This window comes from Elaeis guineensis, chromosome 1, assembly GCF_000442705.2.
Source record: "Elaeis guineensis isolate ETL-2024a chromosome 1, EG11, whole genome shotgun sequence".
In the NCBI taxonomy this organism is placed as follows: domain Eukaryota; kingdom Viridiplantae; phylum Streptophyta; class Magnoliopsida; order Arecales; family Arecaceae; genus Elaeis; species Elaeis guineensis.
This window is the reverse complement of record NC_025993.2, coordinates 180,406,400-180,471,772: the sequence shown is the minus strand read 5'-3', so window position 1 is coordinate 180,471,772 and position 65,373 is coordinate 180,406,400. Positions and strand designations below refer to the sequence as shown.

General features: G+C 38.5%; 4 protein-coding genes across 5 annotated transcripts; 3 read left to right on the top strand and 1 right to left on the bottom strand.

Annotated features, from left to right (window-relative positions):
- The first annotated feature begins 16,107 nt into the window (after window positions 1-16,107).
- On the top strand, window positions 16,108-21,272 carry LOC105039926 (calreticulin). Its single transcript, XM_029262964.2, has 14 exons — window positions 16,108-16,270; window positions 17,217-17,324; window positions 17,453-17,645; window positions 17,756-18,014; window positions 18,111-18,167; window positions 18,865-18,912; window positions 18,996-19,082; window positions 19,160-19,217; window positions 19,314-19,381; window positions 19,465-19,560; window positions 19,645-19,692; window positions 20,591-20,620; window positions 20,712-20,837; window positions 20,963-21,272. The coding sequence occupies exons 1-14, from the start codon at window positions 16,165-16,167 to the stop codon at window positions 20,972-20,974; spliced, it is 1,296 nt and encodes a 431-aa protein (XP_029118797.1). The 5' UTR covers window positions 16,108-16,164; the 3' UTR covers window positions 20,975-21,272.
- Window positions 21,273-24,129: 2,857 nt separating this feature from the next.
- Window positions 24,130-38,808, top strand: LOC105039925 (dihydrolipoyl dehydrogenase 2, chloroplastic). The gene is made up of 15 exons (XM_010916250.4): window positions 24,130-24,575; window positions 26,717-26,863; window positions 27,597-27,731; window positions 28,408-28,525; window positions 29,986-30,110; window positions 30,598-30,723; window positions 30,802-30,882; window positions 32,101-32,163; window positions 32,240-32,314; window positions 32,461-32,539; window positions 32,638-32,738; window positions 33,484-33,597; window positions 36,199-36,312; window positions 37,435-37,506; window positions 38,434-38,808. Exons 1-15 carry the CDS (start codon window positions 24,261-24,263, stop codon window positions 38,482-38,484), a joined length of 1,716 nt encoding a protein of 571 aa, XP_010914552.1. The 5' UTR covers window positions 24,130-24,260; the 3' UTR covers window positions 38,485-38,808.
- Window positions 38,809-40,699: 1,891 nt separating this feature from the next.
- LOC105039924 (small COPII coat GTPase SAR1A) lies at window positions 40,700-45,723 on the top strand. Its single transcript, XM_010916249.4, has 3 exons — window positions 40,700-41,101; window positions 41,273-41,404; window positions 45,096-45,723. The coding sequence occupies exons 1-3, from the start codon at window positions 40,973-40,975 to the stop codon at window positions 45,414-45,416; spliced, it is 582 nt and encodes a 193-aa protein (XP_010914551.1). The 5' UTR covers window positions 40,700-40,972; the 3' UTR covers window positions 45,417-45,723.
- A 3,128-nt stretch (window positions 45,724-48,851) lies between these two features.
- On the bottom strand, window positions 48,852-52,606 carry LOC105039923 (mediator of RNA polymerase II transcription subunit 21). 2 transcript variants are annotated; one of them, XM_010916247.4, is made up of 5 exons: window positions 52,339-52,606; window positions 50,628-50,864; window positions 50,276-50,347; window positions 50,053-50,104; window positions 48,852-49,130 (listed from the first exon to the last, which is right to left on the bottom strand). In XM_010916247.4, exons 2-5 carry the CDS (start codon window positions 50,829-50,831, stop codon window positions 49,054-49,056), a joined length of 405 nt encoding a protein of 134 aa, XP_010914549.1. In that variant the 5' UTR covers window positions 50,832-50,864; window positions 52,339-52,606; the 3' UTR covers window positions 48,852-49,053. The 2 variants fall into 2 exon arrangements, with proteins under 2 accessions (XP_010914549.1, XP_010914550.1); XM_010916248.4 differs by having other exon boundaries at window positions 48,852-49,125.
- Window positions 52,607-65,373: the final 12,767 nt, after the last annotated feature.

The window sequence follows — 65,373 nt, the reverse complement described above, 5'->3', positions numbered from 1 at the left end:
GCATAAAATAATATGAATGGGGCTTAAAGTATTTTTAGATTTATGTGATTTGTTAGAAAAAGATGGTAGTCTAAAACTAATGAGAAGAGCCATGATGGATGAACAAGTTGTGAAAGCAATTTATATACTAACACATAATGCTAGAAATCGTGATATTTAATTTTGGTTTTGAAGATATGAAGAAACTACAAGTCATCGTTTTCATAATGTATTGAAATCTATAATTGAATTAGAAGAATAGCTTCTCAAACAATCAGAAAGCTCATAAGTTTCGCCAAACATTCTCAATAGCAGTCAGTTCTATTCATATTTTAAGATAAAATTATTATCCTATATTATAAATATCAAATAATTTTATATTAGATTACTATTAACATAAATGTATTGTTGGTGCAAAAATTCGTCGGTGTCGGAGAAGCTGGAGTCAAGGGAGTCGCGGTCGCCGCTGGGACCTACAAAAGAAGTCTAAACCGGAGGTGGGGTTGCTCCGGCAAGACCTTCCGACGCTCAAGTCAGTTCTCTGCCTCAACAAGAATGGAGTGCTCGAACGAAAATTTTAGCAGAGTTTTTAGGTAAAAAATGAGAGCTTAGAGAATAACGTATCTGGGGTCCCCCTTTTATAGGTGGAGGGGGCAACAGACTGATAGCGATGTTTGTTGCGAAGAGTAGTAGAGTAGAATCGTGGCTATCACCGAGACACGCCACGTGGAGTCTGTTGCGGGGAGTGGAGCGGCGTCCGTTGTCGCGACTTGCCAGATGATGGAGGAATCGTGCGGTATCCATCGCAGGAAGTGGAGCAGGATCGTGGCCATTATTGTGGTCTGCCAGGGAGTGATGGAGTCACGCGGAATCCATCGCAGGGAGTGGAGCAGAGTCATGACCGTTACTGCAGCCCACCAGGGAGTAATGGAGCCGCGCGAAATCCGTCGCAGAAAATGGAGCAGAGTCGTGGCCGTTGCTGCGGCCTGCCAGAGGGTCCAGCTTGTCGGTCGAAGTTCGGTTGGAGTCCGATCTCCGTAGAAGCCCGGACGGGGATCATTTGTCAAGGAGTCTCGGCCAAGGCCGCTCGTGATAGGAACTTGAAGTAGATCGTTTGCAGCGGTAACTCGGAGTGGGTCGCTTGCAACAGGAGCATGGAGTCCGACTCCCGTAGGAGTCCGGACGAAGTCTTCCTGCAGTCGAAGTCGGAGATGAAGTCCGGCTCTTGTAGGAGTCCGGGCGAAGTCTACCTGCAATTGGAGTTGGGGACGAAGTCCGGCTCCCGTAAGAGTTCGGACGAAGTCTACCTGTAATTGGAGTCGTGGGCGGAGTCCGGCTCCCATAGGAGTCCGGACGAAGTCTGCCTGCAACCGGAGTCATGGGCGGAGTCCGGCTCTCGCTCGAAGTCCGACTCCCGTAGGAGTCCGGACGAAGTCTTCCGGCAGTCGAAGCCGGAGATGAAGTCCGGCTCCCGTAGGAGTCCGGGCGAAGTCTACCTGCAATTGGAGTTGGGAACAAAGTCCGGCTCCCGTAAGAGTCCGGACGAAGTCTACTTGTAATTGGAGTCGTGGGCGGAGTCCGGCTCCCGTAGGAGTCCGGACGAAGTCTGCCTGCAGCCGGAGTCGTGGGCGGAGTCCGACTCCCATAGCAGTCCGGACGAAGTCTGTCTGCAAGTGAAGAGGTGGGCGGAGTCCGGCTCCCGTAGGAGTCCGGACGAAGTCTGCCTGCAATTGGAGTTGGGGGCGAAGTCCAGCTCCCGTAGGAGTCCGGACGAAGTCTACCTGTAATTGAAGTCGTGGGCAGAGTCCGGCTCCCGTAGGAGTTCGGATGAAGTCTGCCTGCAGCCAGAGTCGTGGACGGAGTCTGGCTCCCATAGGAGTCCGGACGAAGTCTGCCTGCAGCCGGAATCGGGGACGAGGTCCGGCTCCCGTAGGAGTCCGGGCGAGGTCCAGAAGATGGTCGATCATCGTGGAAATTCGGGTGGAGTCCGTCCATCGCGAAGAATTCGGTCGACGCTGGTGGGGGCTTATCCGTCAGCAAAACTAGGGAGTGTTGCGGAGGCTCGGCCGCCTGGGAGGTTTGAAGAGACGTCGTCGGAGGTCGGAAGTCGGTTGGATCCCCGGAGGGTCACTCCTGTCACGAACTTCGACTGGAGGGTATTTTATACCCAACACCAGTCTCCCTACTTCCGAGTTCGAATTTCGAATGAAGAAAGTACAGATAAATTTTCGCAGCCGAAGTTGTCCCCTTGAATCCTGTGCACGATCGCCCCCAGATATTTTGGCATTAAATGCACACATGCTGGAGTCTTTTCAAATCAGGGCGATTCGAAGGGACCTTTCAGAATTTTCGCTGGTATGTTGGCCCAGGTACGGTGCAGTAATGGCTCTGTCAGTTGTCAGCCGCTTTTAGCCGCCTGCCATGGTGAGTGGGACACGTGACGAGCGTGGGTCGGCCTGGGGAGATCCGCGATCATTATAGCGCCGGATCTCAGGGTCTATTTAAACCCGTCTTTTCGCCTTTAGAGGTCTCATTCCGCCTGAAAGTTCCGTTGGTGTCTGCCTTTTCTCCGAAAGCTCTGACCCCCTTTGGCGTCCGCCTTGGCCCCAAGTGTTCTTTGAGTCGTCCCTGTCCTCGCCCCTCTGCATCCTTCAGAGCGATCTAGGTTAGTCCCAGAACTTTCATTTTTCTTCTTGCCATTTAGGGGCCTTTTCTCCTCCATTTTTCTTCTGCCGCATTCCTCTGATTTGGTCTCCCGCAACCCTTCGCCCCTTGTCCCGCCTGATTTCTCTGGGATCTTTAAGATCTTCGTTCAAAATGTCTTCCGGCACCTCCGCCTCTAGTGGTTCCAGGAGTTCGTCCGCGTCAGCCCCCCAGGACCTCCACACTGTAGACGAACCCACATCTGGGGCTGGGCCTCGCTCGATTTTTGCGTCGGGTGCCATTCCCCGCTCTCTGACTCCGGATGAACTCCTACTGATAAGGGTTCAGTATGGAGTTCCTCTGAAGTACGATCAGGAGCTCCCCGATCCCACCGATCGGGCTAGCACCCCCCCCCCCGCTTGGCCGCTTCTGCCTGTATCAGGAGGCCTTCCGTGCCGGACTTCGGCTTCCGCTTCCGCCTTTCGTTGTCGCCCTCTTCCACTTCTTAGATATTTCTTTAGCTTCAGTAGCACCGAATTCCTTTAGGTTTTTGATAGGGTTCCTCTCTCTTTGCCATGTAGTCGAAGTTCAGCCATCTCTTTCTTTATTTAGGCACTTTTATACCTTCAAGCGTCACCCCTCGGCAAAGGACTGGTGGTATTTCTTCCTCCAGTTTGGCAAGAAGGTGTTGCTGAAAAGTGCTCCCTCTTCAATCCATAACTGGAAGGGAAAGTACCTCTTCGTCTATTACCCGACCTTGAGGCTGGGATTGTCCCCTTGGGGCTCCCTAAGGGACTCTGTCCGTCGGACTCCTAGCCTGGGGGAGGACGACCTTCAGGCCGCCCGGAGGCTTCTTGGTTATTCGGCTCCTTCCCTTCCCAACCTTCTGAAGGAGCAGTTTTTGTTCAACATCGGCCTGAGCCCCCTGGATCCTGCGAGTATCCCATCTTTTCTTTCCTCTTTTTTTTCTTTCTTTTTTTTTTTGCATGCCACTTCTTCCTTTTTTATCCCGTCACTAATTTTTCTTCTTTTTTCCTCTATTCTTCTTTTTTTTTTTTAGGGATGGACGCCGAAGCAGCACGGATGCTCGCCAGGGGTCTCAAGGCCCACAAAAGAAGAGGCGTCGCGGCCTCCGGATCGACGAAGAAGGTCAGAGTGGAGGAGACGAGCTTGGCCGCGCCTGCCCAGGCGGCCTTCACAATCGAAGTTCCTTCGGACGCCGAACCTCCGGCTCCTCGGGCTTCTTCCAGGAGTCCCCCCCACTGAGGTTCCCGTTCCGGGGGTCCGTTCCGTGGAGGTGCCCGAGGTCGAGAGGGGGAGGAGAAGAAAGTTGGTGGCCCGCAGGGCGAGTGGCCGCCGGGCCGCCATCGAAGAGTCCCACGGTTCCGAAGAAGAGCCGGGGGAGAATACCTTCAATGACAGGGACTTAATAAAGCGGCTGATTGACGGCTGCATCCTGCCCGAGGTCATCCAAAGGATTGATCGCACCGATCCCGAACAGCGGGTTTGGGACTCTCTTGGGTCCTTTCTCGAGGTAAACAGATTCACCTCCCTCCTTCCTTTCGCGCCTTTGTTTAATTAATTCTCCAACTCTTATTCTGACCTCCTGGCCGCCCTTGCAGATTGGACACCAGCTCATCGCCAACATCGAGGCGATGAACCGGACGAGAAGGGATGCCATCCGGGTGGAGGAGCATCGTCAGACCGAAGTCGCCCGCCTCCAAGAAAAGGTTACTGAGGTAGCCAACCTTCAAGAGGCCCTGGAGAAAGAAAAGCAGGCCCTGGAGCAAGAGAAGCAGACCTCGAAGGAGACAGTGAGGAAGGCAGAGGCCGAGGTCGCTAATTTGGCGGAGCAGATCCCGGTCCTGGTCTCGGAGGCCAGGGTTCTGGCGGTGGAGGAGTTCAAGGCCTCTGCGGAGATGAGAGATCTGAACGTCAAGTTCGGCCAAGAGGCCTTCATTAAAGGATTCGAGCTCTGCCAGGAGAAGGTGGTCTAGAGATTTTTCGAGCTCGATCTCAGTTTCTTGGGCGAGGCATCTGAAGATGAAGCCGGTCCCTCTCCCACTGCTACTGCCACCGCAGCCCCTCTTCCGAGGACACCGAGCTCCCCAGCCCCTACTTCAGAGGTCTGAGACCTCTGACCTTATATTTTTTTTTATTGTAATTTTTTTTCTTTTTCTTCTTGTCCTTAAGAAATATTTATTCAATAAAATCGGGTTTTTCCTTTTGGAGGGCTTCTCCACTCTGCTCCCCCTCTCTTTTTTTTCTTGCAATGAGATGCACCTTGACGCTTTTGCCTCCCGATGGCAGTGTCCTGCCGAAGCGCTTCCCCTGCCACAGAAAATTTTGCTGAAGTCCATTATCCAACGTCTGAAGAAGAAAGTTCATCATTTGACAAAGAGGTCGAAGAAGATGGAGGGCGAGCTTCGCAGGTTGAGGGAGAGCCACTCTGAAGCCACCGTGGAGACCACCCACTTTTGGAACCTCCACGTGAAGGGGATCATGGAGTATAGCCGGAGGAAAGCGAACTTCGAGAAGGAGCTTGAGGAACACAAGAAGCGCGCCAGCGATCGAACTTGGGCTCAAGCTACCAAGATCAGTTCCCTCAGAGTGGAGCTGTCGGCCGCACAGGAGAAGATTAGCCAGTTGGAAGGAAGCTCGTCTCGACTTCTGACTCGGGCCAACAGCGATCAGGAATGGTCGAAGAAGGTCTCCGACCTTCAGCAGCAGCTCCAGGATGCCGAGGTGAGCTATGACGCGTATCGGGCCGGCTGGTGTAGGCAGGTGGACGAATACAGGGGGAAGCTCAGGATGGCAACCGACGAGGTTGCCCGCCTTCAGAGGCAGCTAGCTGGAGGGGCTCAGCCTGCTCCCGCTCTGGATTCCAGTGAACTCCAATCCTTGAGAAGAACCGTAGAATAGCTATCTGTTGCCCTCGGGGAGGGGAAGGCCGAGCTGCAGTAATTGAAGATCCAGCTGGTATGCGAGCAGCAGGCCGTCAAGGACGCGGAGGCAGAATCCGAGGTCCTGAGAAAAAGGTGTCGAGAGGCGGAGAACGAAAGCCAGCGATTTCACCGAAGATACATGGAGATATTAATGAGAGAGAGAGAATTGGAAGCAGAAGTCGAAAGTTTAAGGCGCTCCCTGGCGAGGGTCGAAGCCGAAAGTTCGAGGTCGGAGAAAGCCGGACCCCCTTAGGGCTCTTTTGTCCTTTGTTCCTCTAAATGTCTTCTTTTGTCGCTCGTCTGTTTGTCGTCGCCGTTGTCGCTGTCGTTGTTATTTTTATTGTTTTTTCTTCTTCGGGCTTCCAGGCTCTGTAACGCATGTTTTGCTAATAAAATGAAAAGATCTTTGCTATCTTACCCGTATGTCATGTTGAACTGTCGTGTGCCAGACTTCTTTCATTTTTGTCCCATGTGACGTCGATGTTGTTCGAAGATTCCTTATTCATCTGTGTATTAGGTCGTCATTGTCGAGTTTCTGATTCGACGTCGACGTCACTTGGAGGTTCCTGGTTATCGCCGTGTCGGTTTGCCTTTCGTTTGTGATCGTAGATCTTACTTTCTCTTCCTCCCTCTTCATAGAGACGAGGTTCTTTATGCTTTTAATGTAGTTCGGCCTCCATTTTTCGTTGGGGTAGGGGGTCGTGGCGGCGTAGAGGAGTCGTCGTGAAAGTTTTCTTTTTCTTGTCGGGTCTCGAACGGTCGGACCTTAGTCGGCGTCGCGACGAGGTTCTTCCTCTATTTTCGATGTGGTCGGTTTCAGCCCAAGTTAGGATGAGGTTCTCCTTCTGCTCCTAACGGGACTGTGGGGGTACATATGGGTACTGTACGGCCTCTCCTCCCACCCGATCTGAGTGTAAACAGGCCTTCAATTTTGCTCATGTTAGGGCGAGGTTCTCCTCCTGTCCTTAACATGACTGTGGGGGCGCATATCGACGCTGTTTGGCCTCTCTCCCATCCAGTCTAAGGAGAACCGGGCCTTCGACTTTGCTCATGTTAGGACGTGGTTCTCCTCCTGTCTCCATCATGGCTGTGGGGGCGCACACGGGCGCTGTTTGGCCTCTCCTCCCATCCGATCTAAGGGGAACCGGACCTTCGACTTTGCTCATGTTAGGACGAGGTTCTCCTCCTGTCTCTAACATGGCTGTGGGGGCGCATATGGGCGCTGTTTGGCCTCTCCCCCCATCCGATCTAAGGAGAACCGGACCTTCGACTTTGCTCATGTTAGGGAGAGGTTCTCCTCCTGTCCCTAACATGGCTGTAGGGGCGCATATGGGCGCTGTTTGGCCTCTCCCCCCATCCGGTCTAAGGGGAACCGAGCTTTCGACTTTGCTCATGTTAGGGCGAGATTCTCCTCCTGTCCCTAACATGGCTGTGGGGACGCATATGGATGCTGTTTGGCCTCTCCCCCCATCCGATCTAAGAAAAATCGGGCCTTCGACTTTGCCCATATTAGGGTTTGTTTTTGTTGTCCGAAGGGGTCGTCCCCTGTTGTTACAAGTCCGTACCAAAAGGAAAAGATGTGCAGATCTGAAAGGAATTTTGATTTGAAATAGAGTCGTTCGTTGTATATTTACAAGTTTTCAAATCCTAGTGTTGTGGAAGGTCTGCTTCCTGCCAAGGTCCTCCAGAGACGGAGTTGATGATCCCGATTGGAGGCCGATCTCCGAGCTGCTCTTCCCTCCTTGGTGGCTCAGGCTGCGGTAGGGCCCTTGGCCGATCTTCTCTACCCTCAGGCTGGCGTCGAATGAATCTGTCGAGCCAACCTCGTCGGATGAGTTCCTCGATCTCATCTCGGAGTTGGATGCATTCCTCCGTGTCACGGCCATGGTCACGATGGTAGAGGCAGAACTTGTTCGGATTGCGTTTCTCGGGGTGCGTGCGCATCCTCTCTGGCCTAGGGAGTTGCTCTCTGACCTCCATCAGCACCTGGATTTTCGATGCGTTGAGGGGGGCATAGTTGCGGAATCTTCCTGGGGGAGAATCCCGTCGAGCCCGGCGATCCGGGCTTCCCTGCCTGCGTGCTCGAGGAGGAGTCTGGACGCGCTTGTGCCCGGGAGGAGTTTGAGAACGTGGCCGAGCTTCTCTCTGCCCTTTTTCAATTGTGGGTTTACTCGAGTCTCCCGCCTGCCACTCTCTCGCGGTCTCCTCATCCTTCATTTTAAAGGCTTCTTCCGCTCGGGCGTACCCTTCGGCCCGAGCCAACAGGTCAGCAAAATCCCTAGGATACTTCTTCTTCAAGGAGAATAAAAGGTCATTCTTCTGAAGGCCGCCTTTCAGAGCGGCCATCGCTACCGACTGGTCCAAGTTTCGGACCTCCAGTGCGGCGACATTGAAACGGTTGATGTAGGCCCGAATGGACTCCCCCTCCCTCTGCTTGATGTTGATGAGGGACTCCGAACCCTTTCGGGGACGCCGGCTGCTAACGAAATGAGCCACAAACTGGTGGCTCATCTGATCAAAGAAAAAAATGGTACCCGGCTTCAGCATCGAGTACCAATTTCTCGCCGCGCCCTTCAAGGTGGATGGGAAGGCTCAGCACAGGATGGCGTCGGACGCGCTATGAAGCAGCATCATTGTCCAGAAGGCCTCCAGATGATCAACCGAGTCTGAAGTCCCATCGTAGCTTTCAAATTGAGGGAGCTTGAAGTTTGGCGGGATCGGTTCCTGCATGATCATTTGAGAAAAGGGAGGGTCAGTATAAATATCCTCACCATAAGCGGGGGGAGCGTGGCGGAGTTCTTCGATCCGCCGGTTCATCTCCTGGAGCCTCCGATCCAGAAAATCCTCTCGACTATGGGTCTCGAGGGTCTTCTGGCAGAATAGAGGTAGAGATCTTCCAGGGGTAGAATCGTGATCCGACTGAGGGCTCTCCACCCTCGGATTCAACTTTTCGGGAAGGACGGGGCGGTTAGCCCAAGTGGCCCGTCCTGCCATCGGATTCTGGTGTTCCGATGATGCTCTTTCCAGTCGCACTGATGCCTGCGGCTGCTGCTGCTGTTGCATGACCTGCACAGCTTCAGTGAGTCCTCTGACCTGCTGCACCAGTAGGTCGAATTGCTCCGCACCAACCGCCATTGCCGGAGGAGGAGGAGGAGGCTGGGAAACTGAAGGTGAGGCCGGAGCCTGAGATTTGGCCGCGGAGGCTGTGGATCATCGCGTGGATGCTCTGCGGGGAGGCATCGGGTGAGGACCTAGTGGAGGAAGGAGGAGAGGACGTCGGAAAAGATGACCGGAGGCGGTCCCGTTGAGCGCTTCTTTAAGAACAAGGTTACTGCGAAGTTACAGGGTCCTTCCTCTAGCACCAATCCTGTTGGTACAAAAATCCATCGGTATCGGAGAAGCTGGAGTTGAGGGAGTCGCGGTCGCCGTCGGGACCTGCAAAAGAAGTCTAAACCGGAGGTGGGGTTGCTCCGGCAAGACCCTTCAACGCTCAAATCAGTTCTCTGCCTCAACAAGAATGGAGTGCTCGAACGAAAATTTTAGCAGAGTTTTTAGGTAAGAAATGAGAGCTTAGAGAATAACGTATCTGGGGTCCTCTTATAGGTGGAGGGGGCAACAGACTGATAGCGATATTTGTAACCGTCTGGCAGTGGGCTGCCCAGGATCAGGAGGAGTTTGTTGCGAAGAGTAGTGGAGTGGAATCATGGCTATCACCGGGACACGCCACGTGGAGTCTGTTGCGGAGAGTGGAGCGGCGTCCGTTGTCGCGACTTGCCAGAGGATGGGAGAATCGCGCGGTATCCGTTGCAGGAAGTGAAGCAGGATCGTGGCCATTATTGTGGTCTGCCAAGGAGTGATGGAGCAACGCGAAATCCGTCGTAGGGAGTGGAGCAGAGTTGTGGCCGTTACTGCGGCCCACCAGGGAGTGATGGAGCCGCACGGAATCCATCGCAGGAAATGGAGCAGAGTCGTGGCCGTTGCTGCGGCCTGCCAGAGGGTCCAGGCTTGTCGACCAAAGTTCGGTTGGAGTCCGATCTCCGTAGAAGCCCGAACGGAGATCATTTGTCAAGGAGTCTCGGCCAAGGCCGCTCATGATAGGAACTTGAAGTAGATCGTTTGCAGCGGTAACTCAGAGTGGGTCGCTTGCAATAGGAGCTCGAAGTCCGACTCCCGTAGGAGTTCGGACGAAGTCTTCTGGCAGTCGAAGCCGGGGATGAAGTCCGGCTCCCGTAGGAGTCCGGGCGAAGTCTACCTGCAATTGGAGTTGGAGACGAAGTCCAGCTCCCGTAAGAGTCCGGACGAAGTCTACCTGTAATTGGAGTCGTGGGCGGAGTCCGGCTCCCGTAGGAGTCCGGACGAAGTCTGCCTGCAGCCGGAGTCATGGGCGGAGTCCGGCTCCCGCTCGGAGTCCGACTCCCGTAGGAGTCCAAACGAAGTCTTCCGGCAGTCGAAGCCAGGGATGAAGTCCAGCTCCCGTAGGAGTCCGGGCGAAGTCTACCTGCAATTGGAGTTAGGGATGAAGTCCGGCTCTCGTAAGAGTCCGGACGAAGTCTACCTGTAATTGGAGTCGTGGGCGGAGTCCGGCTCCCGTAGGAGTCCGGACGAAGTCTGCCTGTAGCCGGAGTCGTGGGTGGAGTCCGGCTCCCGTAGGAGTCCGGACGAAGTCTGTCTGCAAGTGAAGTGGTGGGCGGAGTCCGGCTCCCGTAGGAGTCCGGACGAAGTCTGCCCGCAATTGGAGTTGGGGGCGAAATCCAGCTCCCATAGGAGTCCGGACGAAGTCTGCCTGCAGCCGGAGTCATGGGCGGAGTCCGGCTCCCGTAGGAGTCTGGACGAAGTCTGCCTGCAACCGGAGTCGGGGACGAGGTCCGACTCCCGTAGGAGTCCGGACGAAGTCTACTTGCAATTGGAGTTGGGGGCGAAGTCCGGCTCCCGTAGGAGTCCGGACGGAGCGTACTTGTAATTGAAGTCGTGGGCGGAGTCCGGCTCCCGTAGGAGTCCGGACGAAGTCTGCCTGCAGCCGAAGTAGTGGGCGGAGTCCGGCTCCCGTAGGAGTCCGGACGAAGTCTGCCTACAGTCGGAGTCGTGGGCGGAGTCCGGCTCCCGTAGGAGTCCGGATGAAGTCTGTCTGCAAGTGAAGTGGTGGGCGGAGTCCGGCTCCCGTAGGAGTCTGGACGAAGTCTGCTTGCAGCCGGAGTCGTGGGCGAAGTCCGGCTCCCGTAGGAGTCCGGACGAAGTCTGCCTGCAGCCAGAGTCGGGGACGAGGTCCGACTCCCGTAGGAGTCCGGGCGAGGTCCAGAAGGTGGTCGATCATCGTGAAAATTCGGGTGGAGTCCGTCCGTCGCGAAGAATCCGGTCGACGCTGGTGGGGGCTTATCCGTCAGCAAAACTTCGGAGTGTTGCGGAGGCTCGGCCGCCTGGGAGGTTTGAAGAGACGTCGTCGGAAGTCGGTTGGATCCCCGGAGGGTCACTCCTGTCACGAACTTCGGCTGGGGGGTATTTTATACCCAACATGTATAATTTCAAAATTATGTGGGAGCAATCGATGGAATGCATATCTGTGTAAAAGTGTCTATTGTGAATGCTCCTAAATATCATGATAGAAAATATTATCCTACCCAGAATGTATTAGTAGCATGTAATTTTGATCTTAAATTTACGTATGTCTTATCGGATTAGAAAAGAACAGCAGCTGACTCAAGAATCTTAAAAAATGCATTATCAAGAGAAGATAATCTTAAAATTTTTGAAGATAATCAAAATAATTTCATACATTTTTTTATCTTATGCTCATTAATTAACAACCATATATAATAGTTGAAAATTTGAATAGGCAAATTTTATCTTGTTGATGCTGGATACCAGCTGATGGGTGGGCTTATTACATCTTATAAAAGAGTACGTTATCACTTGAAAGAATACTTGAGAAATCTACTACGAATTGCTCCAGAGTTGTTCAATCTTCACCATGCATCCTTGCGTAATGCTATTGAATGAGCATTTAGTGTGTTAAAAAAAAAATTATTATAGCAAGTACAGCAGAACCTACATATGGGGTTAAAGCTCAAAAATATATAGTATTATCTTGTTGTATTTTACATAATTATCTAATGAACGTGGACCCAAATAAGGAGCTTATTGCTGAAGTAGATGCTGAACTTGCAAATCAAAATCAAATAGAAAATGAAAGGCATGCTCGAGGAAATGATGATGTGGATGCTATTCAAAGAGAGATTATAAGCGATCATATAGCTGCAACTATATGAAATGATTATGTTTTGTAACATACTAGTTTACTATCATATCAAACTATTTGTGTGTTGTGTTTACCTTCTCGTATTCATTAGGTAAACCTATTTGATTGTTCGTACTGGTAATGCCAATATGAAATCATTTGATATAGGGTTCTTTTTAAGGTTTTTGTATATATTATATGTTTATATTATATTATATATTTCTGTATATTTTCTTTGTAAATATATATAGATCAATCATACCAATAAAGTAGAAGGATACGAATGATAACTCAAAGAAAGAAGAACTTATGTTCTGAAACTCTATTATAGATAACGCACTCATCGAGGCATTCATGTATCAACATAATATGAAAAATAAAATAAATAAAATATTCACAACAACAGCATATGAAAATATAGTGGCTGAGATGAATAAAAATCTGAACAAAAATTTAGACAAGGAGAAGATAAAAAATCATTGGAAGACTCTAAAAGAGAACTTTTCAAAATATTTTGATTTATTCAAAAAAAAATTCAATAATCAGATTAGCTTGAGATTCAATTACTAAGACGTGGACTACTGAGCTTGAAGTGTGGGAGAAGTAAATTAAAATTTATCTTGATCATTTATCTTTATTTGTTAATATGTCAATATTTAATTTTAACAGTATGTTTATTTATCTTTTGATAGGCTCATTCTGAAGCTGAAGGGCGGAGGAATAAATCCATTCCACATTATGACAAGATGATGATTTTTTATGACAATGATAGGACAACGAGAGATCATACTAAGACTATAAAAGAGTTGAAACATCAACAACTCTCAATGACTGAGAATGATTTCATCAATATCATTGATGGTATTGATCATTTGATTTCTCAGAATGAGGTGATCATTGAGAATATAGATGATAACATAGAATTTGATTAGCAACAAGAAGTATATTTTCATACTCCATAAGGTACAACAACTTTAAAAATAAAGAAAAATAAGATATCGAAGGAAGAGAAGGAACTTGGAGGCATCAAAGAGATAATTGATAATGTAGCTGAAGCAATCAAACAGGAAAATGAGACAATTCGTGAAAGAAATGAGATTTTTAAGAATATCTTTTAACGACTTCCAATTCAAGAGAATGAAATTTATAAACGTCTTATCGACTTAACCATTGTATCTGAACTCTTGACAGATATTTATTTTTTTCTTGTCGAGCATCTTGATAAGTTGAGAGGAATATTAGGTTTTCCAATAGAGAAGAGGAAAGATGTTTTGATATGAATGATTTTTGGTTGATGCGTTGAAGTAAATGATTTTTGATTGATGGAAAAAGAAGTGCTGATGCAAAGTGTTCATGTTTTTCTTTTTATTTGTTATTTAAGATGCTAATTTAGTATTTTGAAATCTATGTTGTTGAATATTTCTTTATGAATTGGCTAAATTTTGTGTAGGTTCATTTTGACTTTACAACTTTGTTTTGTTATGGCAGTGGCATTCTGTTAATAATCCTTTATTTTATCATAGACTGTGCATTAGTTTTGGATAATCATTTTCTATACTTTTGAAATACATAAAAAAGGGTACAATGGTCTTTTGAATTGAAAATATCTATTCTCTTTTTCCTTTTCTTTTCCTTACGAGGGCTATCCAAATAAAGATGATGTTTCCCCTCTCTTTCCCTCCCCTTCTCTTCCTTTCCTTTCTCTTCCTTTTTTTCTTTATGAGGGCTATCCAAATAAAGCCTAAAGATATGCAGCCATCTGTCTCGAACCTTCGGACTGGAATATGAAACTTATAAATTTTTTTTTTTAAACCCAATGCAACAACCCTAAATGAACGTAACCAGTAGGCTCAGACAAGCATTCTCAGAATTTGACCTAACCATAGTATATATAATAATAAACATGGATAAATAACAACTTAGACTAACATTAACACCATAAAATAATATGATTAGCTTGTTAGGTTGGTAAGCATGTCAAGATCCTCCTGAATAACAAAAGGAGAAAAATAAAGAGGCTGACAAAGATAGGAGAGGCTAGAGATCCAATGGATTAAATGCAATGAGTGCGACAAAGTGGGATGCATATATGAGAATTGACTCATTTATTTTTAACAATTAATAAATTTTGATTATCATGTGTGAGAATTTTGGTATTCGTATAAGTATGGATGGACTTATCCTATGAACAAACAAGCCATAACATTTCAGCATCAACAGAGATAGGTGAATGAGGGTCAAATACTCAAGATAATTACATCATTTGTATTAAAATATTTTCCTATTTTTATTTTCAATTTAATGTTTTAAAATTAATCATTGTTGGACCTTGTCAAATAGTAAATTTCTTGTCATAAGAAAGTATTGAGCAACGTTCTAATTATATATTTCTAGTAAATTGAACATGCAAATTCATGTGAAGAATATACCATTCATATTTACTTAATATATTTACTGGTTCACTTTATTTTCATTAGTCAGCATATCTTGTCAAATAACTGGATAATATTATGATGCTATTTTAAATATTATTTTTTTTCTAGAAAGTGCAGTAAAATATGAAAATTTTCAATTTCCCATTTCTAGTAGCAGGAATTCTCAGTACTTCGTGGGATGATATGAATATGAAGAAAAGTATTTCCAATTATTTTTTTACTAGAAAATCAAAATAGACTTCCAGTTTATGTAAATGAGGAGATATTTTAATTTATAAAATCCCTGTAATGCATGACATATCAAAGAATGGATGAAGTACACCAAAACTTGGAAAGGTTTCAGATTTTTTCATATATTGTATATTGTACTGAATTTACAAAATGGAATTAATTGATAACAAGCCTTCAAAATACATGAAAAAAATGCATAACTTGATAACCTACTATATATAGATAGTGCATATCAAGTATACTACAAAGTCTTAATTCTTGCATAACAAAATAAGATATCACTATAAGGCTGTCATCTTGATAGGAAAAGATAATCACATTGAGGAAAAAGAAAACCCTCTTGCAGCCCTCCTCTTTTTTTTTTCACAAAAACAAACAAACATTATTCAAATAGATAAATATGGTATTAAAAAAAAAAAAATCCAAGGTACTTAATAACTAAAATAAATATTATAAAAGATGTAAATAAATTAAAAAAGCAACATAAAAATGCCCATCCATAAAAAATATTTTTGAAAAAACAACAATCTTAATAGAGAAGAATGGGGGAATGGATGTTGATCAAGAAAACAAAATGAAAGTAGAAAAAAATAGTGAAATATGAATTTAGCTATAAAAAAATCAAATTAAAATGATGTAGATAGAGATGAAGGAAGAGGTAATCAAAAGGAGCTTTTTTAAAGGAAGTGAGAGAAATCCAATTTTAGAATTTATGGTTAAAACACTGGATAAATAGGTATTAAGGCCTCATATCCATTAATCTTTCTTCTTGTTGTGTCCTCATTTACATATCTGAAGTGCTCACAAACTTTAAGATAGAAACATTAGTTATCGCCTCTAAAAGACTGTATCAGCTAATTAAATGAGAAAAATAACTATCCATGCATTAGTCTCATAATTAGGGTATATTAATCCATTAGAACAATCAAAATTAGTTCATTTGCTTTTAGAAGTGCTATAGATTGCACATTTATTGTTATGTTCCATTATGAATATTTTTATATCTCATTAACTATGCAATGCGGCCGCCAAATTGGTCAAAGAATAATAAAAAAAAAATCTCCCAATCAAACCTTAAAATGCAGTGCTAACAGAGGTTCCATGCACCTCTGGTGCTAGAGAAGCTACAAGCTGTGGCAAAATGTTGGAATAAATTACTCAAATGGTGTTTTCTTTGACTCAAATTTGTAGTCCCAACAGGTCCAACCTAGACCCCGTCGACCCGGAGACTCACGTTTAGTGGCACCGTAGTAAATTCAACGAAAGACAGGGTCCAATAGGTTCCCCTCGCGATCCCCGCTAGGATACAATTTGTATTTGCTGCTTTTAAAAAACCCAAAAAAACGTTGCAAGCATGGAAAGCTCTCCTTATTTTAATCATTCCTTAGGGAAAGACACGTCATTTGAACCACGTGTCTTCATTTCATTGGATATAAATCACACCGCAGGTATTAATTGGTAAACCGGTTTTAGCAATATCCGCTAACCACGCCTCCAGTCACCTCGTGTAAGTATAATTGAACGTTCCGTAGAACATCCCGAGGACAGTTTTTCGTTAAATGCCGGCGGCAATCATACGTCGGTAAGGTTATGGTGGGTGATCGTATCCATTTTCTTTTGTTATATATTTATATTTTCGGGTTTACTCGTCTCCACAGTGGCGGTAGAGGAAGCGCTCTTGGGTGCTCTTTATTCACCAATGGCGATTCGAAGGACTCTGCGTCTCGCTGCTGCAATCGCGGTGGCGCTGCTCGCCCTTGCCTCTTTAGCCGCCGCCGATGTCTACTTCCAGGAGACATTTGAATGTACGACACCAGAACCGCTGCAATGTTCCTTCCGGACTTCTGTTTCTTGCTTCCTCTGCTCGATCTCGAGTTCCAATCCGATATGTTCTAGGACTTCTTTTTTCTCGATTCGATCTACTCTTTCTCGATCTTAAAAAATAGATCCGGAGAGTTTAATTTCTCGGTTTTTATGCCCTTTTTAGTTCTGAAGCCAGTGATTGTTTTCGTTAAAGAAATGTGATTTTGGTTACACTTTGGTGATTTTTGATCTGTCTTACTTTCATTTTTCTTCAAAATAATTGGGTGTTTATAGATTTTTTATATATATTTTACTTGTGATCTTGCAACAATTGATCTGATTTACGGGTTTTCAGTTTCAAATTATATTTTGATGCGGTTATTGTCTTATTCATAGATTGGCATGGGTTAGGTTTTATGGTTTATCCTGCAGTGCACGGGAATGCTTGCAATTCCAATCTTTGCCTTCTAATCTCTTATTAGTTAATCGTTTGGAGTTCTGTTACCGGACGCTAATTCCGTACCATATTTTTTAAGGTATCACGATTTTTTTAAAATTTTCTCCATTGGCTTTGGTTGTGCTGAAATTTGGTTGATATTATTTCGTGCTTGATTAGATTTTGTCTCGTAGTGACTTCAGCTATAATACGATGAAAGCTGACGGGTTTCTTATTGTTTTTAATCCTGGACCCCATTTGGTTGACCGACTGCATTAGTAACGTTAAATTGTGGAGGCAAACCTAGCCGTTATCTCCTTTTCAATTTACGGAGTATTAGTTCTTGGGATTTGACTTGTGATTTGTTGGGCCCAGAATGATGTATTTGTATACTACTTTCAGGTTGTGACTGAGAATGTGGTCTTGTGCTCTTATAACTGATATGATATTATATGGTTGTTCCATGAATTTATCATCTTCTTTTCTTTTTTTTTTTTTGATGGCAATTGAAGCTGGATGGGAGGACCGGTGGGTTAAATCGGACTGGAAGAAGGATGAGAACATGGCGGGTGACTGGAACCACACCTCTGGGAAGTGGAACGGCAATCCTGAGGATAAAGGTAAGACTTTGTTTCATCATGACAAAGTTATTAATTTACTTTCTTTTAGAACAATCTTCATAAGGATGTACTAAAATGTAGTTACCATTGCTAAGTTATTATTTTCCTTTTTGTATTATTATTTTCAGGCATCCAGACTGCAGAAGACTACAAGTTCTATGCTATTTCGGCGGAGTTCCCTGAGTTCAGCAGCAAAGATAAGACATTGGTTTTGCAATTTTCTGTCAAACATGAACAGAAACTTGACTGTGGAGGTGGATATGTGAAGCTGCTCAGTGGTCAAGTTGATCAGAAGAATTTCAGCGGGGAGACCCCATACAGGTAATTCATACATGTGTACCTTATTTTATATTTGATGTAGTACTTTCAAATGTTGTAACTCTCCTTATTGTGTACTCTAATTTCTTAAAATTTGTGTGTGTGAATTGCAGCATCATGTTTGGACCAGATATCTGTGGGTACTCAACCAAAAAGGTTCATGTTATTCTTTCGCGCAATGGGACGAACCACTTAGTTAAGAAGGATATACCATGTGAGACAGATCAGCTAACTCATGTCTACACTTTGATCATTCGTCCGGATGCTACATACAGCATCCTTATTGACAACAAGGAGAAGCAATCGGGGAGTATATACAGGGATTGGAAAATTCTTCCGCCAAAGAAAATAAAGGATCCTAATGCAAAGAAGGTAAAAAATTTCCATTTGCTCCTTGAGCTAAATATCATACGAGCATAATTTTGTTACGAAGAATGTGCTGACAAGAGAGTTTATGCAAATCTGCAGCCAGAAGATTGGGATGACAAGGAGTACATTCCTGACCCTGAGGATAAGAAACCAGAGGTACATTCTGTACCCCTTTATAATCTTTCATCATATAATTCACAATCTGGAAGATTTTGCACTCTGTTGCTGCTCTCTTTTCTCTTGATGTTGGTTAACAAAAAAAAAAAAAAAGACAGCCTAGTAAATGAGGTTCCCACAATTGTTGGGTCTGTGGAGGGTCAAATATATGTAGCCTCACCCTCAAGTGCAGAGAGGCTATTTCCATATTTTGAACCCATGACACCTAGGTAAAAATGAAGCAAACTTTCCTTGCAGCAAGGCCCACCCTTTTTCTCTTGCTGTTGGTTATCAGATGTAAATCAAGTCAATTTTCATAGTTTTTATCCTTCCAGCAATGCAATGTTAAATTACCTGCACCACCCTGTTCCCTGTCTTGGATATTAAATAATTATCTGTAAGCAAGTATTCTTGTCCAATGTTTTTTTAGCTTTTTATGTCTTTTCTCATCCCCTAGATTATTTTAAGATTAAGTAAAGCTCTTATTCCACCCATCCTATTGCATTATTGGTTATTTGGGTCTTAAACAGTTAGGATATTTTTCAATTACGGCGTTGAAAAATTGAAATTGCTTTTGGCAGTGTGGATCACCACATTGGCTAAATTTGCTAATCCTTATTAGCATTCCTTGATCATTTTTATCTTAAGAAAATCTTTTTAGTGAAACTAAACTAATTTCTTTCTATGTTTGTTGAAGGGGTATGATGACATTCCGAAGGAAATTCCCGATCCTGATGCAAAAGAGGTAATTGATCTGAACAAAGTTAGAAATTTCATTTCTGATGATGTGAAGGAAATGTATGAAATCGATTTTTTGTGTTTTCACAGCCAGAAGACTGGAATGAAGAAGAAGATGGGGAATGGACAGCTCCAACCATCCCAAATCCTGAATACAAGGGACCCTGGACGCCAAAGGTCTGAAAACATCTTCGTAACAAGATTGCTTCCAAGTAGAAGGCAAAATTCTGATTGCTTATTCTTGTGTATTGCAGAAAATTAAGAACCCTAATTTCAAGGGAAAGTGGAAGGCTCCGATGATTGACAACCCTGGTAATCTTCATCTTCCGTCAGGACTTCGGAATCTGTTCTTTTTTGAGTTTGGTCCTTTATCGTGCAGGTGAAATATAACCTTCCACTTCATTGCAGATTTCAAGGATGATCCAGATATCTATGCTTACTCCAACTTAAGGTACATTGGCATTGAGTTGTGGCAGGTGTGTGTCTACCCTCTCGATCTGTTTATAAGTTGTTGTTTCACTTATTCCAAGAAATTGATGTGATATCATTTATTTGCCAGGTGAAAGCTGGGTCCTTGTTTGACAACATTCTGATTTGCGATGATCCTGAGTATGCAAAGAAGTTTGCTGAAGAAACATGGGGCAAGCATAAGGATGTAAGTGTCTTTAGTATTCTTGTCATTGACACCTTGAGCAAAAGATAGATTGCTAAATTCATTTTGTGGCATTATATCTTGCAGGCTGAGAAGGCTGCATTCGATGAGGATGAGAAAAAGAGGGAAGAGGAGGTGAGTTTGTAACTAATTCTTTACCTTGACAGTTTCTTTCTTGGTTTAGTAGCATAGTTAGCTCTGCACATCTTGGCATTGTATTGTATGAGTACAGAAGTAGGATGATTTTTAATGTGGATATTTCATGTTTCATTAGATTATCTCCATTTTAAGTGGTAAGCTAATTTCCAGATGATTGCCATCCAAAATGTTGGGTCTCTTTTGGTGGTTTTTATAGATAATAATTTTACCATGGTTTCCATATGATAGGTATCTTAGATTTGAAGATCCTTTTTCCTTCCAGCATTGAGTCAATTGTGAAGAAGTGTTAACTATAATTATTTCTTGAATGTGTGGAGCTAGCTTATTGGGAGTCGTGCAGCTGTTTGGTGTCGTGGGATATTATAGTTAATTTCTCCAAAGAAAACTTGCATGGCTATTAATGCCAAGTTCATTGTCTAGCATGTTATGTTGACACCTGATTTTCCTGTCTGATCTGTCAGATTTGTAATAAAAGATTTGCCTTTTTTTATTGAATAGAAGTCAAACTTTTTCATTGAAGGACTGAAATTGTTCAGACAATAGGCGTTGGTCCACTAGTTGTCTCTTTCTCTCCTCAGCATATTCGCTGTGGAGAGGTTCCACGTTTGGACCTGGATGATGCCGTTTTTCCCATATTTATTAGAATATCGACTAAAATATGCCATTTTATCTTCATTGAAGCTTTTGGTTATAGATCATTGCCAGTCTTACCTTTGTTTTTTAAATACACTTGACATGAAATTTAACAAGTGTGTTGATGAGCTAATCCATTCTGTTCGCCTCTATTATTAATGGGGAGAAGTTGGATACGAGAATTGCATTCCTTTGTAGCCAAAAGGAATGATATCGACTAACTGTTTTCTTCTGTTGACAGGAAAACAAGGATGTCGATTCTGATATAGATGTAAGCCCTTAGATAGTGCTTTGATGTTGCATCACTTGGTTATTTTCATGGATTTCTCTAAGATGATTGCGCTCTGACACTTGTGCGATAGGATGAGGAAGAGGATGATACTGATGCTGACTCAGATGGTGCGAAGAAGTCTGAATCCGATGCAAAATCTGAATCCGATGTGAAAGAGGATAAAGAACAGCCACAAGAGGACAAAGAAAAGCCACATGTACTGTTTCTTTTCTCCTTTTGTTTCTTCCATATTTTATCTGGAATATTATTAGTTTAGATGATGAACGCACATCTATCTTTTTGCATCTTCTTATGTTTTTTTGCTACGTTCTCTCTTTCCAGGACGAGCTTTAGGGAGGCGGATAACGAGCCGGGCTGTCATTTTTGTTGCGGTGGTTGGTTAACCAAGTTTAATCGTCTTAGGGATCATCTTCACTTGGAGGATGCAACAGTTGGACCATGTAACCTGGAAACATAAATGATCTGTTCTCTTGTTGCCCATGAAATTACAAAAAAGTTTATTTTCCAAAGTGCGTTCTGTTGCCTCGGTGCAAATTGCATGTTTTAGGATCTGTTTGGATGTCCATATCCAAAATCCTATGGGATGGGTTTGGATTAGTGCAACTCGAAAAAAGAATTCTGGGCTTGTTTATATTCCCAATATCCAGAGGCATTTAAAATGAGTTGGTCTAAATCTCATAAAGAGAAAAAAGTAATCTATTGAGATCAATTTTTGCTCCCCATGAAACTCGAACCAATCCATATAAAAGATAGTTTTAGATAGCTATAAATATAGACTTAGTTCAGTCTTTAATCCAATATTTTTTGATGATTGTATTAATCCAACTTATAAGTTTCGTGAAATTTTGAATTACTTTGGATTCTGTTGAATGATTTCTTTCTTTTATTTTTCTTTCACAAAAAAAAGTTCGTTCAGTTAATTTTAATGTATTTTCTCGATGTAAAAAAACTCGAGATCATTGTCCCTAAACCGATGCATTGTCTATGTTATTTTGGAAAATTTGAATCACCTTGGTTAATTCTAACCCATTAACTTCTGTGGAAGGATTATATCATCATTTGACGCCTATCGTATTTTCGGGATGGTCAAACCTGGCTGAATTCAAGTCTCAGCTGAACGCATGTTGTCTCTAATAGCTTCCAGTCTCAGCTGAACGCGTGTTGTCTCTAATAGCTGTCACGTACGTGTCACTCGAATTTAAGATTTTGCAGTCTCAGCTGAACGCATGTTGTCTCTAATAGCTGTCACGTGTCACTCGAATTTAAGATTTGCAAGTCTTTCAGGGCCGCCATGTGTCGGTGGATTCGGTCGGTTACTTGAATTTTGCGTGGTTGCGCGCCGTGCTGCTTCCCGTCCCCGTGAAGCCAAGCGGTGAGCGTTGCAAGTTACGCGGGCCTTAACGGCGACCACGTGGGGTCACCAGGAGTGTCCTCGAGTGGATGGCATACGATAATACCTGTCGGTTGCCAAATCATAAATCGGGAAGATGGAAGGAAATCAAAACTAAACGAAACCCGTCCTCAAAACTAAAACCTAACTAATCCTGTCCTCATGAACTGCTCAAAACCATCATCCATTCCGCAACCACCTCGTTCACAATTTGTACAACCAGTGGCAGGTCACCTCACCTGCACATCTCTTTCTGAAAGGTCCCCTTCAAAAAACATCCTATCAATTGTCAGTCCACCCGATAAGGATCCGGATCATTCCGCATGGCAAAGCATTATTGGATGACTTCCATCAATATCCAAAATTTCAAACAAGTTCCTCCATCCGTTTCAGCCTCCCTCTCCCCTTGAGTGGATCCACTTTTTCTTTCCTAAATTTTCATATTATTTAGATAATTTCAATCCATTTCTCTGAGAACTTGCCTTGCACGTGCCTCAACATATGATGGATGACTATATGAGGAATATACTATTGAAATGTCCTAACATATGGTGAGGATTTTATTTGAATCTATTTCACGAGGTTTTGCCAGCCACATTGAAATCCATTTCTCTAACATATAACTCATTCACTTAAATTGATTTTTCTCTATTATTTTTTTTCCTTTTAGCATGGTGAAAATTGATCCAAGGGCAGGGTGGAATTTGGATCACCACTATAACATATAACAGCTTTATTACCTCAACCAGTTGGCATCTTTATCCTTTTTCATATTAAAACATAAAAGCTTTTGCAGAAACACACACACACACATATTCATACATGTATATAAATATAATATGTGTGTTTGTACAAATTTGTTGGATATGGAATAGAGGTGTGCCATTCTATGTAAGGCTATAGGATATTATCAAGTTTGTGGACTGCTCTTTCCATCTAAACTCCACCTTATGAGAAGAGACATTGCGTTCAAAATTAAATAAATGATGAAAAGATTGAGACATCAATAAAGTTTAGTAAGTTGTGATCTTGAACCAAGAATGAAGCTTTTTTGTTTCAATGAATATTTTTTTTATAATAATATTCTCTCTTTTCTTTTGTGAAAAAAAAAAAAAGTTTCTCTCTGTCTTCTATAATAACAAATTCAAATGCTTTCTCAAAAAAGATTAGGTAGCTTAGTCATGCACTTGAATGAGTAGAATCTCATATGTTAATATTACACTCATGCAGCATATGTACAAGATATCTCTTTTATCTCTCCTTAATAAAAAATTCGATGGCTTTCATTCTTTGAAAAGATCAAATTGCTTGGTCACATATATGGATTGGTAGAATCTAACATGCTAGTATTGGAATAATGCATTACATGTAAGGAGTCTATACATAGCTGCAACATCCATATTATGCAAGATTTTATTTGTATTTATATAATCTAGCAAGCATATCCCCTCTCCTTGTTTGCATATTTAGCTTATTTCTCTCTTCATATTCAGAACTCGAGAATTAAACCAAGAGAATCCAACCCACATTTATTGAACAGAACTATTTCTATGGGTCTATTCAGGTACATACCATCAACCAAACCAACCAAACCAAATTGTGAATCATTGAGCTATAGAAGACAAATCCACCTCAAAAGATTATTATACATCACTCTAATAGCTCATATCTTTTGCATGTCGGTGCTTCTAGCTATCTTCATATTAGAATGTAAAACAAAAAAAATATAAACCTATATGCACACACGGACAAAATAAAGAAAAAAACGTAAATACTCTGTTATGCTTCATTCCTTATATAATGGATGGCCACAAATGGATGAAATTGTGCAATGCATATCACTGCCATATATAGCCATCCATTATGTGATAAACAATATGTATAATACACTATACCATACGATACATCGTGAATACAGCGAAAACCTGCGCTCAAAGTTAAAAAAAAAAAAATAAAAAATAATAATAATAATAATAATGCTGATCCGCCGTCAATACCTGGCTTCATTCTCCCACCCCCACCCAAGTTCGCATATAACCTTCTATACGCATATCCGCATGTAAAGGGTTAAGGGGTCGATCACTATCTTTCTTCCACTTCGAATCCTCCGCCTCTCCAACGGAGTCCCCGAGGCTCCCTTCGAAATCCCCGGCCTCTATATTTCTCTCCCATTCTCCCAAAACCCTAATTTCCACCCCATATCCCTCCATACAGTCTGTAATTTCCACGATGCAGGCCTCCCTCTCCATCTCCCTCTCCCTCCCCCCGGCCCCGAGATCCGATCCGGCTCCCGCTGCCTCCCTCGCCGCCCTCCGCCCCTTCGCCCTCCGCTTCTGCGGCCTTCGCCGGGAGGCCCTGGGCCTACGCCCGCTGCGCCCGGCGGGCTCCACCCGGATCTTTCCGTCTCCCGCTCGGACTTCCTCCAGGAAGACAGTGGCTGCAGTGTCGGGAAATGGAAGCCCGTCTAAGGCGTTTGACTACGATCTCGTCATCATTGGGGCTGGTGTTGGTGGTCATGGAGCTGCGCTTCATGCTGTCGAGAAGGTATTTACTAACTTTGTCCCGGATCTTGTGTTGTTAAAGTCGCAAGCTTTTGTAGATTTTTTTTTTTTTTTTGGTGGTTTAGTTCGATTAGAAATGGAATTGTAGTCCCTGTGTTGCTGATCTCGATGATTTCCGTGGATTTGGAATCACAAGACTTTTCGGAGATAGGATTTCTCATTTTAGAGTTGATTGGTGTGATAAAAACGGACACTTGTTTGCATTTCTTAAACGAAAGATATCATTTTGCTGTGAAAGAGTGCTGGGTTGATGCTAGTATTTGATTGTTTTTCTTACAAGTGTTTGTAATACTTTTAAGAGATGACGTTGGCTGGTGGAATGTTCATGCTGAATTGATGTGGCTATAATCGTGACTGCATCTTTATACACTATTTTAGTAGGGTTCTAGTGTATGTAGCTACTCGTGGAAATGGTGTCTTTTCAACGCTATAAATGGAGCAGTACACTTACTATGAATATCTGTTTTTAGTACTTCCGCATAGAATTTGGAGTATATGATATCTTGGCACTGAGAGCCTTGATGATCTTGGCTATTTTCTCAAGTTCATCATGTACGACAATAAAAAATTCATCATGTACGACAAAAAACTAATGTTTCTGCAAGGGTCAGTTTTGTTATTATTTATAGTTTATCCACGACTGAAGCTTTATGTGACAGCAATAGCTGTCATGCTTCTTCATTGTGAAGAAAAGCCAACCATTATTAACTTAGATATTTAGTTCAGCAACTGATCTGGAGTGCCATTTATAAGGATGCTACAAACATGGAAGCTAAATCTTTCCCTTTATTCTAAAATAGTTAGTTGGACACTCAATTGCAGTTTTTAGGATCCTCCAAACACTAAGCACCTTAGACCAACATGTCTTTTCTTTCTATAAACAACCACTCATTTTCATCACTGATGTGATGTTAAGTTCTCTTGCATCCAAATTTCTATTATCCCTTTGAAAGCAAATGATGAAACCACAATTTTAGGCTAATAACTAAATGCTTGTTGCGAAAAATAAATGAGTAGAGAATGTGACAGCACGTGATGTCTTATGAACTGCAAACCTGTTGGAGGCATCTTTTTCCCCCGACCTTTTTTTGCCTATGAAAAATTAGAATACTGGACAAGCATCCATTTTGTTGCCTTGATAGAATTCCACATTCTACATTGAATATTTTATTGGTAATATAAATTGAATGTATTTGTATTTTTTTTAAAAAAATGTTACTTGATAACTGCTAACAGTGTTTAACATCCTCTTGATCAGTGTTTGCCATATCGCCCTATATCGTACTATACTAACACTGTTGTACCAGTCCGTACCATGTACTGACATTGTAAAAGAATCGTACTGTTACGGAGTTTGGTACTGAGACAATGAACCTTTCTCCTAACCTGTATTAATGAATATTCTTTTCAGAATGCTTTTATTCTATTTATATCACTTTGAAGAATGTAAAGGTCAGAACTTCCCATGTAAACATTGCATCAGTGATAACTACAAGCCTAGATATATTTGGTGTGGGCTTTATTGCATCATATGGATATGAGAGTTTATGCAAGCATCACATTTCGAAGAACAGACATGAGCCGTGACCACAAAGGGATTGCATACTTATAGCTATATGCTAGTATTCTGGTTTAGAAGAAATATTATATGCAAAACATGAACATCATCTAATCATTTCAAGTGAGTGATTGAAAGAATCAAGCACCTCAGATGGAAGTGAATCCAAGCCAAGATTATATCTGTCACCACCCTATGGTACCACTAGCAGTGATCTGTTTGGGAAACTTATATTTTTCCCCTCAAGTTTGAAAGAGAACATATGTACACCTTTTTAACTATGAGTATCAGATCTCAATCTAATATGGTTATGTTTTCTAGCTTTCTGTTTGCACTTCTTATGCTACTAGGTATGCATTAATTAGCCCAACCAATAAGCATCCTATCGTTACCACCATAACTTAAAGGCATCAAACTTGTCTTGGGTGATTATTCATGTTGTTTTAAGTATCATGCTGCATAAATTATCTTTACATTCTCTTCTTCTTCTTCTTCTTTTGTAAAAGTTGACTGCTTGAATTGGTCCTCCATAATTATTCTTCTCAAGGCAAATGCTTGTTACACAGGGTTTGAAGACTGCCATCATTGAGGGGGATATTGTTGGAGGAACTTGTGTAAATAGAGGCTGTGTTCCATCTAAAGCTCTTCTTGCTGTGAGTGGTCGGATGCGTGAGCTCCAGAATGAGCATCACTTGAAAGCACTGGGTTTACAGGTAATGGAACTATTTTGCTCATTCTTGGTATCATGCACCAAACAAGTCATAATTAGATTATGCGTAGCATTACTTTCATCATATTTTTATTAAAACCGAGGTGATACAAGCTTAAATTTCAAACTCCATTGCTCTTGTACTGAATGCCTTAAAAGGTTTGTTTTTAGAGTATGAATTTCCTGAGTTTGACTGAGCACTTGTTTTATCAGGGGTCATTTGCTTGATTATTCATATGTCATACATTAACATGCTTGATCAGTTGAACTTTTCATTTGTCGAATCTGCTTTTGGTGAAGAGACATAGAACACTTGTGAGGTCAAAAATGTGCCAATCAAATACATTCATTTGCTATCTTATAATCATTTTTTCAGTTACAGATCCATGCCATGGCTTGCTTTGTGAACATTCTGATAAGAAGATATAGTGTGCATCCAGTGTTTTTAACTGCAAGTAAATTGAAAATGGCAAAAGCCATGCAAACCGTTTTATCAGTGGTTTTCATCTAAGGGGTGAAGACCAAATTTCTTTCTAGAAAGCACTTCAAAGCCTACTTGTTTTCATTAATCCTCTTACATCAGTATGTTTGACCTGGTCATGCTTTTTCAAACCAGCATTGTTACTCTACATGTCTATGATCTTCAGCTGCATGAGATACTTATTTATGCTAATTTTACTTTGCTCTTTTATCTGTCCTATACTCTAACACTAACCCCTTCTTGTTCTGAATGATAGGTATCATCTCCTGGTTATGACAGACAAGGTGTTGCTGACCATGCAAATAATCTCGCTTCAAAGATTCGTAATAATCTGACAAATTCATTGAAGGCTTTGGGCGTAGACATACTAACTGGTGTTGGCACACTTGTGGTATGTCATACATGTTGCCTCAAGCATTGTCTGCTCTAGAGTATGAGTTATCCTAGAAATGGAAAATTTGTTGCTAAGTCATTTGGTTGTTAGTTGTAAAATGTCTTCGCGGTCATATAACATCTGCAAACAGGGAAACTGCCTGAGAAATGTATTTTCTTTTGGAGACAGTGAATTGATTTTTCTAAGTTCCATTAAATAACAGCAATAGCCCAATGTGTGCATTTAGCATGTGCATTCACATATCAGATTCCAGATAATGCATGAATCTTCAATGTATTTACACTCACAAAATCCTAAATTCTTTGATATATGTAGTCACAAAATGACGGTATGTAGTCACAAAGTATACAAAATGACGGTATGTAGTCCATGTAATATAGTTGTACAGTATATAAAATACTTTTAGAGGAATATTGGCCCTTTTTCATTAAGTTCTTTCATTTTATCAAGGACAACTATACAAGGTGTTCCTGTACCTAGCAATATTATAAATATACTACTACCATACTGTATTGGGTGTTTTCTCTACCTTTCCTTTTACTCCTATTTTTTGTTTGCTTGCTTTGTTGAAGCTTGAGCCTATTCATGTCTTTATGTTGATCTTAGCATATCAAATTATATCATGTATGGAGCTTATGAATTTTGGTGCTTATGGAGATTGAATATATTGCAGGGTACACAAAAAGTGAAATATGGTAAAGTTGGATTTCCTGACACAGAAATCACAGCCAGGGACATAATAATTGCAACTGGGTCTGTTCCTTTTGTTCCTAATGGCATTGAAGTTGATGGTAACTGCTGTTTATCTGGATCCATTTTATTCATAATTAGTCAATTATATGTGAGCATAGAATTTGGATAGTATCACTAATGATGGAGGATTTTCTTTTGATAGGTGACATTATTGTTGTATTCCTTATTCTAATATTTGTGAGAGCATTGTGAGTCTTTTGTTTTCATTTTTGTATATCCTTCTGCACCTAAGATCTTGCAGATAATGTTTTCATTTGTTTTTTTTTTTTTTCGAACTTTGACATCTCGTGCTGTTTCCTGCTTTCGTTCCTTGATTTAGAACTATGCTTTGCAAGTCAACTGTATTCAATGTTTCCGATAATGCTCTCATATTGTTTCCCCCCAAACTTCCACTTCTTGCTGTGTCTTGTGCTTTTGTTCCTTGATTTATAACTGTGCTTTGCAACTCAAGTGCATAAATCTTTTGCAAATGTTGTTTATGCCTTGCTGTGTGATATAAAGTCCAAAGTTGTTCATAACTAGCAACATCAGAGAAGCACATCCTGACATTTCTGAGGTGCTGTGGAATGTGTGACACCATTCTCTTAAATAGTGGACATGATCATAGGGTTTTAGGAATCAGCTTGCCACAGCTAGAGCTTGAATCGATCCTTCTATACATACCTATGCTCATGGTTATGCGTATCTCTGATTTGGTGCTGTCTTGAATGCATTTGTTGAGCAAACTCAGACTTTCTATTCAAAATATACCTTTTTCTTGAATTTCTACATCAAACATTGTTCTTATTAGCACATAAATATTGTACATATAGTTTCTATGTAAATTTAAAAGCACTTCATATAAATACAGAACAAGTAGGGAATTAAGGTCCCTAGTTGTTATCTATAATGTCCAAGATGGCTAAAACAAGAGAAAGGAGAAAATTCAATATTTTGGAGGTTTCTTACATGTTCATTAATTGCTGTTAGCATGGACAAATTTGAATTTCAACTCAAATAGTTTCGTTTGATTTAGAGTCTAAAGTATCCAAACCTACTGAATTCAATTGTTGCATAGGTAAATATACCCCAAAACATGTGATCTTTAGTTAGGCATTTTATATATTGTAAGTCCTGATTGACTAATGTGGATTCTCAGTTTGGATTGCGCAAAAATGTTTGATCCACACTCCTAGGATTGTATCTCATATTTCTGTACACGTACACTTGCATGATGCATGCATACATGCCCTTTGCATTTTATCCAACTTCAAGTTTAAATTGTTTGCCATTAGTTTGTGATCAGGATCAGATTGAGATATTCTAGGTCTTCACTATGTAAATCATATGAAACTCTATGTCATGGCATATTGTGGTTGATATGTCTATCTATTTTGGTTGGACATGCTTTAAGTAATAAGTACTATAATTGATATTCTCTAGTAGTACTTATTTCAAACTTAAATATACAGCATTCCTTACCTCTGAGGGTGCACTGAACTTATTGAATGATATGCAGGGAAAACTGTGTTTACGAGCGATCATGCTCTCAAGCTGGAGTGGGTTCCAGATTGGATAGCCATTGTAGGAAGTGGTTATATTGGACTTGAATTTAGTGATGTGTACACAGCACTAGGAAGCGAAGTATGTAACTGCTCTTTCATACTGCAGTGTATTAGTTTTCTCTTTTTGAAAATTCGAGCTTGAGTAATCTTGACTAGCAAGCCTTATCCCATCTTTATGGTTATTGGTTGTCCATTAAAACCTAGAAGACCAGCAAGCCTTATCCCAAGTTTCTAACCAAGGAAACCCGAGGCAAGAAGGGACCTTCAATAAAACCTAGAAGGTTGATTAAGGAACATATCATATTGGTTATGCAGTTTTAGCTCATGAAATACAAGAGCAAATCAACTTTTTTAAACGGCAGAAATGCACTTTATTCAATAAAAAATGGCGGAGATTGTAAATTTATCTATTATAAATGCCTTCCAGAGCATAGATTAAAAATGGATTAAAAAGTAAAAAATTTAATCACTCTGGTCCAAGTGGACATGGTGAGCTTGCAACTTCAAGTTTGGTCCACAGCCACATATATTCACTCCACCTTATGAGCTTGAGTTCTGTTGGGCAGGTTACTTTTGTCGAAGCTCTGGATCAACTAATGCCTGGTTTTGATCCTGAGATAGGGAAGTTGGCCCAGCGAGTTCTCATTAATCCCAGAAAAATTGATCATCATACAGGAGTATTTGCAAAGAAGGTTGTTTTTAATTACAATTGCTTCTTCTGTTAAACATAAATAAGGAGATATCATTAATTTCTTTCTTTTTATTTGTAGATCACACCGGCAAAGGATGGAAAGCCTGTTTCTATTGAGCTTATTGATGCAAAGACAAAGGAACCTAAAGATACTCTGGAGGTGAATTATCTCTAAAGCATTTACTTCTTGTTTGAAAACTTCATCATTAGCCAGTGTTTGTCTTGTTATTGCTTATTTTTTGAACAGAGGGAGAATGGGGCTCAAGTAATTTGGAATTTAAGGAAGATTTAAAATATTATAATGGTTTATGAAGTTAGGCTTTGGTAGATAATTGCATTCGATCAAAGCCAAATGGGAGTGTAGTTTAGGGTTGGGTATATTTTTCATGCTTCTTCTTTTTCTTTCTTTTCTTTTTTTTTCCCCCTTTTGCTTGTGGTTGGGGAATTGGTGGGGTGGGGTCGGGAGGAGCTATCCTGTATTGATCCCAAGACCTAAAGATTGTAAATTTATCAAGCAGCTAAGTTATGGGCCCAAGGTTTACCATGTAAATCAAACTTTTACACCTACAACTAATGGGATTTTTACCACACTAATTTTATGGAAATATTTACCAACTAATTATAAAGGATTTCTAATATTTTGTACCTAGATATAGGAAGATGTGCCTATTACGGATTTTTCAACCTCACAATTAAAAAGATCTCAACTAGTAACAAATGTTAGTATACTGTCAGAAGAGATCCCAAATATGATATATTGCATATCTTTTTGCATATCCCTGTTTTATAATGATTGATGTTGCTGACTTGCATTGCCGAGTTACTGTGGTAACAAGAAGGATTAGTATGTTTATAAATGATGGGAACATGTGCTTGCGGATTAGAGGGCATGGATCATCCAAAAAAATGGTGAAGATATCACAAAACCTTCAAGCACAAAACAAGATCGATATATTTGGTACGATGAAACCACCATCATTATCTAAAGCTTAGGTCTGTTAAGATAGATTTTTTAATTCCACAAGGAATTCCAAATGTGATTCTCCATGTATTACTGCCCAACACTTTGACATTGCTCTTGGTGACTCTACTTGAGACTTCTAGATTGTGATACCAATTTGCATAGCTAGAAAAAAGCATAAACATGGTCAAAGGGATCCGGTTTTCAGATATGAATATTTATTTCAGAAATGCAGATCAGACCTTGCTTATTCATAGGTCTCTTTTGCACACTGTTGCATGTTGATTCTTTGGATAGCCTATCATAAGCATGCCTTGCCTATTCATGGGCTTAGTGTATGGCATATGTACTTTCCTAATTGATTTTGAATGTCATATGCTCTATCATAAAGTGAAATAAGTTATGTGAATTCCGCAGGTAGATGCAGCGCTTATAGCAACTGGAAGGGCACCATTCACGAAGGGACTTGGCCTAGAAAATGTAAGTGTTCCAAGTTCTTGTATACAGGGCGAGATAAAATACAAACCATTGGGCTCACATATTCTCCTGATTTCAGATAAATGTAGTTACACAACGTGGCTTCGTTCCGGTTGATGAGCACATGCAAGTAATTGATGCAAGTGGCAATCTGGTTAGTCATTTAATCTTCACATGAATTGACAATACCTCATCCGAAATTCACAATTTCTTTCATAATATATACTTTCAGCTTTGGATTTCTATACCTTCTAATGTTGCACTCCTGTATTAATTTGAACTGTGTAAATCCATGCATAGATACCTCATTTATATTGCATTGGAGATGCTAATGGAAAAATGATGCTTGCTCATGCTGCCAGTGCACAAGGAATCTCAGGTATATGCATTTCTAAATTTTCCATCAAACTATGTATACCCTTGTTGTCTGTGTATAAATGATCACTCATTAGTGTCTTGCATTGGTCTCGAACACAGTTGTTGAGCAAATTTGTGGGAAAGATAATGTGCTAAACCATTTAAGTATCCCAGCTGCTTGCTTTACCCACCCTGAGATCAGTATGGTTGGCATGACGGAGGTATGTTCATTTCATCTAATATGAAGTTGGAAAAAGAAAACTCTCCCTTGATGTTGCATGTATTGCCAGCACTAGCATATTTAATATGAATTAGAATAAAATCACAAACCTATCTACAAATTGACACGCATTTGTTGGTGAGTCTTACTTGGTCACCATGCTGATCATCTCATATCTGATGGGTTCAGGATTCAGATTTGTTTTTGGTAGTTTGGAAAAAAATGATGTTGATCATTCTGAATTACACAGCAAGCTCTGCCATTTGTTGATATAAATGTGATTCCAGACTTAGGAAGTTATCTTATGATGAATCTTACTATTAGTAGATGCTTTTATTCTCATGATGAAGCATACTAAGAGGAGTGTCATGAAGTTAGTCTTTCTAGAATGCTACTGAATATAACTATGGAGTAAAATTACTTGGCCTTTCTCTTCAATATGGCCACAATCAGATAATCCATGCTGATACACAATCTCTGTCACTTTGCCTTCAGTGTCTTGACCCATGTAGTTGGGCAGGTTGTGATCTAGTTATTCTTTTCTCAATTAATATAGCAGTACAGAGAGTAAAGTATAGAACAAGATCTTGCTTTACAAAATTTTTCTAAATAGAATGACAGTCTCTCTCTCTCTCTCTCTCTCTCTCAATTTAGTGCTGTGTAAGCACTTATCTTTGATAATGTAACTTTTTACCTGCCAAAATTATTGCATTGTTTTGAGATATCATGTGTGAGCTTATTTGCAGCCTCAAGCAAGAGAGAAAGCTCAGCAGGAGGGATTTGAAGTAAGTGTTGCTAAGACAAGTTTTAAGGCTAACACAAAAGCTCTAGCAGAAAATGAAGGAGAGGGGCTTGCTAAGGTGAATCTTTTTACTCCTATTAACTTGTTCATTTTTGGTACATGTGATCCTGGGTTTAGTGCTCACAGTACCATCTTGATGAGGCTTGAATTAGATGACATGTGTTGAATTTATCTATCATCAATACTGTTAAAACCAGATTCATTCACCTTTATTTGTTCTGTGCTAACATGTGTTGAATTTATCTATCATCAATACATACACACGGGTGCATGTTTCTTACCAAAATAATTTCTTTTGAGTCCTTCAAGAGTTGAAAAAAATCTTGTGCCAGCTTAGGGGAATATTTTAATGAAGATAAAATATAAGCATATAATTCTTCAATAGGTTCAAGTATTCTTGAATTTATAAGCAAGGTTGCTCACAAGCACGATCATCAAGCCTATTCTAAACTACATGGGGTCAGCTTTGTGGATCCTCATTCGCCAAGTATTTCTATTTAGAGATTGCTAATGGTGCCAGATCAATTCTTGAATCATTTCTTAATGTTCACCTCATACTTGCACTGTTTGCTGCTGCAGACCATAAAAACAGAACCTTCCCTGTTGCAGCATAACTTCCTGCTTTTGCTTTTAGTATCGTTATGTTTGAGCGCGCCAAGTTCCACATTCATCATGATGATCATAATCATGTGACATCATTATGTTTTACTCAAACACCAATTTCTCAATTGCAAGTGCATCTTTAGTTGTATCTCTACCAGTGCCGGGTATTGCTTTTAGCAACCATCTCTCCTTAACAAAAAATTTGGACTGCTTCCATAAATTTATTATTAGTGATGGAGGAGGATTACAGAATTAATCCACAAACTGAAATTAAGTCACTCTTATTTCAGATTCCCTGATGCGCCCACCCCAACCGCCCTCCCCCCCACCCCAAAACTCCCTCCCATTTTTTTGTTTTTTTTAAAGAAGACAACAACAGATTCCAGCAAATAATTTCTATTGTTAAATATTCATGACAAGGTATATTGTTAGGTATTTTGAGTCCACAACACAAGTGGCCACTAATATAACAAAAATATCAAGCACATGATTGATGTGCTGAGCTGATTTTTTTCTCTTTAATTCACCCGAAGTACTCCAAAAAGAATTAAAGTTGCAGGTCTAAGAAGAAAACTGAAAAATGCGATGAGTATAATTTACCCTGTTATTGAATTTCTGACCAGCAAAATATGATTGAGTTCCATAAATTGCTGAACAAATGGCATCTTAGATTTGTATAACTATTGCAGATTAAAATAATAAAATACAAGCAAGTTTTTAACCTACAACAGGATTGTGGGACCATCAACTCTTAAACTCATAGGAGGAAACCTCTTTTTGTTGTTCAGCTTCATGTCTTATCTTTGTTTTCATAGTCTTCCTGGAGTGCCAAGATAAGGGAAAACTTCAAAGAATATCTCCTTGCTTTTCCAGAAATGCTTTCTCTTTTACTCTTGGGTTTTTTCAAGAGAGAAACTTCAGTAGTTGTTTCATTGCTGTGAATGTCTGAACATGATTAGCTCTCCACCACTACCTGCTCCTGCTCCCTGGGCCGGTAAGAATTTCCCAAAGCACCTGGATCCATTGGTTGCGACCCTTCTCCTCAGTGCTTGCATTGGGGAGAACTGGATAGTCTCAGATTTGGACTCTCGTGGTGGCATCCCAATGTTATTCTAAACTGAATCTTTATAAGGGGATCTTGGCTGCTCCAAATAAGTTTTGAGGGCTTTGGAAATGAGCTCCCTTTCTCCTTTTCAGTCTCATATCAATGACGATTTAATCAAATGTTGGGTTCTTTTAATTTTTAGAAGCAATTATATGTGAGACATTAAGGTTGTGTGCTGTGATATACGTAGACTTGTAGAGGACACCAGCAACATAGTGGTGCTTAGAACTTTCCACAAAACATTGCATGCATGGTGGTAGTTTATTCTCCACGATGGATTCTCTTACCTTATCCTTAAATAATAACATACGAATCTCATGGTAAACTGAACCAATATCATGGTCCATTCCACTTGAATGTTGGATCAACAGGAAGAATCCGAATCTACTTTGTCATAGTGCATCAGTAGTACTGACAGTTTTCAGAAACTATGACAACTCCCACCAACCATCTGTTGTTGAATTTGGGGCTGTCATTAGGTTCTTGGGCTGCAGCTCTGTTTCATGTGCTGGCATATGGTAATCTTTTCTGGATTCCTGATGTTGGAAGATTACGATGAATCTACTTTTAGGCATTTGATTAAACAACACTGACAATCAGAAAACATAGGGCTGCTGTATACTTGAATTATTTCTACAAAAATTGTTTACTTCCTTCTCAAGTCTATAACTATTCAGTTTATCATAGTTGTAATAACTCTTTGTTTCTATTTCTAGCTATGTTTGTTTCATCCTTCTGTTAAGGAGTTCAGTATCTGTGGGACTCTTCCCTTCTTAGATTTGTTCTGATTTGTTTTTATCCTTTTTGTCTCATCTCATTATTGTATGATTTATATTCAAGGAACTGATTTTTAAGTCTTTGATACATTTCCAGATTTCTACTTATTCTTTTGTTGCCCCAGAGTTTTGGGTAAAGGTTTCATTTCTTTTTTCATTTTTTTCTGTAATACAGTTAATATACAGACCTGACACAGGCGAGATTCTTGGAGTTCACATTTTGGGGTTGCATGCTGCAGATCTCATCCATGAGGCATCAAATGCAATAGCCTTGGGAACACGTGTTCAGGTGATTCTATAGATGCTTGTGTTTATTCATTTGAACAACAAAATTTAAAGATCATAGTGTGCTATAAACATTCCATTTTTTTCTTTTGAGCAAAACAGTGGATAGAAGCATGCCAAATTAGTCTCTATAATATCCATATAAAAGAACTGTATAGGGGGATAATGTTGTAATTGAATAATAAGTGTCTCATATTGTGCTTTCATATAGCTGTGGTATGTGTTTTTTGATGCTTGAACCTTATACGAAACTTAGTGTGATTTCCTCAGATTGTGGTAAGTCAAACCTGTTTGCTAATTAGGCAATTAATAAGTGAAGTTGCTAGTTACTAAAAAAAGATCATGTAGTGAAAAGTAACATGCCCAGAATACTAAAGAGATGAACATATTATGTATGGTCAATAATCACAGATATCATATAGGACATGCTATAATGTTATATGTGCTTTGTTAAATACAAGATTAGCTACTAATTTACCTGTGTTGTCCATTGAATAGTTTGTTTAACTGATAATGGGTATAGATATTTTGACCGAGCAAGTAGGATTTTATAAGAGCTCTGGTAATTACAAGTTACCAGGTGATTTATTGGATTTACACTGTCTACTAGTCATTCTATGATTCATATCTCTCGCTCTCTCTCTGACTGGAGAACAAACTATCATATAATGTAGTTAAGAGAAACAAAACTCCATTAAAATCATAGGTATACCTGCATGTCAACCATATTACTAACCAGTTCTCTCAATAGCTAATAGTGCCAGCACACGCTGCTTTACCAATGTATTTATAAAAAAAATAATCAGTTGTATTTATATTGCATGGAGGTGCAAATATATGAAGCAATCGCAACTTGGATTTGCACTGTCTTATCAACTATCTATACCCAGATGGACTCCATAGATTCATCTACCCAGCTCCCTCTTATTTTATATTGAAGTCCTTATCTTTATTGTTAAAGCTTGAGTGTCTATATAAGTTAAATCTGGAGATGTTTTAACTCTTTACTGATTGTTGTATGTTGTTTTCTTATTTCTGAAGAAACAGTTCTGGGACTTATTTTTAATCTATGGTAAGCTACAACCATTTCCTATCTGTCTCAGATTGGACTGTCTTTTGTTTGCAGGACATCAAATTTGCTGTTCATGCACATCCGACTCTATCTGAAGTTCTAGATGAACTCTTCAAATCTGCAAAGGTATGCCTCTAATTTTGTGGTCAGAGTCCTGTACTTCAAAATGTCCACATTTTGTATAATTTTGTGGACTTTATGTTACATCTGACGAATTAGAATATGCCACTAAATTTTGAATAGCCACCAATTGATTACTTATTGTTCATGCTAGATGTGCATAATTTTCCATCATAAGTAAATTGTGAAAATTTCAAATATCTTTTTGTCCTAGAAGTGAAAGGATCCTTTTGTTTTTCTTATTTTTCCTATTATGAGCTTATCAATAAATTTCAGAAGGGGTTAAGACAACGTTACCCTAATAACTTGTGAACCCAAGTGGGATCTGGGGCACTTGCCCCAATGAACTCCATTCATTTTAAAGCTTTTGTGCCTATGGACAGAGAGATATACTACTAACTCCATGTTACTCATCAACTATCAAACAGTTCTTTCAACACAAGAATTGTCAATAATCTTAGCTTTATTTATTCAAGAAATGGAGAGCCTTGTGCGTGTTGTAACATGATCAAGATTCTATCTTGATCTTGGGTGAACTCGCATCAGTCATGCCTTCATATTTGCACTACTAAATAATGATGCCCTTCTGTAGTATAATCTACAAATCTCTCTCTCTCTCTCTCTCTCTCTCTCTCTCAGGGAGAGAAGGGTCTTTTTAGATTCTACAGCATAATTTGTTCCATATACTTTCAGCAGAGCTTGTGATGCCTTTTCCCGTGAACTTAATTTCTCTTTTAGGCATTCTGTTTTTGGGAAATGCTGAATCATTAGTTTATAATGCCTCATATTAAAGTGTTTTCTTCATGTTGACTAGTGTTATTTCTATCATGCAAATGGATTACTTTTAATTTTTATTAGATATTTGACTTATTGCCGCTGGAGGCAATGTGCTGTTAACAGTCAGCAAGATCTTTTCTCTCTCTTTTTCGGCAGGTTAATACTGGTGTATCTCCTTCTTCTGTAAATGAACCAGTTACAGTCTAGACAGTATAATCATCTGGAAGAGGCGTTCTCGAATATTTTAGGCTACGTCAGGAACCTGTTGTCTTTCCTTATGTGAAAAGATTGGTGCATTGTTAATCATCATGGAGCTGTTCCTGCTGCCAATTTTGGAAAGGAAGCTGCACCATTTGTTTCCTATCATTTTATTTATAAAATGTCATGAATTTTGTATCCTTTATAAATTTTTGACACTGAGTGGCATAAAAGGTGGTGCTCTGTTGCATCACTTGGGGGTTTCTCTTGGTAGCATATCTGGAGATGAATCTTGTGATGCAATAATAGGCTCTACATATTTATTGTTTTTTCTGTGCTTGTTTAGTTGGTTGTTTTTGTTATTATTGGTCTGTCTTTGTTATTATTGGTCTTGTCTGAGCGCACGAAGTTTTCTCCACCCTATTCATATGGCTGTCTTATTTTTCTATACGTACTGCGAACAGAAACATGTTGGGGGGAGCAGCCTCCCGGTTTGGTAAATGGGTATGAACCATCACATAGGAGAAAAAAAGTTAAAAAAAAAAAAATCCGAGTGAGACATGTTACCTTGTTTATTCTTTATTAATGTTGGTGCAACTAATTCTGGTACTGATGTGGCCAATATTTTATTTTACTAGATCTGTCTTCCTTTGACAGTGTTTCTTCTGGATATTTCGGCAGCATATCTTTTTTCTCAACTTTATTCGATAATAACATATTGGTTTATGCAACTGATGAAGTAGTGTTTATACATATAAAATTGGATGCTGGACATGACTGCATATCCAATGTATATCATGTTAAAAAGCAGGATAAAAGCGATTTAGATGTTAACAATGTTTGTAACAACTCTTTCTGAGAGAAGGAACATAAGAATTTTGGATGTGGATTATTTCTTTTAGGTTAGCTTCCATACTCTGCTAGTGCTTGGGATTTTCTTGGTAATTGAAGCATCAGTAAGGCTTCCTCAGTTCACCTTTGGCTTTACTTCATAACATTCATGTTGCTGCTTGCGTCTAAAGCACCCATAGCATCTGAAGCTGGTTGTCATTCTCAAGGATTATCCATGTTCTTGGTAGAAGAGATTCTTGAGGATTAACATTGAGGATGTCATGAAGAATGGTAAATCTCAAGTTTATGTTATTCTAAGCATTATTAATTCTGGTATCGGTGATAAATATAAAATATGAGTCTAGATTGCTGTGTAATTTATGTATGGCTCCTGTGGTACTTTGTAAGCTTTTCTTCATTTTTTCCCTATTCAACATTATTGTGTGACATGAGGCATAAACCATAGCTATGAATGCAATTCGTTTAAGTTTTATTAGGTTACATGCCCACCCAATCCTACAGCTCCAACACAGATGGCAAAGACTAAGGAACCAATGAAACTAGTAGACCCAATGGTTTGAATTGTATCTTCCGTGCAAAGAAAAGATTGATATTTTTTTGCGATATCAATTACTGGATCGTATTTTACACAGCTCTCAAAGTATTCTGAATTTTATTTTTATTAGTTTGCATAGATCTTGAAATAACTATTATGCGATCCAATGCTTCAACTTATTATGAAAGAAGATGAATCATTCTTTCATGCAAAAAGATACAAATGTGTGAACTGAACTTGCATCCATCTTTTTCCAAGTAGCGCAGGTTGCATCCAATTTGATGTAGTTTTTGCACTAGGCCGAATTGGGAGTCCAGTTTGCGATCTTTTTAGGATTAAAACCTTCAACTTGGTCTAATCTAACTTGAACTTGGATCACTTAATCTAATTTAAATTTGTACTTTATTTTTTTAACAAAATTGTGCTTCTTTGGTTGGATACAAGTACTCAAAAATATAGACATTACTTTTCTAAAATGTCTTAGAAGCCTCCCTGAACCGAACTATAGTCCTGATGGTTGTACCTGGATTCTGCCAAATGACCGGCTGGATGATGCATCTTCGAGCCGTTTTCGTTAGCCGTCATAGGAGACCGTCGGATCCTCGATGGACGCCTCAGATTTGTCCAATGACACCTACCTCGCCCGGCACTTTTTTATTAGCCGGTCAGCAGCCGGGCAACCGGAATCTCCCGGTCCACCAACCAGTTACCCTCCCAACGCCGCGGCACGCCTCCCCACCAAACCCCACCCCACCCATCCCATCACCCGCCGATCCGGTCACCGGGATCCAGCTCACCTACCATATACCCCCGCACCTCCCCCTCCCTCCCCACCGTAAATACCCGAAAGCCCTCGAAACGGACACGTAATCTTTCCCTCCCAGCCTCCCTCTCTCTCCCTCCCCCTCGTTTTCCACGTCTCGGTTTCAAGGGGTTTTCTTCCTCTCTTTATTACGTTAGGGTTTCCGGGGTTTGATCCGATTTTCGGAAATCAGATCGGGGGTAAGGGTCGGGAAGGGTGCTGATCGCCGGATCCGATCTGCTCCTGCCGGATTCCGGCGAGATTTGGACCGATCCGATCACGTCGGGGGCGAATTCTCTCCACTAGCTATGTTTCTCGTAGATTGGTTCTACGGCGTGCTCGCCTCGCTGGGGCTCTGGCAGAAGGAGGCGAAGATCTTATTCCTCGGGCTCGATAATTCCGGGAAGACCACGCTGCTTCATATGCTCAAAGATGAGGTTCCATATAGGCCTTTGGTTCACCGTTTTTTCGATTTCTTCAAGAGTTTGACGGGTTGATTTGCTTTTCTTTGGATTCTTGCTAGTTTATGTAAATCTTTGAGGGTTTTTTCGACTTTTCTGATGATGGGTTTCTTTTGTAATACTGGGTTCGATCTTGTATGCGAACAGAGATTGGTCCAGCACCAGCCGACGCAGTACCCTACGTCGGAGGAGCTGAGCATCGGGAAGATCAAGTTCAAGGCGTTCGATTTGGGAGGTCATCAGATCGCCCGCCGTGTATGGAAGGATTACTATGCCAAGGTCGAATTCTCCCTATAATCTTTTAGTCCGAAATTTCTTTTATTGCTTATTTTCCTGCAAGGGCATCAGATTTTTTCCCTATCTGATTGGTGCTATAATATATAAGAAGTTTCGTCGTATTCCTCTTCTCTTTTTGTCTTTTCCTAATTAAAGTAGATATAGTCTTCTGAGCACGGATGGTTGTCCAGTTAAAGAATTGCTTTAGGCTGCCCAATAGATTGATTTGCGCTTTGACTTACTATTAGAAAGAACCCGTTGTTGTTGACCATTGAATGGTATACCCCTATGCTGATGGCAGCAAGTATCACTCTTTAGTCGTGATAGAGACTTTTGGTGGAGGTTGTTGGACTGTAATTTTATTATTTCTTTTGTGGTTTGGATTTGTAAACCCAGAAAATTGCACTTTGTCATTTTTATACATTGCCATCCGGTGGTTACATCTGTTTTTGGACAAGTATTTTGACAATATGCTGCAGTTTGGTGATAGTTTTTGGAAAAAGATGGGATTATTGTGTCCCTGTAGGGGATTTAAGGACCATAAGATGGCGTAATTTGGAAACTAACACCAACCGACCCTTTGGTTCCACTCGCCCTGACCGAAATGCCAATGACTGCCGTAAGAAATGCTCTGGAATGCAAGTATAGTCTTCACCTGAAGGGAAACGACTATAGTTCACTTTTGAAGGATCCCTATATTTATTCTATAGTATAGCATGAGAACTTCAGTGGCTTCCTAGTTTCATATGTTGCAGTAGGGGTCTGGCACTGGGTAAAATAAATTTTACACTAAAGAACTTTATCCAACTTTGCTGTTATTCCTTTTTTTTTTTTAAATTTTTGAAACTACAGCACATTTCTTGTCACCCTGTGTTTGTAACACTGTGAATAAAATACCTGTTAGTTATCTTTGAGCTATCTGACTCTTTCCTTGTCGTATATGGTCATGCATTGTATTCTATTAATGCACTATATTCTTGTTTTGTTTTAACTAGTCGTACGGTTAAGGAAAGAATATTGCTGGTTCAAATAGTATTCATTTGAAATTGTCAACCCTTTCAGGATGTGGATATACTTTTGCTTCCTAGTGACACTTCATTTTCATACTCATTTACAATTTTTAAGTGTTGATAAGTTTGTAATGCAGGAGTTTGTGCTGGTTAATCTTGGCCTGCTATAGTTGGCTGATGGGGTGTGTTTGTAATTTTTGCTTCTATTGTTTTCTTTTGTCTTATTGCTGGGAAGTGACACAGTAGCTTAATGAAATATTTGAAATTTGTTTTATGCTGCAGTTGTTAGTATTTGGTCTGATAGTTAATTTTCTTGATGAAGGTTCAGAAATGTTTTAGACATGGTTTCAGTTTTGGTTGTTCAAATTCTGGTGTCATTTTTCCTTCTTTTTGTGGTTTTAGTTTCAGTTTCAATTGTCAGCCAAAAAAGTCAAAATTTAAAAATTTAAAACACAGCTAAAGCAAATAAATTGGACATCATCTTGCTTCTTTTCCGTTTCTATATATAATATAAATAAGTTATTAAGTTTTTCTATCATTTTGGCTGAAATATTTCTATCTCGGTTGAAACACATGAACCTTGTTTGCATTTTAATTGCACACCTGATTTGCAGATTCATTTACCATTTTAGCGTTTCATTACTGCAGGTTACTATCTTGCAGTTGCTCCATGTCAAAAACTTTCACTTATGAGTGAAAATTTTAGTTTGCCATCGTACTTGTCTTTTATAGTTAAAAAGCCAATTTTAGGAATCATTTTGTCCCTGTACTTCTTGATATTTTTGCACGTCAAACTGCAAAGCATTCTAGACCTATTATATGCTTTCAACTGAGACCTTCCCCTTCAATTGACTTCTTTGATGAAAAATTTATTGGTGTGAAAATCTTATTATTATTTATGGCAATGGATGTGTGTGCTGCCCATCATAGTACTAAAAAAATTTTAGAGTGTAGCACTGATCTTTTGCTGCCTCTTTCCTGAAATTCAAACAATGCTTCATGGAATAGAATGATGCTGCTTGTCATAGTGCTAGAAAAAAGATTTTAGAGTGTGCACTGGTTTCTGCTGCCTCTTTCCTGAAATTCATCCAGCACTTATGCGGAATAGAATAATCAATCATCTAATTGCCTTCTGGTCTATCTGCTTTTAGAATCACGGGGTTGTGGCAGTGTAGGTAGCCATGCATGCATGGAATGTGATTAATAGGGACACAAAATGAAGTTTTATCTAATAATAAATGTTGCTCGCTTACACTCAGAGCAGAACAACTATTCTCCTTGACATGTGACAGATGGTTTTTTTTGTTGTCATCTCATAACTTTTCTCCCGAATCTTCCTGTTCGTTTTTGCTTCTATATCACCTGCAAAATCTCTTAGCATTTTTTGAATTCACGAATACACCTAGGATATGAATATTAAACAGTTATTCAATTATAATATTCAATCTAACCATGCACACAAAGATTATGCTTACATATCTGCCCTGCCACTATATATATATATATATATATGTATCTGCAAAGAGGATTTGTTTTTTATTGTTTTAGGTATTTCTTCATTAACATGGATCAAAGTAATGATCAAAATAAAGAACAAACCTGCATAACTTTAAGAAATGCAACTAGATTAGCCATAACCCAACTGGTCAGAGGAGTGAGCATGGAAGATATTCTCAGATTATATTTCTTTCTTTTTTCATTTTTGTTTTTGACTAGAATCCTGAGTGACATGTTTGTCTGTGTACAAGAGCCTTCTTATATGTTTTTTTTACCCATTGTGCATTTTCAGTTGCCACTGATCCGAAGACTGAATATGGAATATGTTCCCAAATTAGTTTTTTTGATTTGATACTCTGGTGAATGACATGTTCGTCTATGTATGAGAGCCTTTATATATGTTCATCTTTCTGCAAGTTTTTGCATTAAAAGCTGATTTTTCCAACATTAAAGATAAGTATAACACTGTTGTTACCATGGGCATGACAGGTTATTTTAGATGTGATGATGTTGGACATGCTTATCAAGCACATTTTAGCCCATGTTAGTTACATTGTTTGTTGATTAATATTCTTGTTGGAGTTTGGACGGCATTTGTATTTTTTTTATGGGTTCTCATTTGATGATAAGTTTAATAAGAATTATGTTAAAATAATATTTGATACTCTATAGGGCCAATTTTCAGTTGAATAACTTTGGTTTTCAGTATATGAGGGTTGGGGGTCCTTAACAGACACCTGACCCACCCAAATGCGAGTCAAAACAATTACTGTGATTTCTACATGCAAACATGCATTTGGGAACCTGTGCCATGTTACTTCATCGATTGTTGCTCAGCATTTTGCTGCTGTCTGTTTATGAGGCTTACTAGTATTTCAAGCTAGACTCATAGTTTCTGATGGCGTTTCCTCATCGGAGTTGCTGTTCTGCTGTAGTTCATCTTGCTAGAATGTTGCTATCAATTGTTACCTTATGCCAGTAGTCACATGTGCTTTATTATTGCTTACATTTTCTCAGATGTTACTGCTATGAATTTTCTGCGTTCTTTGTGTCTTGTATGACTCCTTGCATTTGTTGTTTCTGCCTTTACTCTTGTATTGATCACTCTGGATGTCGGCAAATATGTTGGTTTGATAAGGTTCTTTTATGCTTGAAAGGTCTGTGATTCTAAATTCTTCCATTAACAGGTGGATGCGGTGGTGTACCTAGTGGATGCCTTTGATAAGGAGAGGTTTGCAGAGTCGAAAAAGGAGCTGGATGCACTTCTTTCGGATGATGCCCTGGCAAATGTCCCATTCCTCGTTCTCGGGAACAAGATTGATATCCCGTATGCTGCATCCGAGGATGAGCTGCGCTACCACCTGGGCCTGAGCAATTTCACGACGGGAAAGGGCAAGGTTAACCTTGGCGACTCCAATGTCCGCCCTCTCGAGGTCTTCATGTGCAGTATTGTGAGGAAGATGGGTTATGGTGAAGGCTTCAAGTGGCTCTCCCAGTACATCAAATAGTGTTGCAGTGCTTTCGGTACCTTTAAATGCCAAGGGATGGAACTTGCAGCTTTGCCCCCGTTGATCCTCCTTAATGAGAATGGCGATCGAAACTCTTTTTTGTTCTCTCTATTAAATGGTGTGTCGATGCTTATATTTTTAATGGATCCTGGGAACGGCACAAAGTGGGAATCCAGTGTGAAAATCTGGTAAGAGTCCAGGTGCACTTTAGTCTGCACATGCGTTTTTCCATTTTTTTTTTTTTCCCGACTCTACCATATTTTTTCCATATGTTTTCATAGCAAGCAAGATTAACGGTTCGCTGTCATGTTGATTTTAGCGTTTTCTCCGACATAATTACTTGTTCTAGGCATGTTGGCTTTAGGCATTTTACAGATTTTGAAGGAGAGCATTTTGATGAATCGCTGTGATTGCTTGATAATTTTTTTTTGAGTTCGTCGACGCTTGCTATGTATTTAGACGGGAAGATGAGTGGGTTACTTGGCAAGGGGACAGACCAGGTGTCTTCAACTTCCTATCCGAGTCTCAGGTTCTGTTCTTCGGCAGGTTGATCGAGACACAGGCGGTGGAATCCCCGACAGAATCACATGAGGGCACGCTTACCGGGTGGATGCATTAGTACGTAAGATACTTTGGAACGTAAAATTTAGATTTCGCCGTTTTTACCCTTGTTAGAACAAAGGAGCTGATGCGACCCGGGTAATTTTGCTATTGCGGTGGTCCCGCGTTCTTCCTTTAGGTGAGGAAGAAATCAGGACACTGGGTCTGATATTGTCATATCGAAGGCAATTATTTTCTTTTCTGCGTTGATGATAAAATCTTGAGCTGTGGGTCCAGGTTCCTTGTGTCCCGGGCTCGGTGTTGGTTATACAGTCCATATGTCTGAACTGAAAATTTGGATTTTGATTACCATGTTTAACCACACCAGACCAATAATCGAGGGCAAAGAAACCATGTAAGACTGTGTTTGCTAGATTTTTTCAGTCTATGAAACTCAGCTCCACAAAGAGAAACATGATATATGTTCAAATTGTATAAACAAATCGAACAACATGATCGAAGCGATCCGTGGATTGGGCTTGACTACAGGAGAGGCCGTTGATTCCATAAAAAAAAAAAAAAAAGGCATCATGGGCAATTTGCTAGTTTCTTAAGACTACTGCATCAGTCCCATAAAAAAGAGGCATCATAGGCAATTTGCTGGTCTCTAAAGACTACTACGTCAGTCCCATAAGATCCATTTGGTTGAAGATAATCTAGCATGAAAAAATAAATTTTCTGTCAAATTATCATATGAAAAATTGAAAAATGAAAGAGAGAGGGTAAAAAAAATTGATGAATTCATATTTATTTTTTAAAAAAAAAATAAAATAAATATTATGAAGAGTTGATATTTGATAAATTCTCAAATGCTAATCCATACTTCACAAAAATATTTTTAATAAAATTATATATATAATCATTAAATTTATTTGATATCTTTCTAAATCCATTCAATAAAGAGCTTTTACAAAAAAATTAAGATAAAAATGACATTATATAAAAGATTATATGATTATAATTATTATATAAAAATTAATTAGAGAGGATAATACTATCTTAGTATCAAAAAAATATTTTATGTTGAAAAATATATTTATAAATTTAATCCTATTTCTATATAGATTTATTTCCAACTAAGTGTAGTAATTTTTTTTTAGTATCATTTTTCAAAATAATTTTTTCATCAATCAAACATAATAACAGTTATTTTCCTTCGCAATCATTCTCCGAAATAAATGATTTTAAAAACTTATCAAATTATTCTATAATTTAATATACCCCAATCAAATAGACTGTATAATAAAATTCAAGAACCCTCTCTGCCACTACTCCTCGAGCCTTAGCCTGGCTTCAGGCTTAAATTTCTAACAAACAATCAAAGACCAAGGCAGATAGTGAAGAATCAATATCCCAAAGCAATGGTTGTTCATGCAAACTTTTGAAACAGATCTATAAAACCAAAAATAGCGAGACCAAAGGCACTAATTCATTATTCCCATGTTCTTTTTCAAAATACTACACAAGAAAAACAGCCATAACCTTATGCCAGCTCAAATCCTAATAATAGATCGATAAAGTCGGAACACATACAAGAAATCTGCAATTCTATGCTATTAGATATCTAAGTAGCTATAGGCCTAAATATCATAATGGTGCTCATGATCTTGTAAAGATATTCAAATATTGCCATATATATATAGTTTCTGGAAAAGCCAAGGGGCTTGGTTTCAACAAATCAGAACTCCTAATTAACAGTTCAGTTTCCAGCAGTATCTGCCCAATAAAATCTTGAGGCCCGGTATAACGAAACGACAAAATATTGCAACCAAAGCAGCTACAACATTAGGCAAGAGGGAAAGAAAAGGGAATCCAAACTTGTTTAACTCCAGGTTTAATTCCTTGCCATAAGTTGGGGCATGCAGACACCTATTTTTGCTGGCAAAATGCACCAAGCCATGGCACATTGAGGGGGCGAGAGAGAGAGAGAGAGAGAGAGAGAGAGAGAGAGAGAGAGAAAACAAAACAAAACAAAAAGTTTACAGACACTACCACATTGCTGAGGAGTCTTACTCCTTTCAATGCCTCACCTGAGTTTCCTTTCCCCTTCCTCTTTCAGTTATTATAAATTTCATGCATTTTTTATAAATCACAGTCAATCTTAGTTTCATTATAATCATCATAATATGAATATACTGTTCCTTCTATCTCACTGCTCCAATGCCTTTAATCGTAGGACTGTGAGTATGGCTGGAACTTCCTACTTGCCAACTAGCCATGGCTGTTTGGAATTATGCATTTTTCACATCATAATAGAAATCTTCCACCTACCAGCCGAGTAGAGTAAGCTATATATATTGGCCAAACCTGTGGGAGGGTTTGGTTGACCAATTCTAGTAAAAGTAAGCTCAAGTTTCTTAAAACCTCACCAACACTGATTTGTGCTCATGAAGCTCAACCATCTTGATGGTCTAAGCCTTGATCTTTGTCATTTATTATCATTGTCATATACTTTAGAAACTGGGAACTCAAAATATATATACAGGGTTCTGCATTACATGATATCAAAATGTCACATTTATCATTTCTTTTGTTTCAGACATTGACCACAAATTAAAGCATGCATCTTGGAAAATAAGAAAGATCTCCCTCCAAGCCATGCACATAGTTTTAATCCAATATGACTTTTCCAATGATAGCGATTGTAGATGTAGCAATAAGATTGGATATGAAAGATTTAAAAAATTATAAATTATGTAGTTTCTTCCTATCACCTTCAAATAAATAAATTGGAAACAAATGTACTCTCTCTATGTTGGCAAGTGTTTCTGTTTCATATTCTCAATCTAATTAAAGCAGCCTGATTATTTCCCGAAATCAATTGTCTCAAAGTGGTTCCAAAGAAAATAATGAGTATGCTCATAAGTATGACCATCTTTGTAAGAATAGAAACAAGCTCATGTATTGAGAATACAAGAAATCAAATGCTGCCGCTCTAGCCTTTCGTCTCAAAATAACCAAAAAAAAAAAAAAAATCAAATGCTGCTGTCCATAGCTGTTCCAAGAAATCAACTATTACCACTTACCTTTAGGTTGATCAGTCAGGTCTCTTCAAGTTCAAACAATTGTCTGCTGCCTCATTAAACATCTCTTGAACCTGCTTCAATTCCTGTTCTGTAGCAACAGTGGCGACATCAAAGTCAATTGCAAGGAATTTTTTCTTTATGCCCGCTATATCTTGTTAGTTCTCCTTTTCTTGTTTCTAATCTTCATAGTAAATGATGTTCATCAAGATTCAACCAAGCGTTTACCTTTAAGTGGAGTGATATTAGACTCTGGAACATGGTTGCTTCCCTTATATTCCAGTAAAGGAAGTTTGGTTTTATGCATATAATTTTTTATATCTTTTCGATTTAGTAATGATCTCAGCCTTGAGCATGCTTACAGCTGCATGACATGATGATGACAATGAAACTCCAAGATCAATGCAAGGATCATGAGCAGATATTGACAATTTCTCAGGAGCTTCTGCAGTGATTTCGTCAACATTTGACTTCCATCCTGCATAGTCTGATATGCATGTTGAACAGATGTCTGTGATTTGTATGTCTGTGTTTTACATTCTTTCATGTGCTTATATGCCCTGTCTGCTGCTGGATTTGTATATTGGAAATTTGGTTGTGTTAGACATGCAAATTTGTATAAGTATGCTTCGTCTCTGTCAACCATATTATCAGATTTTTGTACCATTTAGTTGACTCGAAGAAGGAAATGAGGTATTGGTTTTTTCTTTTTTCTTTCCTTCATCTTTTGCTGCTTAATTTCTGTTTTGCATCGTGCAACTTTATGTTTGTGAATTTTTGTTACTTCCTAAAGATTATTATCTCAACGCTTGGTTCAAGTTCAGCTGCTTGATATGAGATGACAGCCAAGAGAAGCTGGCAAAATCATCATTTAGGGGCCGTAGGGAAACATTCAAGCAACCAACAATGATCATACAAGCTGCAGAACATACTTGACAATGTTTGGTGACAGGATTCTGTAAAAGCATCAAAATCCAATCTTCTCAGAAAAGGAAAGTTTCATGGAAAAATACCTGCAGCTTGGAGCTGTTTTTCAAGTTCCAGACCTATGGCTTCATTCTCTGCCTGGAATTATGTGTGGAATAGAATGTCAGAATTATTCGTGCCAACTAATTAACAAAGAAAAAACAGATTTCATGATATCCCTGATGGCAACAGGTTTGCTTCCCATTATGAGCTAAGTTGTCCTACATTGACAGATAAGCTGATAGACCAGGTAAAGATTAGTTACTTTACCTGGAGTTCTGCAATTCTTTTCAATTGTTCATCTTCTCCCGATAATGGCAAGGCAGCAACAAGTGCGTCAAACTGCACAAGAAAAAAGGTGTTTCTAACATGGCCAAGACTCCATCTTTCCCGAAGGAATATGTGGATATAAAAAAAAGTAAGAACGGATGTGGCACTTTAGGCCATGACTTAAAATATACATGTACCGTTAGTTGCATATAAAAGGCCACAAAAGTATGCAGCCATGGTTCCAAAATAGTGAAAGATTTTAGGCCATGACTCATTTTCATAAATCACTTTAGGCCATGCTTTTATAAATGATGCAGTCATGTTTTCTCACACACTAAAAGATTTTTCTCACTGTTTTTGCAGCTTGAACCAAATTTGCACTCGTTGTCTTGGCATGCTCCCCGTTTATTGTCTCCTGTGAGGGTTTACTAGTCGGTTCAGGATAATTTGGTGAAAGTCGGACTGGTGGGGCATCTCTTTGCAGTGTTCCAAAAGTATTCAAAGCAAGAAGTGCGATTGTATTGACTTGTTCTTGTAGCTGAGAGATTATGTCCATTACATATACTTAAAATCTCCCACAGAATTACTCCTGAAAAGAAAAAAAAAAGAAGAAAACCAAAACAAACTTAATGATTAGCTGTCAAGGGTATTTATAGATTGTCTTCATCAATTTGTAACTTCGTGAAAACTGCCACTTTTAAACATTAGCTCCAACACAGAACTCACGTGTGCTGGCCAAAAAAAAAAAAAAAAAAGAAAGGAAAAAATCCGAAAGCAATCAGAAAATTAAATAATACTACTAGATTTTTATGTTCACATTTTCAACATCATTGTTGGGAGGAACATTATCGGATCTTAGTTGATGAACTTTCTTCATCAATAGATGAAAATTTCTGTTTGCTACTAGAGCCTCATGAAGAATGACAAATACTGCAGTCGCCGAGAACAAAGAAAATCTGCAATTCAGAATGCTATATGGAGAGATATAGGTGCATGGGGCATCATTCACTCGTGCTCAACAGAAAGTTATGGGTCTCAATAAATTAAGATGCAGGGACATGGATCTGTAAAAGATAATGCTGATCGCTAACTTGCATCCACATGCACACAGCATTGAAACTACCTCACTGACATACAGAATAAAGTTGTGGAGCATCCATCTTTAAAACTTGGTTCTGCTTGGACAAGTTGTCAGGAAGTGAACATGTAGGACCGCAAAGTTCAACACACAAGTGTGACAATACAGATTAATTCATGACTAATGTACAATTATATAAAAAAAAGGTATATTACTGAATTTTTGGACCAAATGTCCTGCATATTTGATTGAATGTGTAAACAAAACAAACATCATATCAAATTAATATGTTCATCTTGCTGCATGGACCCCTTTTCTTCTAGTAAAAATTCGGACCTCTTCTTTTTTCAAATTTATCATAAGAGGGATTATGGATGACATTATTAATCATGTCATTTTTTTTTAAACATCATGACATTTTCAACATGTCAAACCGGATCAAGCACTATTACAGGCTCATATGGAATTAAAGTGGTGTCTGTTTTTAACTTGTTTCCAATAACATATACTAGATGAGCCATAAAAAGGCACATCGATATTACCAAAAGCCGTAAGCAATAGTTGCAAATAGTCCCGTCTTGGCCCGACTGAAGAATAAAAATAGATAAATAAGTAAATAAATCCCCAATAAACTTCTTGGTGTAAAGCCAATGCCAATTTTTTAACTCACCTATAACCTAGAAATTGGCCAATGGTTGTAGCAACAGTTACTCTCTTCCCTTAATTCACATATAGATAAAAAAAAAAACTAACACCTAGGGCGAAAGAAACAGGAACTTTCATATGGCTCTTTCATTTCCAAAAAGAAAAAAATTAAAAAAAATTAAAAAAACAAGGCATTATCATGTGGCATCTAGTTACTTCTATTTTCTACCAAAATGGCGAAGTACCAATATAATTTGAACCGTATTCTCTTTTCCATCTCACCAATTCTCCACGGTAACTACCCCACAGCAGTTCAAAAGAATAGTCTGCAAGCGCTCACCAGATTCGGAGGAAAAGAATTGCGTCTTTCCGCTGCTCGATTAACAGAGCGTTCCACGAACCAAGTCTCGGATCGAATCAGGGTTTCGACGGCAGAGCTATCGCAGCATACTAGAGGCGGAGATTGTGATGTTGAGAAGGACTAGGGCTCTGAGGCGGAGGTTTTCAGGCGGAGTGAGATTTTGTAGAAGCTATGGTCTCGATTTGGGGAAAGCGGCGCAAACAGCTTCATTCGGAGAACTACATAGCCTGTATGATAAAGTTTGTGATACAGTGGTCGGATATGGATCCAACGCCAGCGTATTTATATCGATTTTTATTTTATTTGACGAAATATTATAAAAATAAAAAATTTATATTTATATTTATTTTAAATAGATATGATATAAATTGAATATTGGATGTATGGATAAAAATATGAATATAATTTGAATAATCAAATTTTATGACCATAAAAATAAAAATATTACCATATAAATAACAAAACAAATTTATAACATGTAAATATAATTATATATTTTTTAAAAAATATATAAATATTATGTAAGATTAAATAGGATTATTAATAAAATTAAATATTTAAATATAAATTAAATAATTATTTATTATTTATATTTTATTTTTTTATGAATATAGATCATATATAAAAATAAATATTAATTGAATGGTCAGATTTTTATCGATTCCTAACTTAGGAATATAAGACATAAAATAGGATTATATTAGAAGATCCAATGCAAGAGCCGGACTGTGGACAAAAGAGGTCTACAGTATAAGTAGAATTATCCTTAGTGTAGAAGAAATGATAAAGCAAGGTAGAAAATAATACACACGAAGAAGATAGTTTACTGCCACGTTAGCAGTAAAATATAGAAGTCGCAGGACAGTGTATCATCACTGTAAGTTGATGTACTACAACAACAGTAGTAAAACATAGAATAACCCCAATTCAGACATTCATCACACAATAATAACAAAATAAAAATACATATGATTAAAAACCACAAGCTTCTCTCTCTCTTTCTCTCTCTCTCTCTCTCTCTCTATATATATATATATATATATATATATATATATATATATATATATATTATTTTGAATTTTTTTTTTCAACCTTGCACGAGACTTTCTTTTTCACTGGTGGCTAGGACCACCGTCTCACATTTATATTTTTGATACGTAGCAACCTTTATCCTAATTTCCCAAATTTGATTCGCATAATATTTCTATAAGAGTTATATCACTAATATAACTTGCAATAATTATTTTAAATTTTTTTATTTTTGATAATATTTAATTAATATTGGTATATATAAACTGATCTCATCATCAAACCATGTGGCAATATTAGAATCATCTGAGAGTTGATGATTAAAGAAACTCAGATCGACTAAATATCGATCTGATTTAACCCTCAGTTCAGTTCTATATCAATCTGATTTGACTAGAATTGATTCCTGATAAAATATGATGATCAACTCAACTATTTACTGATCTACCATAAGGGACATCGGTTTAGAATCGACTTAACTCTAAAATATAGACAGTTATCTTACAACTGTTATCCAACTTAATAGTAGTTATTTTTCAGTCATACTACAACTAATCACTACGTGGATAAACAATCAATAATTGTTATACAGTTGACCATTCTGTTATAACAAACTAATGGCCTAACACTTTCTTTTAGGCCTAACGGTTTAAGGAAGCCCCCTCTATATAAAGAGGGATAGGATACTCTCCACAAAGTAAGTCATAACTCATAGAACTAAGATTCTGCTAAATTATTTTCAGTTCCCTCACTGAAGAGAACAAGAATCCTCACTTTGCTCATTCGAAATCTCTTTTAGCCTTCTAATTTTTTCATTTCTACTGTCTGTTCTCAAGATCCCGATTGACTTAAGTATCGGAGAGCCCTAAACCGAAGAGTATCTCACTAGCTCTAGAACTTTTTTTGTAGGTTTATTTGTTGCTTATATCGATTTGATCTTCAACAACATTCCAATTTGGTGTCGCACTGATCCCACCTTTTTCCTATCGGAGCCATGCGATAATAATTAGTATTAAAATCTTTCTTGTGATGTCTTATTCACATCATATCTCTCTTAGCATCTGTGCTCACAATAAATTTTGGTTTCATCTAATATTTTATTTTTTTACAAATAAAATAAAACTATGAATGTCTTAAATCAAAAGTTGTTTACAAAATGAAATTTTTATGAAAAACTCGTAGGTTATAGAGGTAGCAAAACTTTGCTTATTTATAGTTATTATAGCATGCCAAAATAAACAAGAATCATACCAGAGGAATGACAAGAATCATTAAACACAACAATATCGCATTAGTACTTTGAAATTATTAAAATTTATTAAGTTTAGTATTAAGATATGGAATTGGACATTTCATGTAACAATAATCATCATTTATTTTATCTTTTTCAGACCTTCATTTTTAGAAAAAGATCAATTTTCGATCTCTTTTCCCCCTACAATTCTTGAGATGCAAATGGGGCAAGGAAAGATACCTCAGATTTTCAACAAGTCGAACCCAGAATCTACTAGCACAAATTTTGGCCTGGGCCGGCCAAAAAAAAGATAAACCTCCATGCAATGATAAGGTTACTTTATTGTTGAAATATAGAAATGGCCTCCCAGCATGAAGAGGCAAAGCTATTTCCACCTATTAATAGCGGTGGAAGTCTCGTGCACTGTGCCACTCTATGGCTGGCCTAATATCTCTCTTGAATATTCGCTTAGAACGTTACGAGCTTGTGCTTTTCCTCTGCGGGTGGTATGGTCCTGAAAATCTATTAAAGACATTATGATTCTTGTTGTGATATAGGAGGAAAAACATTATTAGTTTCATATTGATTGTGAGTTAAAAGATATTTTGACTTATATAGAATAGGATCTTCTCTCCTCTGTGATATGCCATTTGAAAGGTAAAATCGTGAGGTTCCATGTCTTATCGACTAGAAGTCGAATCAGATAATACTTTACGTACGTAGGAGTGAAGACCGATCTATCTTAGCCACGAGCTCTCGACCACAATATTGGCATCCACTATGAGACTAATGTGTGTTGGATGGATGTGGTGCACCTCCCACAACATTGCTCAAGTTTTTTTTTGACTGAGAGGCTGTGCTATCGTATAGAAAGAAGAGTATCATTAGTTCTACATTAATTGAGTCAGGAGAGACTCTGATTTATATGGGATGGAACCTTCTCTCTTCTGTGAGGTATCTTTTGAAGAGTAAAACCGTGAGACCCCATACTATATCTGTCAGAGATCAAAACAGATAATACATCATGTATACGATAGCAGAGATCAATCTGTCCAAGCCACGAGCTCTTGATGAAAGAATTTCAGACACCTTTGTGTTGGAGAGTGACTACCGGCCTCTCATCTAGTTGTTACACTTAGGAAAGGAGATAACTAGCCGCATGTCCACCGTTATACATGATCATGGATGCCTATTTCATAGTTTTGAACATGTTTCTATTTGCCATGTTGTTAGAGCGGCAAAATAGATGGCTGATTGGGCAGCCAACAGGGGAAAGTGTTTTGTGTTTTTTGGTAGGAGGGGGAGGCCTTTTGTTGAATCAATTGTATGGCAAGGGTACGTAAGCTGAGGTCACTCTGACCACTATCAATACATATATCTAAAAAAAAAAAAAAACTTTTTTTTTTAGAATAACAATTCTTATGCGCATATATACTGATTTTTTTTTTTAAAGAAAATTCAGCAAAATGCTGTAATACCAAAAAGAAAGCTTTCATATCCATAGTCTTCAACATGCATGTTCTTTTGAAGACATTCTGCCCAATCTTACCGCATCCTTTTTGTTACTCGAGACTCGTAAATCTCCGACACCGTGACGACAAAACAAGTGGCCTGGTCTACTACAAGAAAAATTACGAAAAGATTTATCCATCTAGAATCCTGTTGCCTCATGTAATATACACGTATATCCCATGCTTGCGTGAATAACAATCATGTATGGCAAGACCTATCAGCTCTGATGCTTCCAAGCATGAATTCTCCACGTTTCCCATTCACCATCGCATTTTTACATTCTCCGTTCCCCTTATTTTTCAATGATTTCTACCACTGGCTTATTTGCCAGAAAAAGCACCGTTTAGTGCCTACCTTGCTCTATGCTCGAAGAATCCTCACCTACAAATTCATAGGCATCTAAATCCTATGAGATCTGTTTGGATATTTTTATAAGATTAGATTGAAAATTCTATAGGATTCGTGAATTAGACCATCTATTTAAGCTTGATCCTGTATCAACCAAACACTACTCATTTCGGAAGAAATTCGCCGACTGAAGCCAATCTTCCATTAAGGCGTGCCCAAGGTGAGATGGTGAGGTGACACCAACTATAATCCCAGGATCTATCTATCAGGCCAGCCACACAGGTGAAGTTTGTGCTTGACATTCACGATTAACAATACGATATGAGAGATATTAGAGAAATTTCTCTCGTGATGAAGATCAAAATATGATCTAACGGCCTGCAGAGCTGGCTTAACAAATATAAATTCTGACCAGTAACCTACGGACTAAATCTCCAAATAAAAGAGGTACGAAGAAGATCTTAAAGTAAACAAAAAAGTAAGAATACTCACAAATATTCTAGAGCTCTCGCTTCACTCCTGCAATCTTTTTTCTCTAATGTTCCTAAAGCTTGGACTAATTTAAACATCGGAGGGTCCTCCACCAGAACACCCCAATGAGTATGGACCTTTTTTGTAGATACACTCCGGTGTCACAGATCTCGACTAGCATCAAGCTCCAGCCATATCAGCACTTCACCGAAATCTTGCGACAACACTACTCGGTCCAAATTCTGGTTTTGTTTTCTTTCTAAAATCCAAAAGCTAAGATCTGGGCTGGTTTTGGATAGGTTTTTAAAAAATATAAGCTAGATGCACTAACAGATCTGATTCTTATAAGATTTCTAGTCCGATCCTTTAGAAACATCCAAATTTGCCTAAATAAACAAATATTTCCTATAGTATGGGATTATATGGCATGTGTTATCAGAACAAAGGTCATTATGTAATGATGCTTAGTTATCAAAAAAAAAAAAAAAAGGAAGAAGAAAAAAATGTAACAGTGCTTCATTTCAGGCCCAAGCTTATATTCTTCATCCTTTTCAAATGAAAGGAAAAATAAATGGGAAGGAGGATGGGGTTTGGGCATCAGTTGAATGAAACTTTCAAGAGAATACTAGGTATGTAAGGAGGCAGGGATTTAATCCTGCGGCCTGCACACTTTCTTCAATGGCTCCTAAATCCTCGGTTCAGTTTAGTAATTAGAACATTTGATAGGGTGTTCTTTGAATAAATAAATCTGAACTTGTCCCAGCTAGCACTTGAAGTGCTGGGGCTATTTTAAAATTCACATGGGGACTTTTATGAATAAAAGCTGGAGTTTCTAAACCGAATCTGAGTGCAAGTTATAATTTTGGTTCCCTCCGCGGCATCATGGCACTGAAATATCTTGCATAGCATTTTAAAAATATGTATTTTAAAAATAAATATAAATATAAGTTTTAGGGGATAACTTTGCTTTGCATGTCTAACCTTCTTTAGAGTTTTTCTTTTTCAAAGAAGAAGAAAATCTTCCACTCCTTTTTATATGTCATTAGGGATTTAGTTGGTAATTGACATGTATTTTATATTTCATTTCTTCTTTAGAAAGATTGAAGAAAGAAATTAGAAGACATTTGCAAGGCTGCATGATCCTTTTTCTTTCGAACAAAAGATATTATTCTAGTGAGATATGGTTTGCACTAGTTTGCATCTTTTTTTAATTAAAATCACTCTAAGAATAAATGTTTCAATGTTCTCATTATGCAAGATTTATGTTTGGAAGATTTCCTTCTCAACCATTTTTTTGAACAGCTAACAAAAAGCAACTTCAAAAACAAGTAAATCCTACTTATATGCGTTAAAGTAAAGTCATTTGTGAAAATAATCAAATACCTTGCACCTTGAGGTTCTTTTTAGAAAAAATAAAACATTACAATCATTTCCAACTCTCTAATAGTAAGGTTAGAAGATTAAAATTTTGCATTAGTCCATTGTTTTGAAAATCTCACGATTGAAATAAAGGATTTGTTGTGGTATAGGTGAAAGAAGCATCTTTAGTCCCACATCGGTTATAAGTCAAAAAAAACTATGATTTATATGGATTAGAATCTTCTTTTCCACATAAGGTATTTTTTAAAGAAAAAAATTGTGCGGCTCCGTACGACAGCACCAGAAGTCAAAGTGGATAATGCTGGTGTGGAGTCAATTTAGCCACCCCAGCCATTCAACCCTTGACCTTTGATCGCACTAGCTAGGATTCCTAGGAAACAAACTGTCTAAAAAGTTGGCAATTTAACTCAATAATTTGGTTGAAAATTTTAGGTGGATTTGTGTTCCAACTTTTATAATTATATTTTGTATCTACATTTTTTTTGTATTTAATTATATTAATATTTGATACCATATATTTATGGATTATGTTATGGTTATTGTCAAGTAATTAATCAATCCAAAAAACATAAGCTGATAGAAAAAGGCTCAATATTGCATATCAGGCTTACACTCCTCTGTCACGTGCAGCCTAAATCCTATTATATCGAGGGATAGTAATCAATGAATAAGTCAAGACTATAACCATGCAAACTCACAACCTCCAACAAGTCTAAGCTCTCATACCATGTCAAATAACTAATTAACTACAAAAACTTAAGCTAGCATAGCAAGGGTCAACATTATATGTCATGGCTTAATAATTATTTGCTATTGTATTTTATATTTCAAAATTTTCAAATTATCGATACTTATATATTTTTATGAATTATTTATTAATTATATGTTAATCATCCTCATGATCCATTTGCATCATTAGAAATTCAACCAACTTGAGCTTTTGCGTTCTTAATCTTTATATTTCATCAACCGAACTTTTTATTAATTCTATCCCCCCATCTTTTTTAGGCGTCCACCTGAGATGACAGAGGCTGGGATTGAGGATCCGGTGGCATGAGGTCAAGGTAAGCTTGAGCAAAAGGGTTTATTGATTGGGTTGCTAAAGTGATGCGATAAGGATGCTTATGAGTAGGAGAACATCTAGGGTGCAAAATTTGTAGGATAAACCTAGTAGGGCTAGAACAAGGTCTCCCCTATTCTAGATAGAAATTAAAGTTTCTAAAAAGGTAGAAAAAAAAAAATATATTTTTTTTTATAATTAACTTTAGAAGCAAAAAATAGAAAATAACTAGGAAAAGAGCGCAGCTAAAGCTAATTGAATCGAAAGTAGAACTAAAAGGCAAGAAGCAAATAAAATTTATAAGCAAACTAATCTAGGATAACTAGATTGATTCTCACCAACTAAATCCCTCAGTCCTACTAGGGTCGCACCAGTCTTGTCTCAAGCTTCCCGCATTCTACTAATGTTACACCAGCCCATCCAGACTTTTTGAAGTCGAGCCAAAGGAAAAAAAAATGCTTAAGGCTGCCATAGAGTCATCCACTGAAAGATGGAGTCACAAAGCCAAAAAAATAAAAAAGAGGGCTTCAAAATCCAATAATATTCACTATATGATCAAAAAGAGGGGAATACATGGCATATTTGCAGTTTCGAAGGCCAATGGTAGTAGAAGTTTATGGGATCCCTTAAGAACACTAGGACTAAAAAAACTTTAAAAAAAAAAAAAGATTTTTATAAACAAATCCCACATTTTAAGGGCTATCTGGATGCTAAAAGCCAATTGACAATGATTTATCATCGATTAGGCTTGGATGCATACTAATTGTCATCCAATGACCCATAGCTCAACACATACTTGTTTGCAAACAGATAGATGGTGGTTTCATCACTATTAGTAGCCTCCTGATATTAGTTTTGGCTAGTAATTCACAATTTCATACTATATTAATATATCTTCAGTTTTGTGGCCATTATTTTATCATCCAATCTTTGATTTTTGAAATTCAACTTGCCTCATAAAGAATAAATGATGGCAGATGCTTTTAAAGTTGTTTTCATATTTTAATCTATGCAATTTTTGTTGAATTTTCAAAATCGATATTATTTATAATATCTGATAATACTGCAAGAATCTAAGGGTGTTTCTAAATTCATGCTTGACAAGAAATTTTTTGTTCGAATCTTGAGGCACGATATTCTTAACCTGCATAATAAGACTTTGAACGAAGAAAAGAAAATTTAGTTCAAAGCACTATATACTAACAATACTTATTTATTAACTATCATTTATAGTGGTAGAAAATAATTCCACATTGACAAGCAAAATATCGCAAGGCAATCGAACTATAACAATCTCCTAAAGAATCAGCTAATCATTGAACTCATGTCTACTTCTCCATCATGGTAAATGTTTCTTACACATGCCCCCATTATATTTTGAAAATCTTAGCTAAAAATGTCTATTGATACAATCTTTAGAATAATATGATTTAATCATGACCATTCACCAATCAAAATTAACACATGTTTAGCAAAAATTTAACAACTTCTTAAAATCTAACCTAAAAATCAGTTAATTATGACAATTCTAAGAGTTTTCTGCCCACTTCAATCTTTTTGCCATAACAAGGAAGTCTGATCCGTTTACATAGGCTTAGGATTTTGATTTCATCCAATATTTCATAATTTTTTTTCATATTACCATAAAACATAAATATAGAATAGATATTTAAATTCATTGCATCTAACATTGCTTATGAGATAAGATCTCTAGCCAAGATTTATAGAAAATTACAAAATTTTATACATTATGAAAAAGAATAAAAAAATCATGCAAAAGTGGCAATAGAATCATGCTAAAGGAATGGGATATATTAGTGAAGTGTGTCACTCTTGCATTGGTAATTTAGAATTAATAAGAGAAATGATAACCTAACCATCACTCTCCTATAACCTAACCATTCCTATCCAGATGGGAGAAGTGTAGGGTTCAAATCTGTGGTGTTATCCCATCATGCTATTACTACCATATAAATGTCCTAATATAATTCTTCCATGCAAACACTTTCCAATCTCTAGAATACCCCTATGTTAGGTTTATTCTGAAAATACAATTCCAATGTTTCATGTTATTATACCTAAATTATAAGTTTAGATTCCTGGAAGATCCACCAATTGCTAACTCAATTTTTATATATTTTTACTTCTACAATACAATTGTAATTGCTCAAAATAGACTAATGAGTTAAATAAAAAATCAGCACAACCTTACAGAACTACTATTTATCATGGATTATCAACCGAATCAAGCAGGATTCAAAATAGTCAATAATAGTTTGTAAAAATTTTCTTAGCTATCTTTGGAAGAATTACTGTCTATATTACTCTAACAACCACTACACATATAAGGAATACTTATCAAAGAACATCACTTAAAAGAAAATAAAATCCTTACTTTAAACTCTATATCAATCTTCTCATTTATTTGTTTATATTGTTAAGAGAAGAGTTTATTGGACTCATATCTCATTATCATATATATATATATATATGTTTAAGAGAACCCATATTTCTTCATCATATAGTTACTATGATTTCTTTAATCAAATTTATTGTAATTTCATAGAATTATAGGTTTGGTTTGAGCTTCCCTAGCTATATGCTTTTTATTTAGGATTTAATTGAGTTTTGCAGAAAATTATTTAATTTTCAAGTTACATATATTTCCTCATGTATGTTCGCATTTGATTAATTTAAAAAAGATTATATAGCAAAACATATATTATACTATATATATTCATGCAAGTTTATACTATTCAAATTATTTTTATTTGTTTCATGTGCTTAGCACATGAATGATAACTAGTTTGGAGAGGCTAGGGTGCCCAAAATTTCAACATGTCTTGATTTGCAATCTTTCTTGGACGCTGTAAAACTCACTCATGGCCCAGAGCAGCACTATATTGTCCTTTTGTATATCAATCTGATAATGGTACTGTTGGGGAATTTCTTATCTCAAATGGAGGAACATCTTTCAAGGTTCAAACTCAAGTTAGGCTGAAGTTTGAACATGCTAACCCAACCCACTCTTGGATACATGGGAATGGATGAGAGTTATAAATTTAGATACGCTTGGGCTCAAATATCCAACCTAACCTCGAGTTAGGTCACGGTTGAGTTTAAACCAACTAAAGCTAACTCAAGCCTATCTGAACTTGACCTGATTTAATATATAATTAAATAAACCGAATTCATATTTCCCATCTGTATTTATGTTTGACATTTATGGGTAAGTAGTCAGTGAATGATTGAAGCCTCCACTCGATAAGTATTAATCCATAAACTTTCCCCAAACATGTCTCTTATTCCAAAATTCGTATTTAACAAGCTCTGATCCGATTAACACGTCCCGATCTAACTTGACCTGCCTAATTCATCCAACCCAACATGAATTTAGGTTACACGGGATTGGATTGGGTTGGATTAATTAATCAGTTTAGGATCCATTTGGTTGGGGTTAATCTGTCGTAGAAAAATAAATTTTATGTCTGATTACTATATTTGATATGAAAAATGAAAGAGAGAGGTCGTAAAAAATTGATGGATCCCATATTTATTTTTTGGAGAAAGAAAGTAAGTGAAAATATTGATATTTGGTAAATTCTCATGTGGTGATAATCCATACCTGACAAAATTACTTTCAATAGATGATAATAAAGGATGTACAGAATGAGACATTGATGACAATAAAAATATCGAGAAGGATTAAGCTCAAAAAATTGAGTATATATGTAATCATTGAATTTGTTTTGATGTCTTTCCAAATTTATTCAATAAAAAATTTTTATAAAAAAAATTAAGATGTGAATGACATTATCCAAAGGACCATATGATCATAGTCATTACATAAAAATTGATTAGAGATGATAATGCTATCATGATCTTGAAAATTATTTTATATTGATGGATATATTTATAAACTTGATCATATTTTTATAAATAATTACCTCCAACTAAATGTAATAATCTTTTTTTATTATCTTTTTTTTAAATAATTTTTTTATTAATCAAACAGAATAAAAATTATTTTCTTTCGTAATCATTTTTCAAATAAATGATTCTCGAGAATCATCAGATTATCTCATAATCTGATATATCACGCTCAGAGAAATTCTAACCTAAGATTAAATTGAGTTGGGTTAGGATCAGGAGATACGGGGATAGTCATCGGGTCAGGGAATATTTCCCTTCAACCCGGCGAAACTTGCAGACCTAAGAGGGATACAATCACTTTAATCCTGTTTGCATTTAAGTACCTACATTTCTAGCGCAAAAACATATAGCAAAACAGAGGAGGAGATGGACTGTCATTAACACAACAACAAAGTCGGACTATAGACTCGCAGAACTACATTATAACAATGTATAGGGATGCATATCATGCTAAAATTAAAGCATTCAAATTTACAACTTATAATAGCGAACCAGGCAGCTCTCAGAACAGTCTAACAACGTGATATTATTCTGGAAGTACGACAGTCCCACTGCTCCACTGAAGCCCCCATCCTTCACCACCTGCAATACACATACATGCAGTGGGCTTAGTAAACCAAATGCCAAGAGAATCCACCGTAAGAGTGTTCCACCTGAAAACCGTACGTGCAGATTCCATTATCTAAAATCCTCTTCGATGATATCTTTCCAGCATTTTTTTGAACTCTTTAAATAGAGATTTTTTTAAAAAAAAATATTTTTAACTTGCATTCCTTCTCTAGATCCGCATGTAATGATGAGGGGCTGTAGGCCAGGTTTTTTAATTTTCGGTCCCTCTTCCATCCATCCCCATATCTAACGTATATGCTTTTGGTGGGATCGGGGATTCAAAAAATTTATAGCCAGTGGATCATATGTTAGAAAGTTCGGTTGGCCAATAGAGATGTTTTGTTAGAGTCCGGTCCGCATAGGACGAATCATTACTCATTAGGTCCCCCCCCAACCTTGCATTTTTTTTTTTTTTTTTTGCATTTGTGTGTGTATACTTTTCAACCTTCCCAGGACACTGAAACTGTGCCAAAATAGTCACTGCAACCACTAACAACAGTATTCAGCCCATAACATGACAAATCTCTATACATTAACTGGCTAAGATATGTGGGAAATCAAGTAAGGCCTCTATACTGTGTGTGACACTATATATATCAGCATGATACTGATAAAAAGTCCGATATTGACATTAAGAATCTTAATTCAAACTAATCACAAATTTAAAATATTATAGTTTACTTCAATTTGCTTCTCTTCCCTCTCAGAAAAAAAGAGGGTAGGCATGCACCTGTTTCCAATTTCTATCAATATATATCCAGAAGAGAAGTGCTGATATGTTCTACTTCACAATAAAAACAAAGAAAGAGATTGCAAGTTGCCAACAGTAAGTTTATCAGTTTAATTAAATTCTCCACAGCAATAGATTGGAAGCGCCGTATTTCAACTCCTAGCTGATTGGAAGGAGAAGTGGATAAGAACTTAAATGCTCGAATCGCTGAAGATTGCGTAGCTGAACCGTGTCCCAATGCGTGCAAGAAGAAGCTTATCGCTTAGGCTTTACGTTAGAGTCATCAGGACGCAAGAATATAGCATGTAGGGTCTCGTACGTACACATGCAACGTTGGATGCTCCACTCTTTAATGACTCATCCGGCTGTGCAATGGATAAGAGTCAGACTTGCTAGCATCCGATCCAACTCAGATGGGGACATATGCCCAAGGCCTGTCTTAATCTACGCAAATCATCTTGCTGAAGAATGCGCATGACAAATTTGATAATATGTGACTACGTAGGTAGATCAGTCCATGTCACACCTCCTATGTTGTAGATTTCTCATATCAATCCTCATTTGGAATTTATTTTATAATTAAGATGATATGTATGAGACCTCCATTGACAGATGGTGTGCTTTAATCAAGCCACCAAGCTGGGTCAGATACTTCCAACTCCTAAAATAACATGAGTCAATGAGACATGCATGGAATCCTGGCTAAAG

Excerpts from the sequence above, each read along its gene's own strand:
- LOC105039926 (XM_029262964.2), top strand. The coding sequence starts at position 16,165 with ATGGCGATTCGAAGGACTCTGCGTCTCGCTGCTGCAATCGCGGTGGCG. Across the intron at positions 19,083-19,159 it reads AGGGACCCTGGACGCCAAAG|AAAATTAAGAACCCTAATTT; the intron begins GTCTGAAAACAT and ends TGTGTATTGCAG. Across the intron at positions 19,218-19,313 it reads TCCGATGATTGACAACCCTG|ATTTCAAGGATGATCCAGAT; the intron begins GTAATCTTCATC and ends ACTTCATTGCAG.
- LOC105039925 (XM_010916250.4), top strand. The coding sequence starts at position 24,261 with ATGCAGGCCTCCCTCTCCATCTCCCTCTCCCTCCCCCCGGCCCCGAGA. Across the intron at positions 24,576-26,716 it reads CGCTTCATGCTGTCGAGAAG|GGTTTGAAGACTGCCATCAT; the intron begins GTATTTACTAAC and ends CTTGTTACACAG. Across the intron at positions 30,111-30,597 it reads ACACAGCACTAGGAAGCGAA|GTTACTTTTGTCGAAGCTCT; the intron begins GTATGTAACTGC and ends TCTGTTGGGCAG.
- LOC105039924 (XM_010916249.4), top strand. The coding sequence starts at position 40,973 with ATGTTTCTCGTAGATTGGTTCTACGGCGTGCTCGCCTCGCTGGGGCTC. Across the intron at positions 41,102-41,272 it reads TTCATATGCTCAAAGATGAG|AGATTGGTCCAGCACCAGCC; the intron begins GTTCCATATAGG and ends GTATGCGAACAG. Across the intron at positions 41,405-45,095 it reads GGAAGGATTACTATGCCAAG|GTGGATGCGGTGGTGTACCT; the intron begins GTCGAATTCTCC and ends TTCCATTAACAG.
- LOC105039923 (XM_010916247.4), bottom strand. The coding sequence starts at position 50,831 with ATGGACATAATCTCTCAGCTACAAGAACAAGTCAATACAATCGCACTT. Across the intron at positions 50,105-50,275 it reads AAAGAATTGCAGAACTCCAG|GCAGAGAATGAAGCCATAGG; the intron begins GTAAAGTAACTA and ends ACATAATTCCAG. Across the intron at positions 49,131-50,052 it reads AAAACAGCTCCAAGCTGCAG|AACAGGAATTGAAGCAGGTT; the intron begins GTATTTTTCCAT and ends CTGTTGCTACAG.